The sequence below is a fragment of the Amblyomma mixtum genome, chromosome 7, assembly GCF_055824585.1.
Source record: "Amblyomma mixtum isolate Tamu chromosome 7, ASM5582458v1, whole genome shotgun sequence".
Classification (NCBI taxonomy): domain Eukaryota; kingdom Metazoa; phylum Arthropoda; class Arachnida; order Ixodida; family Ixodidae; genus Amblyomma; species Amblyomma mixtum.
Window position 1 is genome coordinate 104,912,439 of NC_143018.1, and position 72,089 is coordinate 104,984,527.

The 72,089-nt window shown below is 46.9% G+C and overlaps 2 protein-coding genes across 2 annotated transcripts; one reads left to right on the top strand and one right to left on the bottom strand.

Annotated features, from left to right (window-relative positions):
- The first annotated feature begins 746 nt into the window (after window positions 1-746).
- LOC149337087 (uncharacterized) lies at window positions 747-38,152 on the top strand. The gene is made up of 9 exons (XM_089554322.1): window positions 747-886; window positions 4,729-4,811; window positions 22,195-22,280; window positions 26,575-26,664; window positions 29,593-29,622; window positions 32,054-32,086; window positions 34,420-34,482; window positions 36,196-36,246; window positions 38,102-38,152. The coding sequence occupies exons 1-9, from the start codon at window positions 747-749 to the stop codon at window positions 38,150-38,152; spliced, it is 627 nt and encodes a 208-aa protein (XP_089410448.1).
- A 7,612-nt stretch (window positions 38,153-45,764) lies between these two features.
- Window positions 45,765-67,275, bottom strand: LOC149337088 (uncharacterized). Its single transcript, XM_089554323.1, has 9 exons — window positions 67,169-67,275; window positions 64,999-65,081; window positions 61,149-61,234; window positions 57,089-57,178; window positions 54,647-54,676; window positions 51,660-51,692; window positions 48,763-48,825; window positions 47,337-47,387; window positions 45,765-45,815 (listed from the first exon to the last, which is right to left on the bottom strand). The coding sequence occupies exons 1-9, from the start codon at window positions 67,273-67,275 to the stop codon at window positions 45,765-45,767; spliced, it is 594 nt and encodes a 197-aa protein (XP_089410449.1).
- Between the last annotated feature and the right edge of the window lie 4,814 nt (window positions 67,276-72,089).

A 72,089-nucleotide genomic window follows, 5' to 3' on the forward strand; every position in this document is an offset into this window, starting at 1 on the left:
TTTTGGGTGTCTTGCTGCTCCTGCATGGCGGATTCCTCGATTCCCCCGCCTGCCGAATTCTCGGAGTCGGAGATGTCGAGGAACGCGTCGTCCATCTCTTGTGCTTCTAGCAAATTCGGGGCTATTCTGCTCGTTGAGGGCTCAAAATTTTTTGTATTCTGCGGTGCGGGAGGCGGTTCCAGGCTGCATCGCGGTTGCTCAGCGGGCCTGGCTGCCCGCGAACGCCCGTAGTCGTGCTAAGCCTAAGTAGGCTCAGCGGCGAGCGTTTCCCGCAAAAAAGTCGCCCGAGCCACGCGGGGCTTCAAAGTCCGGTAATATTGCCAAAAATGGTCCTACCGTCTTGAAACCGGTGTCCGGGTGATCCAGCTTGTGAGTTCTTTCAGATCCAACAAATAGTTGGTGGCCCAGTGGGTCGAGATAGTCCGTGGGGATTGAAATCTGCGGAGCCCATGCGACGCACGTCCGCACTCCTCCGCTACCACAGGAAAGCCCCGGAGCGGTCGACCATCGAATGGACGTCTGCCCCAATCCAGACCTAGAGCGAATCCCGGCGTGCGGGGATACCAAATCAGGGGATGAGCACGAATGCGCAACCATCTGCTTCATCTGCGGAGAAACCCATCCCACGGGATCAGCGCAGTGCTTCGGAGAATACAGACATCGGAAGCTCGGCGCCCCTTGCGGCCACGGGGCGGCCGCCGGCGGCGGCTACAGCAGAAGGGGTAATAATTCGGGAGGATCCAGGAATGACCAATCGAAGGGTGGGCAGCAGCAACACAAGTAACAACGCGGCGGAGGAGGCGAAGGAGGCAGAAGTGCGCAGGGGGGGCTTGGCAGCGGAAATGGTAAAACGAACGCTGCTCCATCTGCCGGCGCTCATAACAAGGTCAGCAGTTCGGCAAGGTTCACTAGTTCCACCTCCCCCCCCCGCCCCCCGCCGCCCTCCTTCGCTGGCTGCAGTCGCTAAAAGCGGAGAATATTAAACATAAACAATAAATAGAGCAACTAAGGGAAGAAATTAAAGGCATAAGAACTCAGTGTAGCTTTTTGGAGTCTTCGTTACAAGAGTAAGGCGACACTAGTGGCGAAGAGCCCATGTCATCGAACGAGGCAAGTCGCAATCAATACGGAGCGCGTCAACGCCTAACGGAGCAGGATATAGGGACATAGTACGAGAACAAATGAAAGCGCTAGAAGCAACACTGCTTAGGAAAGTAGAAAATACTTTTGAGAACATAATGGAAAGTATGATAAAACCTCTGATGGAGGCGTTACAGGGCCAGCTGAGCGCCTGCGAGGTCAAAATTTACAGGAAGCTGGGGGAGCGTAGCGACAGACCTGTGCCCTATACGGCACGCCAATGGAGTACCAAGCTAGAGGAAAACTTATAGAAATGGCGTCTAAATCTCAGAGAAATAAGCACAGGCCACAAATTATACAGTTGAATTGCAGGGGTTTCAAAAAGAAAAAGGATACTCAATATCAATATCTAAAAACCTTTGAAAAGATTCCGGAAGTCATTGCGATACCAGCCGCTGGCACAGAAGTCAAAATTAGATCGTATGACACCCATAAAGTAGATCCATGCACCTGCAGCCTCGTACATAAACAATGTACGGCCAATAGTATATGTTTAGAATTAGAAAAAAGAAATCGAGCATACATTCATGCAAATCCTTTTGAAAAAGCGTCTCCAGGAAGGAGCCTTTCTGTTAAAAATGGGTACGTGCCTGCGCACTCGGGAAATCTAGGCAACGAGGTCGCCGACTCCTATCCCGAGGGTCTAGAAGCCGGCCATCGATGGACCTCGTGGGGTATTTCTCGAAGCAGCGTATGCATTCTTTTGCTGGCTCACCGCAAACTCCCACGTGAAGCGCCTCATCAGCCGGACACACCACCCATCCCTCATCACCAGAGAACAGCCAATCTGGCGTCGCCTGCAGACGCAAACTCTGCCTGCGCTAGCCCATCTCTCCAGATTTCCGCCGGTACCCTCCATATATGCACCTTGAGCTCCCACCCTAAGGCCACTATTACCCACATCCTCCTGTCATGTCCGGCGCCCCTACACCCCGCCGGGCAGTTGCCTTTCTGAACCATGGAGCATTGGGAGACCTCACCACTTTCAATGGACCTGGCAAGACAGATCATCGTGAACAGGCCAAATGCGCCAAGAACCAACATAACCTGAACTTCTTGACCGGCATTGGAGTCGAGCGGACACCCGGGAGGCCTGCTTGCCTCGAATTCTCTCGCGAAATAAATCTTTTTGTCTGTTTGCTTGTCTAGACTCCTGTTTGGCTGGGTGGATGGCTGTCTGTCTGGCTGTCTGCCGTGCTTGGAAGAAAACTGGTGTGAACTAAAAATAAAAAAAAATACAAGGAAAATTAAAGCTCAACGTGTTTCTAAGGGCAATGGAGAGGGGGAGCCAATCGTCGCCCAGCCAGGTGAGAGAGAATCCGGTACACGCGCAAGGAGGATGATGGGCGAGGAGGCGAGGAAGTCCCGTGGTGGAGCCAGAGTTCGAAGCGCTCTGTACCATGGTCTCTCGACTTTGGTTCATGCCTGTACATACAAGGACTAAGTGAAGGCATTAGCACTTTCAGTGAGAGGTCTCGCGAAGCTGCACGTACCGCTACGGCTTCCTGCCTTGTTCGTGGTGTGAAGTGTTTCATTATGGGAGCCATTATTATAAACGGCTTTCCAAACTCAACCGTTATCGATTTTCGGTAGAGCTTCCTTAGCATTTAGAAGTGTTTCGGCTCAACTTAAATTATATGAATGGGCGTGCCAGAACAATCGAGATATTGCGAGAATCTATAGCTCAACATCTGTGAATAGGAGGCGGCGCCGTCCAGCCCACATCCGGAAGACTAGATTTGCCTGGTGAACCAGGCTGGAGCGGAGCAGAAGTCAGTGGACTCCTGTGGCCACCTAGCGCGGGCCGTCTGCATCTGCATTTTTGACGGAATAAATGTTTTCCAATCCAATCCTGTGTATTAAAGGTTTTTTTTCGCTCACACGCCACTCGCTTGCACCGTCAAAATTTTGCTGCGCGATGAACAGAACCACGCATCAAAGTGGAAGAAGATGAAGTAGACGGCAGCGAGAACGCACCGGAAACCGTGAGTTCGTTGAAATTTCTCGCCCTTTTTTGCTTTTTGCTGAGCTGTAAGTGCTGACGAATTTTGTCAGCATTTCAGTGTGCCTTGGTGCGCTAAGCACCGACAAGAAACGTGCGGTGGCCAGCGTGATTGCCAGTTAAGTGAGATACTGTTCACTAGCGAATTTATGAAATGCTTGACAAGGCTTACCCGCTAGATGTGAATGGTGGCGTTGCAGCTGCCTACGCTTGAGATGGCTGGTAATACAGCGAAATAAATGTAATATCAGCAGCAATGTCTGTCAGCTCGTGTTCTCGAAAAAAAAAATTATAGTAGTGCTGGTTCACAGCGGGTTAATTTGAGAGGCATAGGAAAGGCCTTTGCCCTGCAGTGGGTGTAGTGAAGCTGGTGGCGAATATGAGAGGTGGCTGGCGACCCAGACCCCTGGTAATATTACCAGTGGATGGAACACGCAAGTACCCCTATACCTTCGGACATTTCGAGTGATTTGCAGTCATCATTGTGCCGAAATTGTTCTCCGAACACCCGCATCACAAACTTTTACTGGCCATAGTACACGGCTGTAGCTCACTAGCTCGAAACCATGTGTCCCTCTAGGCAATGAACGGCCAGTTAGCGATTATAGTGGTCTGCAGTTGTACAGAAGCAACCCAAATGCCGGCTCGGCTCACCTTACGGACATAATGCTTGTCGCTAGATTCCTCTCTTATTACGGCAGACGCCGCTGCTGCGGCAGCCTTCCCGAATTGTCTTGTTGCAGCCAGGCTGACTGGCCACCCTCCTGCCGTCATAGGGCTATAGTGTTCAGTACGAATTCTCTTACGTAAGGTTAGGTTGCATGCACCCTGCTAAGCAAAAGGCTGATAATTACTCTGCAGAATGTCAGCTTCAGCAAGCGTGTTCCTCATACAAAGCGCAAGAAGCAAACCGTCAATCCCAGATGGGACTTTATATATATACGCACGAACCGTCTTTGTGACGTCCCGATGAAGTAATTTTAACATCTTAAGTACCTTTGAGACCACGTGAGGCATGCAAAAATGTGTAATGTAATCGCTGATTCCCTCTTTTCTTAGATTAAACTGTTATGCTAGCCTGCCCCAGGGCCCGTAATGGCAGTGACTTAACAAAAGCTATAATACTGTTGTTTCTATATCCTTCACGTGACCGCGATCTCTTCACAGACACCCTTGGGCAGCTGAAACCGATACTCAGCTACTTTAGAGAGGGATTTAAATGGTCAATTACGTAGTGGACGCAAGGAAATTATTAGTAGTGGCATTGTTCAGTAATGTATTTTGCACGATTTAAAAAAAAGTTGATTTTCTACCGTCTCAGATTGCATGTTGATATGAAATCTTGACTCTTAGTACAAAAAGCCTATGGATGTGTAATACACAATATACCAGTAAAAACACATATCTTGCTCAACAACAATAGACTGATACATTGGAACAAACCTCACTAGGTGAACCGCTATGTGAGCAGTACTTGGAAAATTTTGGCTGAAGTTGGAGATGCACATAGACTGAGCGCCGCTAGGTATGCTTTTGACCGAGTTCCCCTTTTGTTTTCGGTTAACTAGCCCTACAATTACTTTCAGAGCTCTGTCCTGCCGAAAAAGACGCTGCCATGTGCATTTGCGAGACACCGTTCGAGGTCGTCTGCCTGTCTCTGTCCTGCCTGGTGAGTGCTTCTCTGTCAACTGTGACTTCTTCGCGTGGAGGCGGCAGCCCGACGTGAAAACTGGATACAAAAACAAGTGAAAGATTTTGTAGGAAGAAGCCTTATATGCACAGTCAGCATATAGGCCTGTAGCTCTACATGCAAAGTGTACAGTGATCGCAGATGGCACTCCAACTTGAACGAATGCTGGTGTGGTACTAGTACTTGAAAAGCGTGATGCTGGGTTAGAAAATATAAACCAGTTAGCTCAGTTACGAAAAATTCGCTAACGCAATTGCTGGAAGAATTAGAACACAACATCAGCTCGTCGAGAAAGCGCAGAAATACGGCGGAGTTGGGTTACACAAACGCATAGCGCATGAACTGAGAGAGAGGGCGAGGCCGCTTGCAAGCAGAGACGGAGGCGATCTGCCCGGGCTGGGCAGGGGCGTCTTCTTTTCGGCTCACCCTGTCCGCAGCAGGCTAGACTTTGTTCGACAAAAAGGCTAAATCAGGATCAGTACCTGATATCATTGTGATATGTGGCATGTCCACGCCATCTATCGGGATGTAGAGAAGTTTGAGAGATGCTCATACTGTGCGATGTTTCTCTACAGGATGGCCAAACTGAAATGCCCGAATTTTCAGTCTTAAAATTGCATTATTTTGGAGCACCACAGATTTCTCCCCTTTTGTCCTAAACTTCGGGTGTATATAATTAGGAGTTGGAATTTGGCTTAAAGCGAAAAAAAAAACGATAAATACGGCGCATGCAATTTTCCGAATCCGGTTTTAACCGGAAAGTGTCAGTATCCTTAACACGCACGCCGCAGCTATCTGACCATTGAGTATAGAGGTGCACTCAGAAAAAAATAGAATTAAGAAAGTACAGAAGCCAGGGACATGAAGAGATAGTTGTACTGTTAGTTTAGTAGCGTGGTTGTGCGTTTTGGACTGAAAAACTCCAAATTCCCCACAGTCTGCTAGTGAATCTTTGTTTTCTCACTGACATCACCTGCTTAGCGCAGTTGCATGGATAACAAGGTTTTTCCACTGCACGTAAGGACACTGACGTAAAACTATGTATGAGGGTATCAAACAATCTAGCTCACTGTCTACCGCGGCTGTTCAGCGACAGTTCCATCAGTGCCGTCGAAAACGGAGACCACGTCAGGCTCCGTCCTGTCGCTCAACCCACCTCAGCAACCCAACGCTTATATCATCAGGGTGGAAATTTGGGCAAGTCGGTATTGATCCATAAGAGTAGCGCCTGCGTTGTTGGTATGTGTTCTCTCCCCTTTTGTCCGTCGTCCTGGTTTTGCGCTACTCTTATGGCTTATATCATAGCCCAGTTGTTATAGGTAAATTTGCACTTGAGTTTTTGCGTGAGGGATCAATTACGCAACGTTTGTTGCATTCGTGCAATGCTGTCATGACTTCCATTTATAAGAACACTCATTTGTGCATTCATTATTAGTAAATTGACTTCACGTGCTGACAAAAATATCAATCACCAAAGTAATTTTTCACCACACAGAAATACAACATTTTATGGTAATTAAGAACCTCTGGTTCAGCGATATAGAATAATTCTCGACTATTAAAATAGAAAACTGGGTTGTGAGGTAAACACTGAAAAAAAAGTCCCCCGAATTTAAACAAATAAAAACCGAGATGTCCAATCCTTACGTTAATTTGGAAAGATGCGTTAGGCCTCAGCATACATACAGTTCACGAAGTTTCTGAAAAAAAAAATGCATTCGTACGGATATGCAGTTGCAAATGAATATATCCATGAAGGACTCTGCGCGCACCAGGTATCTTTCAAGACTTGTGATGGAGGTTTTGAAAGATGTCTGATGCACTCGGCGCCATTCGTGTGTAGCGTGATCTTAATAATGGTAGAGATGGGCAGTGGATCCTAATTTCGGTCTTTGCCCATCTTAAGAATAGTAGAGAGGAGCATTGAACACTAATTTCAATCTCTGCGCACTGGAGGTTTCATCACCATGCCAGTGGACATGTGTACTCTTTAGAACATTGTAGGTTCCATGTACAGGCACAGAATTCGAACCCGGTCCTTTAGTGGATGCGAGATGGCTGCTTCTACACAAAACTGCTCGGCTGTGGGCGTTTTCGTTTCGCACCTCACGGTCGGTCATATCGCTTTGTCCATGCTAAAAATCTTCTGTTTCATTTTCTGTGCAGGTAACGAACGGTATGGAATGCCTGGCTTACTTGACACACGGTGAGCATTAAGCTCTTCGTATGGCCACTGTCATGGCTGAGCTTTCAGAAACATATCTTTTTTTTCAATTGAATTCAATTCAAGTTTATTTGCATCTATACATGTACAGATGACGGGAGTGCAGACAAAAAGCCAAATGGATTTGGCTTGACGGGGTCTGTACCCCCTACAGAAATGGCACTATGCACAATAAAGAGAACGCAAAGATACAATAATGGATAAACGAAAAAAAAGCATTAGTGAACATTCTATAACAGAAATACATACGGGCAAAAAGAAAAATCAATGATAGATTGCTGAAAGGATTTAAATAGCAGAAAGCGAATAGCATAAAATTACACAAATAAATAGCTTTGAAATTCACAAGCATAAATAATAAGTTACTAACAAGCAATGAAAATTGGTAAGGCATTCATGGCGTCAGTGTATACTACAGCAAAGCAAAGAAAACAAAAAAAGGAATACACAATGAGCCCATAAAAGGAGAGATACGTTGTTATCAAGTTTCTAACGAGTTTAACAAAGATGGCAGTGTGTGGCGTAACATTTGTTGACCGTAGTTAGTGCACGCTTTAGGAACGTACCATGTTTCTCTGTGACGTGTGTTGTAAATGTTAGAACTCATTGTCAATAGAGATAAATGCTCGAAGAATTTGGTGTTCTGTTTTTTGGCAGTAGTGAAACGCTTGAGTAAAATACTACGATATATGGAGGTGACCGGCTGTAAGTTAAGGGCACTGAAAAGAGGCTGCGTATGAGCGTCATATGAGGAATTAGCGATAGCGCGCACTGCTTTCTTCTGGAAAAGATAAAGTTTTGTGATTTTAGACATCGTGGTGTTTCCCCACACTAAATGGCAGTAATTCAGATGGGACAGGAAGAGACAGTTGTAAAGCAGCTTTTTCACGCTCAAGGGAAGAAAAAATCGAAGTTTCGTTAGTATTCCCACAACACGAGCGATTTTGTTAGCAACTGAGTCTGTACAAAGATTCCAAAGTAAGTTCTCTTGAAATACGACCCCGAGGCACTTAATGGATGGCACAATGTTGATAACCGAGGAACCCATTTGCAAATGGCTGTCAATGTGGACATTTTTGTTTTTAGGCTGAAAAAGTACAGCCTTTGTCTTGCTTTTATTTATAGACAGTGAATTCAATGAACTCCATCGATTGAGTTCGCTTAAAGCAGCGTTCGCAAGAGCCAACAGGTCCCTTGCACAAGCAGATGTAAAAAACAGACTAGTGTCGTCAGCGTATCTGATGAATTGGGCAGTGGAGTCAATATTTATTATGTCGTTAATGTAAATATTAAATAACAAAGGTCCAAGAATGCTTCCTTGAGGTACACCAGAATGAATGGGTAAGTTATCTGAAAGACAGTTATTTATTGAAACCCTCTGACACCTGAACTGATCTAAAACGTGTTTTACGGGGCGTATTTGCAGGTCATCAATATCGCAGCTTTTACTGTTTCGCAGAGCGGAGAACGTGAGACAAATTTCTTCGGCGCTAGTTGGATGCAGAAAAGCACTATCGCAAGTTTTGGAATTGAGGTACTCTGCGGAGCGAGGATCGTGCAAACTATTCACTAGGGACACAAAATAATTATTAAAAGCGTTTGCTAAATGCGCGCCTGATGAAAGTTCCCCATTAACGATCAATTCTCGTACGCCCTCTGGATGCTGACGTCCAATGTTAAGCACTGCGCTAAGGTTTCTCCACGTGATGTCCGTCCGCTTTATAGCTTCAGGATTAAACAACCTATGAAGGTAATCTTTCTTAGCTTGTCTAAGGATTGCAGTTAACTTATTCCGAAATTACTTAAATCCGGATAGATGGCACGTGTCTCTTGTGTCCAAAAAACGTTTGAATAGAGCATATTTTTGCTTGATTAGTTTCAGAAGTGCATTGGTTATCCAAGGTTTTCTAGCTTTTTTAGGCTTCAGTGTTTTAGGGTGAAAAGATTCCGAGTAAGCCTTTTTGAAAAGACATAGAAATGACTCTTTCGCTTTAAAAATGTACCTGTATGCTGCCCTCGAACGCAGCACTGAAATAAATCTCTGAGATGGCGTGATGAACTCTAAAGCATGTTTTGTGGGCCTAAATTAGCCATGGCTCATTCCATCTGAAACGTCTGAGTTATGATGCTCGCAATGATGAAACCATCTTTAAAAAGCTGATGTTTCATTGGTGCATACATTACCAAAATAATTTGCCGAAAAAAATGTTCGATCGCTTTAGCAGCAAAAGCTTGCAATGGGGCAGTAAACAAGGTACCGGAAAAAATATAAAATATCGAGTGCGTAGCGTTAATCTCATATTTAATTTTTATAGCGATAGCTCTACTATATGCAAAAGTCGATCTCCGAGTCTGTGCTGTCCTTGTCCCTGGCTGACCTTCATGAGAAAGCATAGCAGCAACATCAGTTCACCAAACCGCGCATAACAGGGAGTATACGACGGCCACCACGATTCAGCATGGTGGCCATGTCCATCATGGTGCCATTGCTTTTCACCTTGACCTTGGCCCGGGTCAATTCTAAAAGCAGTGCCAGTGTGGTGTCTCAGTGGTTATGGCACTCGGCTGCTGACCCGAACGAAGCGGGTTATATCCCGGCTGCGGCGGTCGATTCTAGAGGGTCGTGCCCTGTGCGATGTCAGCGCGCGTTAAAAACCCGAGGTGGTCGACATTTCCGGAGCCCTTCGCTACGGCGTCCCTCATAGCCTAAGTCGCTTTGGGACGTTAAACCCACATACACCACAAACCATTTACACATAGTCTTTACATTTCCACACACATAGCCTTCATTGACTACGAGAAAGCATTTCACTTAGTAGTAACCTCAGCAGTCATGCAGGAATTGCGGAATCAGGGTGTAGAAGAGCCTTATGTTAAAATACCGGAAGATTGGTATATATAACGACTGCGCAGCTGCCGTACTCCTTCATGAAGTCAGCAATAAAATTCCAATGAGGAAAGGTGTCATGCAGGGAGACGGGAAGGAGGCATCAGAGGCCTGGATTGAGAACAGTTGGGGATAAGAGTTACAAAAGCGTACTTAAGTAATCTGCGATGCGCTGATAACGTTGCCTTGCTAAGTCATTCAGGAGATAAGCGCAGAACATGATCAATAAATGATTGTAGCGCTGATATTATTGCCTTAACAGAGACATGGCTGTCTGATAACGTGTCCAACAGTGAACTATTTTTTTGTGAAAAAAATTACAACATATTTCGATGTGACAGATATGAAAGGCAAGGTGGCGGTGTTTTACTTGCTGTCAACGACCGAATTGAATGCTTTCGTGTTGCCATAGTGACTAGTTTAGAAATTGTGTGGTGCTGTATAACTTTCCGTTTTAAGAAAATTGTTATTGGTGTCTGCTATCGACCACCGTCAAGCCCCATTAGTTTCTGTGAAGATCTACACGACTGCCTCAATACAATTTCTGTGCGCTTTCCGGATGTGAGCATTTTTCTTTTAGGAGATTTCAACTTCCCAGACATTGAGTGGAATCATGATAGTCCAGTTTTTTTTTCTGCGTGTTCCAATTCTAACCACTTCCTTCACATATGTTCCGATTTCGGATTACCGCAACTTATTGAGCTCCCCACACGTGTCACTGCCACTGCCTCATCCATTCTTGATCTCATCCTCACATCATCTCCAGACACCGTGTCTTCTATCATTCATTTGCCTGGGTTAAGCGATCACATGATAATCAACTTCAACCTCTCTCTACCCCTATCACGCTCACGTAAGCAGTTCAAATACATCAGAGATTACAGCAAGGCTGACTTCCAGGCTATTAATAACAATATGTCTTTATTTTTAGATGAATTTTTGAGTGTTTATCTCGACCGTAGCGTACATCGTAACTGGGTGATCTTCAAATCTAAAGTTTCTGACCTCGTAAATAAATATATACCCATCAAAAAGGTATATAGCAACAGTGCTGCACCCTGGTACAACAGGTATCTTAATAGGCTTTCCAATAAGAAAAAAAGACTTTTCAGGACAGCTCGCTTCACACACTCTGCTGTCAGGTGGACCGCGTATAAAGCCGCTGCAGTGGCTTATTCAAAGGCATTAAAATCAACCAAATTTACCTTCTTTAATCAGACTCTTCCAGCTATGCTAAGCAATGACCCGAAGCAGTTTTGGAACACAGTGAAAGGCAAACGAAATACCACCATACAACTATTTACCCTGGAAGGGGATCCAGTTCCTGACCACCTGTGCGCATCGCTTCTCAACAGCACTTTTATCAAAGCCTTCTCTAGCCCCACCGGCACTTCCGTCCTACCTTCGCTCATAGAATATCACTTTTTACCAATGGATTCCATCTTCATCTCCTCAGAAGGAATTCGTGGCATTATTAACCAACTTAAAATGTCATCCTCTTGTGGTATCGATGGCCTCAGTACTAAATTCTTGAAAAATACCGTAGAATATTCTTCCATTATACTACATTGTATTTTTTCGCAGTCTATAAACCATCACACCCTTCCTAATGACTGGCTCACCGGCAAAGTAATCCCAGTGCACAAATCAGGGGAAACGCAAGATCCACATAATTATCGTCCCATCACTTACTTCCGTTCCATGTAAAGTTCTAGAGCACATCATATTTAGTCATCTTGTTAATTTCCTAGAATCAAACAAGTTCTTTACTCCGAAACAGCATGGTTTTCGCAAATTCTTCTCGTGTGAAACGCAGTTAATGATTTTCACTAACGACTTGCATGTTTCTTTAGACTCTGGACTCATTACTGATTGCTTATTCTTAGATTTTTCAAAAGCCTTCGATAAAGTCAGTCATTCTCTTTTACTTTTAAAACTGAGCCAACTTAATATTGACCCTAATGTACTCAATTGGATTCGTGCCTTTCTTAGTAACCGTACTCAGTTCGTCTTCGCCAATAACCACGACTCATCACCAGAGCCAGTCATTCAGGTGTGCCCCAGGGGTCGGTTCTTGGCCCGTTATTATTTCTAATATACATCAGTGACTTACCTTAAAAGATTTCATCTAACATGTGCTTGTTTGCCGACGACTGCGTAATTTACAGAGTAATTAATAACACTGATGATATTATTCAGCTACAGACAGACTTAAATAAAACTTATGACTGGTGTCAATCGTGGAAAATGGAATTAAACATATCTAAATGCAAATGCATGCGCGTAACCCGTAACCAGCAAACGAGCCTAGATTATTTTATTAACGACACTCAGCTGAATCCAGTCTCGTCTTACAAGTATCCTGGCGTTAATGTTTGTTCTAACCTTTCTTGGAAAGCTCATATCAGGTTCATTACTTCAAAGGCTAACCGCATGCTAGGGTATGTCCGCAGGAATTTTTCATCCTCTCCACCTTCATTGAAAATGCTACTGTATACTACACTCATTCGTCCGCAACTAGAGTACGCATGTTCAATTTGGGATCCTGACACCATCACGTTAACAAATGAACTCGAGGCCGTGCAGAACCGAAGCGTCCGTTTCATCGTTGGAAACTACCATCGCACTGTCAGTGTAACAGAAATGAAATCTAATCTTAAACTCCCCTTAGTCTCCACTCGCCGTAAGCTTTCACGCATTTGCCTCTTCCATAAAATTTACTATCACAATCCTTGCCTGAAAGCCACCTGTGTAAAGGCACCATCTTTCATCCCGCGTCGCATTCACCACAATCAAAAAGTAGCTGTTCCACACTGCCGCACAGTGACCTGCTCTAATTCCTTCCTCCCTAAAACATGTCGTGACTGGAATAATCTTTCACCCACAGCCACCTGTGTTAGCGACACTGCGCGTTTTAAAAGCAAATTACTCGCACTGTTAGAATCAGACCAATTGTGATATGTTGTTTACTCATATATAGACTATATAAGGTTTCTTTTTTTGTAATCCTTTTATTTCTTTTTACTCCTGTACTTTTGTTCTCAATGTTTTCGTCCTCTGTCTAGGATCTTTCAATATTGTTCGTATATATAGCCCTGTTTTTGATCTATGTATTGTTTTCTTCACTGTCCCACCCCCTCTGTAATGCGAAAACCCTGAGGGTAAAATAAATTAAATGAAATGAAATTTGTTTGACAGGCAGAGCAGTGCTGTCGTTCTAGTGATAATACTCAGGAAACAAAAGTTAATGTTCAACAGTCTCGGAGGGGCACAGCATTCACATTTGGTAGCGAGATGTCGGAAGTGGTAAGGGAATACGTCTACTTAGGAAGGGTAGTGACCGCAGATCCGGATCATGAGAGGGAAATAACTAGAAGAATAAGAATGGGGTTGAGCGCCTTTGTCATTTTCTCTTATATCATGAACGGCAGCTTATCAATATCCCTCTTGAGAAAAGTATATAACAGCAGTATCTTACCGGTGCTCACCTGTGGCACAATTGTGAGACATTCCAGCGGCGAAAAAGACACGGACGAAGCTAGAGGAGACAGTACGGACGCCTGTCCTGGTCCGGCGTTCGTCCTGCCTCCTCTAGCTTCGTCCGTGTCTTTTCTCGCCGCTGGAATGTCTCACAATCGTACTAGCAACCAACTAGCTCAGTTTTCTAAGCTTAATGGCTCACCTATGGTACAGAAACGTGGCGGCTAACGAAAAGGGTTTAACTTAAGGACAGCTCAGCGAGGTGTGGAAATAATAAATTATCGCTGTGGCGTTAAGAGACAAGATGAACCAGAGTCGGTCACGGATCAAACACGGGTCAACGACATCGTAGTCGAAATCGAGAGGAAGAAGTGGGCTTGGGCAGGGCATTTAATGCAAAGGCAAGATAACTAGATGTCCTTGAGACTAACAGACTAGACTCCAAGGAAAGGAAGGCGTAGCAGGGCGGCAGAAAGTTAGATGGTAGGATGAGATTAAGAAGTTTTGCGGGGACAAGGTGGCCGCAGCTGGCTGAGGACAGGGTTAATTGGAATGATGTGGGACAGGCCTTTGTCCACCACGTTAAATGGGAGAACCACCCATTTAACGTTTACTGCCGTGTTATGGCAGCCGCACGAAACCTCCTGTCAGAAAAACTTAGCAGCGAGGTGCTAAAGACGTGACAAGACTGGATGCAGGGCTACCAAAGCTTCGTATTCAAGGGACTGGTCACTTGAACCGTGCTTGCTATGGCTGTAAAGCACTGAAGACCGACTGGCAAGTTGAGGCTAAAGCAATGTGGAGAAAGTTATGGGATGCAGTCGTGCATAGATGTGCTGGGCCCACATAACGCGGGTTCGTGCCAGCCCACAGGAGAAGGCACAACGGGCATTCACGGTACGTGCGCGCTGTCGTCCCAAAGGAAGGAACGCGCTTAGCTAAAAGCGCAGATGTCCATTAGAAAGAAAGCTTCATTATAAAATACTGCACTAATACCCATATTTGAGCACAACCCCCTGCCCGGGCAATGAAAAAAATTATGGCTGAGGCTTTGTAAATTAACGACAAAATTACTGCCTCGCCCACACCCACGGTGTGCGCACCATGGACTTATCATGGGCTTAAAGTCCATTTTAATGAATAATTTTGTAACCTGCCGCGGTGGTGGAGTGTTTAGGGCGCTTGGCTACTGAGCTGGAGTTCCCGGGATTGAACCCGACCGTGGTGGCCGCGTTTCGATGGAGGCGAAACGCAAGAGGCGCCCGCATGCTGTGCGATGTAAGTGCGCGTTAAAGATCCCCAGGTTGTTGAAATTATTCCGGAGCCCTACACTACGGCACCTCGTTCTTCCTTCTTGAACTCCCTCCTTTATCCATCTCTTACGGCGCGGTTCGGGTGTCCACCGAGATGGGAGACAGTTACTGCGCCTTTTCTTTTCTTCAAAAACCAATTTGTAATATTCGACAATTTTGTCTAAGAGCGGAAGCGATTGCATCTGCAAGCGGGCCAGTAAAGCCACGCGCGCAAGGGAACGACTCTACGCGTGTCGTCGGAGCTAAGGGCGCCGCACGACGCCTTCGTCATGTCGCAACACGGCGGAATCGACGGCTCTGTGCACGTCACCACTGGTAATGCAAAGGGCGGAATCAGGCTGATTGCGATATTTGCGTCCATGTGTATGTATTTGTACGTGCGTGGTACCGAAATAAGCTATCCTCGTCGCAGATGAAGCACGGTTGCTCCATTTGCTGGGTATTTCCCTTTTGCACCCGCAACACTTTTTGTGTCAGAGTGTCAAAGGTCACTTTCCTCCGCCCACTATTATAATGAGGAGCCGCTCTTTAATGACCTACCACAGTTAGGAGGAGTAAAGTTTCACGGGTTCCCTATCTTCCTTGCTTGCACCAGAGGTGCCCCGCCAGAGACGGTTGGTAACTCGAAGACTGAAGCGTTCCTTCGCACCAGAGGTGCCCCGTCAGAGACGGTCTTACGATGAGTTCACACGCAGGGATCAAGGGAAACTTAAAGATTTATATACAGATATTTACAGCATATACAAGTTAAGGCACTTGAGACATATTAAGCAGCAAAAGGACAAAACAACAAAAAGGCGGAACTGGCTAATACTAGGGGAGGCCCCTACTCGGCGTAGCCGAAGATGCGTAGCATCTCACCTTAGCGCAGAACCTCGCTTCCAGCTCCGGGACCCGGTTTTAAAGCCCTAAAGGCCCAGCCCACATTCGGTAACTTCCAATCATGTTGCACTATTAACATGTTTGGCTCTTCAAGGGCATGGCCAGCCCTCCGGCTTTTACAAGGTAGACGACCCTCTCTACCACAAAATAAAATAAAAAAACGAACACATATATACATTCGTGCCAGCACGTGCGCGAGTCGGTACCGCGGGGCGGGGGACACCCGTACTTCCCGGCGCGTTCGCGAGCGGCCGCGTTCCAAGAAAGGAGACGCTTCGCTTTGAGCGCCCCAAGCCGCGTTCCGATGACCCCGCGTACACTACCGATCCCTTACACGCCCTTCCCAAGATTCTACAAAGGGCTCAAATGCCACTTTTAGAATTACAAACAGAAGGGATAGGTGTCTGACACGAAACCACCCTTCAGGTGACATAACATAAACAAAACTTACACATTCAAATGCGCGTTTCACACATTTAAATCCAGCGCATTGACCGAAGTCCAAGCTGTCGCGCTGCGACCAGTTGCACCAACAAAACCAAAAGAAAAATGCACACTCCAATACACACAGTGGCATGCCTGCCGTGCGCCGTAACACGGCGTCCAAGTTGGTGGGTTGCACCCAGTTCACCACCTCCAAGTACACACCCTCGTCCTGCTCGCGAACGAGCACACACAAACACACACACACACACACACACACACACACACACACACACACACACACACACACACACACACACACACACACACACACACACACACACACACACACACACACACACACACACACACACACACACACACACACACACACACACACACACACACACACACACACACACACACACACACACACACACACACACACACACACACACACACACACACACACACACACACAGGCACTCGCAACTGGAGCGTTCAGTAGCACTCGCACGACCTCCGTAAGTGGCCACGTGAGCCTCCTTAGTCGCGCCGAGCGTCCCTGTGTGCGTTTCGAGCCAACACGTGTCTCGATCGACACGATTAACGCCTAATGTCCGCTACGCTCATTAGACTGATGCCACAGCGGGGCAAGAGCTCAAGAGCTGGTGTCCTCCAGGATCAAACACGTCCTGATCCTCTATAGGTCCAAATCTTTGGCCATGCGACGCCCCTAAGGGCACGCTCTCGTCGGCGCGCCCGTACGGACCGCGTGCTGCGTAAGGAACATATCTCTTGCCTAGTTCAACTGTAACAGTGCGGCCGGCCTTGCTGAACATAATTTGGCGTACCGCAGCACGGAACGTACTGTTCCACGCGCCGACATTCACTGTGAAGGCTATGCGCCTGTCCCCTGGTACTTTAAAGCGTTTGGAGCTATTTGCACCTTTCCTGCACGGGCAAACATTTAAATCGCCGCTCCCTGCTTGATAGACGCTGGCCGGCTTAGTGGCATCGTCTGTTGCACGAGCTGACTCGCCGTCGCTTGACCCGAGCTTGCCTTGCGGCAAGTCGCCACTCATTTCCGGGTACTCAAATGACCTGGCCGGACACACATCAGGTGCGTTCCACAACTGTGCGGCGCTCTGCCCGGTCGGCCCAGCAGGCCCACCTCCGCTCTTTGCCTCGGATGAAGGGCTCTTGCCACCAGAAACGCTACGGGGCACTTCATGCCCTATGGCGGACACAGTGTGGGTTTGCAGCAACGCCAGATTTTCATCTGTTACTAGCTCCGCGTCAGAGGTCACAATCTTAGTCATACAGCCTGCAGGAATTCCACCGCTGTCCTGTTTGTTATCGGACACCTTGGTCTCGATTGGCCCTAGATCATGAGAATTGGGCTGCTCCTGTTCTTTGCTAGCCGCCCGCGGTGGCGGAAAAGCTGTGATATTTCCGCGTCTTTCAGGAATCCTGTTTTCACTTCCTGAACCTTTTGCGGCCTTTCCTAACAAAGATGCGTTCCCGCATACCGGCTGATTGCTTTCAGCGTCCTCACTGCTGTTTCCCTGACCTGTGCATGACAAGCATAATTCTTTGTCTTCCAGCACAGGCGGCTCACCTCTCGGGACTCGGAGCAGTTCTCCCTGGCTGATTGACTGGCTCTTCTACTCTCCTTGATCTGAGAGATCTCGAGCTCTACCTGCTGGCGTCTTGCTTCTATAACCTTCAAGACATACTTAACATCCTGAGGTTCTTCCTCGCGAAGCATCGCCTTCCCGCCATTTACTTTCGCAAGCTGAGCCTGACGGTCCGCTAACCGCGCCTTCGCTAACTCAACCTGGTACCTCACATCGAGTGAGGGCCGGCATAGATAACTCTCCATACCACCCTCTGTACCCTTAAACTGTCCTACCGGCTCGAACACATGCACAGGGACGCGAACAATGCGACGAAGGAAGCTCACAGTTTCGATGCGTCGATCCGCATTGCCAGCTCCTTGGCGTCGCAGTCCGCCGCCACTTTCCCCCGGACGCTGCGATGAGCTGTCGCACGCCGCTGGTGCTGTGCCCGTTGTCGTCACTTGCTGCGACCCGCCGGTGACCGTCGAGTTCTCGACGCACTGCTTTCCTTCACCGGACGCAGTCCCGCGTCGCTGGACTACTGCCATCGTCCTTGCGTACTTGCCGCCGTCTCTCCGCAGGTCCTTTCTCGAACGCTGCTGTTGCCTGACCGTCACCTTTCTCCCTGTCTTCAGTCTTCTTCCTGCGCTTTCTTCCGATGGCCGCAGGATCCTGTCGACTGCGCCAGTAAAGTTTCACGGGTTCCCTATCTTCCTTGCTTGCACCAGAGGTGCCCCGCCAGAAACGGTTGGTAACTCGGACTGAAGCGTTCCTTCGCACCAGAGGTGCCCCGTCAGAGACGGTCTTACGATGAGTTCACACGCAGGGATCAAGGGAAACTTAAAGATTTATATACAGATATTTACAGCATATACAAGTTAAGGCACTTGAGACATATTAAGCAGCAAAAGGACAAAACAACAAAAAGGCGGAACTGGCTAATACTAGGGGAGGCCCCTACTCGGCGTAGCCGAAGATGCGTAGCATCTCACCTTAGCGCAGAACCTCGCTTCCAGCTCCGGGGCCCGGTTTTAAAGCCCTAAAGGCCCAGCCCACATTCGGTAACTTCCAATCATGTTGCACTATTAACATGTTTGGCTCTTCAAGGGCATGGCCAGCCCTCCGGCTTTTACAAGGTAGACGACCCTCTCTACCACAAAATAAAATAAAAAAACGAACACAAATATACATTCGTGCCAGCACGTGCGCGAGTCGGTACCGCGGGGCGGGGGACACCCGTACTTCCCGGCGCGTTCGCGAGCGGCCGCGTTCCAAGAAAGGAGACGCTTCGCTTTGAGCGCCCCAAGCCACGTTCCGATGACCCCGCGTACACTACCGATCCCTTACAGGAGGCATTACCACGAAATATTGCGACGGATATTCTGAACGAAGACGAGGTGAACGAAGTGTCTCGGTGGTGCGCGTGTTCTCGGCTTTGTGTGCCCTTTTTTTGCTCTCTGCGGGCTGTGGGCTCCCGCCCTGTGCGCTGTGCCCGGGTCGTTCTTGCGTCGTCCTCGCCTTGGGTCACGTAACAATAAGCTTAAATGAAAGTCTTCGAAATGATAAATTGTGTTCTAGGGTTCACAAATTGATGCCCTGTCTTCTTTATTACAGCCGCTTCTGCGCCATGCAGATATTGCGACGGCCATTTCCAGTTCACGCAAACAATTACAATCAGGCTAAATAAACAGTTAAATTGCGGTTAAGCAAATGTCGCTCCTGTTCCACTTTAAGTGGTAGCACTTTTCCTGGCCATATCGTTGCCACTGCGTTAGGCAAAGCAAATTCATGCATACCTGGTGCTTCTGGAGAGATGTCAATCTTTGAAGAGGTGCTCGAGACGCATGGAGGAAGACGAAAGAAATTATGGCTTGTTCAGCACGTGTGCCTTCCGCACACCTGGAAGCAGGTGCCTGAAAGCCTTTGCTGAATTTTCATTGCTATTCAGCTCGTAGTTGGACGATATTGCCCTGCGCTTTCCATGCTGCCGAATCTGTCTTCGCGCACTCGTGACTAAAGTTTTAGATCGTTTTTGCGCTTTCTTGGTGCATTTTATGTGACTCTCTTCCCTCTTCAATACGTGGGCCGTGAGAGTAAATAATCAGATATACCGTGTTCTGCAACTTTATCGGCATAGGTTTGAAAAATTCTCCCGCTACAACCGTTGGCTCGTTTGTGGTGAAACCGCGCACAAAGCTTCCTTATTGTTGTCCGTTTTAAGGCATAGTAAGTATAAAAGTGGTACTTACTAGGTTTGGTCACGCGAGATGCGAAACAAGAAGCACCCGTGTTGAGATCGAGCCGCCGTCATCGAATTTCTGCCGAAAGACTTGTGGCGTCATCTGGCATCGCTGAATGAAAGCGCCGCGAAAGCAGACGGCAGAAATACGACGAGACAATGGAGAACATATCTTTTATTGGTAAATCACCGTCAACTCATTTAATTTGTTTACGATAGTTTTAAAAATGCGTTGGCCGAAAAATATTTCACGCGCTTAAGCAGACGACTTGGCCCGAACGACGCATTCAAAGCAAGCCGCCGCGCTCGTTGCAGCGCTCGCCTGGGCGCTTCCGTCGCGGCGCTTTCCTTCAGCGATGCCAGATGGCGCCACAAGTATCTTTCGGCAGAAATTCGATGACGGCGGCACGATTTCAAATGGAAAGACTTAAAAGAACAGCCGCTGGCCGCGCACTACTGGTCAAGCTAGGATACCCGGCAGAAGACGAGGGCGAAGACAAGACAGACATTGACAGCCAAATTAGGAGCACTTTCTTGGTTAAACCAGTGCCCAGAAACATGGACCCCAAGAACCACGAAGGAAGACGGGCGGCGAGATCATTGGAGTTGGACAGGTTCCTAAAGAAAAAACAGATGGTTCTGTATGTTGACGCGTCCAAGTACAGAACGAAGGAAAACGCTAGGGCGGTAGCAGTAGTGAACGCCAATGGGAATATAGTTACTGGTGCATCAGTGCGCACAAGGACAACACAAGCAGCGGAAGAGATCGCCATAGCTCTAGCCCTGACTGAAGCCAATCGGCAGGGACTGAGTTACTGGATAGCGACGGATTCTCAGGCTGCAGCAAGGGCATACAGAGATGGAAGGATCGGCCGAAAAGCCGCGAGTATCCTCTTCGAACAAAAACAACACAGACATGGATCAAACAACACAAGCATTCAACACACCATCATTTGGGTCCCTGACACTGGGGTTGAGGGAAATCTCATGGCAGACACCGTTGTCCGAGGGTTCACGAACCGGAGGGCGGGTTTGCCGGTCGAACCCTTCAGCACGCCAGAATCTTACGGGGAGGCAATGAAGGCGTTGTTGGGAGCGCGCAAGAAGTACTCGGCTCCGGCGGATATCCTCGACAGAGAGCAGGCCACCACGCTCAGACGACTACAAACAGACACCTACCCAAGCAGAGCCATGTATCACAAAATGTGGCCGAACAGATACGCGAAAGAGTGCGTGTGGTGTGGGGGCTACGCCACAACGTACCACGCCACCTGGGGCTGCGAAAAAAGCCCTTTACTACCAAAGGTAAATAGCCCTAGTCTAGAGCAGTGGGAGGCCCTCCTGGCTGACTCCGACCCGAGCACACAGCTTATGCTGGTGACGAGGGCCAAGGCAGCGGCGGAGGCCAACGGGATCCTGGACTAGGGAATACCGACCACTGAAGCTCCACATCTATCTAACCCCATCCCCCTACTCCCTAACTCTTCCTTTAAAAAAAAAAAAAAAGAAAATAAATGTTTTCACTACTACTACTACTACTCAACACGGGTGCTTCTTGTTTCGCATCTCGCGTGACCAAACCTGGCAAGTACCACTTTTATACTTACTATGCCTTAAAACGGACAACACTAAGGAAGCTTTGTGCGCGGTTTCACCACAAACGAGCCAACGGTTGTGGCGGGAGAATTTTTCAAACCTGTGCCGATAAAGTTGCAGAACACGGTATGACTGGAGTCTAATACACGCAGTCAGTCAGAGCAGAATGCAGGACTTATCTCCTTCCATTCGCCGAAAACTGTACCGGCTTCCGCTTCTTGAGTATTACCATCGAAGCGACCAAACCGTACAAAGCGACTTTGACCGGGTGGATCTGGTTACTGTTGCTAGCTATCCCGATTTGGGACTCTCGCAAGCCCCAGCACTCGCTATTTTTATATTATTGTTAAATTGACTTTTTTTGAGGAAAGAAAATGGCGCATATGTCGGTGGACACCTGAACCACGCCGTAAGGGAAGGGAGGAAGGTGGGAGTGAACGAAGAGAGAGAAAGAGGTGCCGTAGTGGAGGGCTCCGGAATAATTTCGACGACCTGGGGATCTTGCACTTACATCGTGTGCTGTGCACCGTGTCCTGTGCACCGTGTGCTGTGGACTGATATCGCGCCGCATATGGGCGCCTTTTCACTCCATGTTTTCGGGGTCGGTTAAGCAGCTGGGATTACAGTGTGCATTGCAGTGCCTCTCTGGCTGCTGAAAGATCTGCAGGAGATGAGCCAAATCATTTTCTTCTTCAGAACTGAACGTCCTCACCATCCTGCTGGCAGTCTTCCATGGAACATCGGCAGTCGCTTCTCTGATTCTATTTCTGGGCGCCACTAACGTAAGGATTTCTCACCTTGTTTTTATCGGGAAGGCGGAAAAAGTGCTCGCTCATACCTTCGTGGCGTCGCAGTATGGCCAGAAAGAACGCTAGGATTCACTTAACTCTTTCGCTACCGCGGAAAAATGCACGATTTGGAGCGTACTGAAAGAAAATTTTTTTTTCTCAAGAACTAATACACCCAGCACATATTGCAATGCATGAAATTGTAGCTTATTAGTTACACTTCTGAATGAAACAAACACCAGAGTTGTGTGTGCAAAAGTAAATGAACATTTATTTGTGAAATTTGCTAAAAACACAAAAAAAGTAAATAGCAAAAACAAAAATTACCGGCTGCACTAAGCCCGAACTTGATTAGAGGAAAACTGGAATATACAAACTGTTGCACATGTTTATAGCTGTCATTATTCACAGTTTCAGCTATGAGAAAAATTTACTGCACTTTCCATGGCTTGTCAAGTCAGGGGTCATGACTGTGGTGCCACTGTGAAGAGCAATCAGAGGTGAAGATGTGAAGTAGAGGTAGACTGACAAGTGCATCACATAAGGTTTTATCTTTGTTCCTCCCTTGTTCTCTGATAGCCGAGCTTGTAGTTTCTTCTTTTTTTCATTCTTTTCGGTTGGTGTTGAATAGATTCTATGAGAGGATTGGGGGCGTGGACTTCTTTTCCCTCATCATACCCGAAGATTTCTTGAATGAGCTGCTCCCTGAAAGCCAGCTGATAAAATTTGGCATTTTAGGCAAGCTCTAAAACATCAGGATCGATGAAATAAGTTTTATCGATGTGGTTGAAAAGCCAGGACACTTTTCAAGTGTTGCCAATAGAAGCTGCCGCCACTGAATCATCCGGGTCTGTTACGCGCAAAAAAAAACAAGAACAAAAAAAGCGAAAAACCAATTTTGAGAAATGATTTTTGATGGCAGAGGGCCAGAATAGATTATTCTGGTATTTCAGTAGAGATACAGTCGTGGCAGGTCAACAATTCCAATGTATATGATGATTCCAATGAACATCAGAATCTCCAACAGATTCACGTCTTCCCATGAGCCGTCACGCCGAATTTGCTGAAAATCGTCATCCATGCATACTTATTAGTGTTTCCGCACACGATCTTCATCATTTCCGCCGTGAAGAGCATCAAAAAAAATGTCGAGAAGTCGAGCGAATCTCCGAGCGCCGATCCGCAGCGATGTGCCGATATGGACACCTAGCTGTCGTCTTGGTTGAAAAACGCGACGCGACCTTGAGCATTTGGCAAACTGTCTTCGCCATACGTTGTCAAGACCCTGAAGCACAAAAATAAACCACTGTCATCAATTACAAACCGTATGCACCGCAGAAAACACTCAGCGAACGAAAACAGAACTTACATGCAAGTACGCGCTGACGTTCCAGGCTCCCGAGGCGAAGTCTCGCTGCCGAAACCGAAATCCAACGTTTGTACATTGTTGCCCGACTAATAACCGCTGCTTTCGTCGCAAAAAACGAAACCGAAACCGGCCTACGTGCTCGGTGTCAGCTTTCGCTTCCGAGGAGCGCGCGGCGACGCGGACGCCATTTTCTCCGGCTGACGCTGCTGCGGCCGTTCAAAGTTTTATTTTTCACGGCGCCCCCTCATGTCAAAACACTGAAACCAAGACTGCAATCGAAAGAGCAGTTGTTGAGCTCGCTAACTAGATGGCGGAGCACGTCCACAACGCTCCAAAATTAGCTTTTTTGCGCGGGCGATTTGAATCGATCATATGCGAACGATCGCCTATGGCGCGGTAGCGAAAGAGTTAAGCGCTTGCATTGGGCTCCTTGGTTAGGCCTATCTGTTAAATTCTCCCTGCTATCCTTCCAAGTCTTTTTAAAAGCACTCTGCAGTTATACACCGTATTTGTGGCCCACAACCGACCAACCGACTGCTTCGAACTACGACTAATAATCAACTGAACGGCCGAAATCGCTAATCTCTGTCATGCAGGGAAGAGCCACTAAGGATAACGGAGTGGTTCCAAGAGAATGCAAACGTAGAAGGGGCCGGCAATTAATTAGGTGGGCGGAGGAGATTAAAAAGTTTGCGAGGACAACGTGGCCGCGGCTGTCACAGGACATAGTTAATTGAAGAGATACGGGAGAGGTATTTGTCCTGAAAATTCCCTAGTCGGGGTGATGATGATGATGACTGAAGTGTAAGTACTGAAGCGTTCTTCCTTATGCGACAGATTAAGTGGGGCCATCCCTGAAGCCTTGACCTTGACCTTGATATTACCTCACTTGGATTCGAACCCGTGCCGGCCCAAACAGATCAGCTTCTCTGGCCACTGCACGAGAACACTATGCTATCGGCACCTCGTAATAAACGGCAACACACTTTCACGTTGTGCATCGCACGTCACTCTCTTCATCAACTTCCATCTGCTGTGCGAACAGATCAGACCACCTTAATCTCGATCAGAGCTTAGCCTGAGAGTAATATCGGCGCCAGACGCGGTGACGACTTAGCAAAGCAACACCATGAACCAGCTAGGCTAAAAACGTGCTTTCGCAAGTCCACTCGGCTTAACTACGTTAAAACCCTGCAATTTTAAGCATGAAATGCTCTTAGCTCCCGTTGTCGGCAGTTTGGTGACGTCACGCCGAGACCGAGAGCCAACATCCGGGCACTGAATTCCACACATCCGGGGGCTGAAACGAAAGCATCCGGGCACCGTACGAGATTTAACGAGACTCTCTAAGAGAGAGGGCTGCTTAGAGCAAGAGGGGAGCTCCAGGGCGAGAAGGGCTTTGGGCGGAAAAAGTGCTTCCACGCCGTCCCCAAGGATGGCGCCGCGGTCCCACACTCGCGTATGTAAAAGACCGGCTGCTGCAGTTTCAGCTCATGACGTTTCCCCCTTTCGCAGGCAGGTGTATACACGCTCGCGGAGTATTCGAACGCGCTACATATACATTCTTGTCAGGCCTGCGTCTCGTCGTGTCCGCGTACGCTTCTGCATCGTCCTGCATTGCAATGCCGCCACCGTCACAACTGCTTAAGCCGAGCAATGGAGCCTGACGAGGCAGGGGGGAAGAGATTCCCCAGGCACCCACAGGAAGCGACTGCGTCCACATGGACCAGTGCACAGTATGTATGGTGTGGCGTGTTGAACACTAGACCCATTTCAAGATTTTGACCAGTACCATCTGCAACCAATGTGTTATGCCCGTAAACATTTCATGCTTACTCCACTCTCGGTTACGGGAGAGACAGAGATTTTTTTTAACCAAACCTCGCAAACACTACGCTATCCTTCCGTCGTTGAACGTACCTAGCAAGGCTCATGCCCTATATGTACGGGCTGTTGTGTGAGAGTTACTTTTGTAGATTTCTTTCTGAACGTCTACACAAAATCTCCCATGATAGCACGTACAGTGAAACGCCTGTTCTCTTAACGTTTTCTTTTGGATGTGAGAACAAAGTCTGCCTACATGTAATTTTACGGCTTGTGTCACGGAACTGTGAACGGCTAAAAGCACCGACTAGAACTTATACGTAATCATCTGCTCTAAATCATTGATTCTGCAGTATCAGCGCTGTCTTGATTTTAGATCAGAACGAAGTCGTTAACGCCTACCGGAATTGTCGTCCGGAGCCTATGGATTAGTCTGCGTCCCTCTCCTGTACAGGAATAAATAAAGCCTGTCAGGTGACTGAAATTATTAACAATTTTCTAAACAAGACAATTCCATGCTGCCTCTTAAATGAAGGAAAAGTGCTGCCTTTGTTTATTAAATAATTCGACAGCCATTAACCTGCGCATGATGTGATTTCGCATTCTACTTGAGCCACAAAATTGTGACTAATAAGAGTTGAGAACGTTTGATTGCAGCACTGTTAACTTCAGTACACTGATCTCTCTTAGTCACTGCCGCGCGCACACATATTGAAATAATGCATGCCTATAAGGAGTGATAAAGCTCATTATAGGACACCTGTGTTTTATTGCCTCACTTTACCGAGGCACTGATTTCAGGAATACGTATTCAGTTCAATGGACCGAAATTACCCTTTGTTGTGAGGACTACAGCTAGTATAAACTTCTGTGACGCAATGTGCTGATCAAACCACGCGTTGCCCCTATGGTAACAGAAAGCTCTCTTTTTCATGGAAGAACAAGAAAGCTGGAACCTTGTACTTTAACTTTATTTTTTTTTCTCCGCAATCTTCCTGTATATGCGAACATTCGGATCTGGAATTTTTAAACTGCACAGTACATGGAGTACACACATTCTCGTAATTTGTAAATCCCTTGCCACTTTCTTTACAGGGGAACAGGGGCCAAGTGGAAACGTTTATACTCTTCGCTAAAGTGCGAGTTCTGCTGCTCGCACTTGAAATCGGACTTATGGTTTTTCTAGTGAGTACAGACCATTGCAGTGTCATCTTCTTCTACTGGGTCTTATAGACCTACTTGTTGTTTCTTTTTTTTTGCTCGAGTAGACAGCGAGAAGTCAGGGATGGCCACTGGCGCCGTCACTGTCAGAATCGCTGTCAGAATCGCCAGCGCTGAAACCAGCTGTCGGCATTTCTAATGAGTAAAGAAAAATTCTTCGATGAAGACTTCGTAGCACTTGGTATAATTGCTTTACACACCCTCAACACCAGCCCTCGTTGATGCAGATTGCCGTGTCTTGCATGCGAACAACTTCACAATTGCTTAGCCGTGCGTTGTTTTCTCGGCCGTCGACCAGGGGAATCACACCGTGCCCGGCGTACGGGCCCATCAATTCGGCTTTCAATTCGGTCTTCACTGTCAACTGCTGAACGAAACTGGATATGACCTGCAGCCTGTTTTATGTCTGCTTAACGCCCTACCAGGACCGGATCACACGTCCGTTATAACTGCCTGAAATAATTAGTTTCGAATTCTTTCGATCGTGTTTTGTAATTACCTGTCCACGTTGTCAATTAAGCCGCAAAGGGTAATGTCAGATGCTGACGCCGAATTCAGTGTATTCAGCATTCGTTGTACTGAGCCTCTTGCGCATACGTAGCCCATATCGCCCGCTGACCGTCGTGATGCTTTCAAACAGTCCAGCTAATTAGACTGCAAGGAGGAGACGCGTAATTTTTGTCCCCGATTCCTTGGTCCTGCTGCAGTGGTAGTTGCTCTACCGGCGCTGATTACCTAACCCCGTAACATTACAGACCTGATGCTCCGCCGCGCAAGTCGGCGTCCCCCTTCCTTTGCTATCCACTTAGTCAACCAAACAGACCACTGCATCTGTGTGTCAAAAACAACCTTATAATCATGTTATATGAACTGAAATAACAGATCCCGGCACTGAATGAATGCTGCTATCTATCTCAGCGCTGCAGCTATCGGATTTCACTTCACTTCTCGTTGTGCTCTCCTCGGTGTAGCCAGCGACGATGTTTGGCTCGTTCAATGCTTTTCAGCTCATCTTGTTTACACTGCGACGTTATTGTGGTTTGGTTTGGTTTACCAGGTTTAACGTCCCAAAGCGACTAAGGCTATGAGGGACGCCGTAGTGGAGGTCTCTGGATAATTTCGTCCACCTGTTAACTTCCACTGTCATCGCACAGTACATGGGCCTCTAGCATTTCGCCTCCATAGAAATGTGACCGCCGCTGAAGTAATCGTCCCCACGTCCTTACGGTCAGCAACCGATCATCACAAGAGCGATGTGGCGGGTTAGTTGCTAATGCATATCTGTAAGAACAGTGTAGGTAACAGGACAGAACGAAGAAGCTGGTTGGTTTATGGGGTTTAACGTCCCAAAGCGACTGAGGCTATGAGAGACGCCGTAGTGGAGGGCTCCGGAAATTTCGACCACCTGGGGTTCTTTAACGTGCACTGACATCGCACAGTACACGGGCCTCGACTTTCTCCTCCAAAGAAATTCGACCGCCGCGGCCGGGATCGAACCCGCGTCTTTCGGGCCAGCAGCCGAGCACCATAACCACTGAGCCACCGCGGCGGCAGAACGAAGAAGCAGCAGCGCCCGTGTGTGTGTCCTTCTTCGTTCTGTTCTGTTACCTGCGCTGTTCCTACAGACAAGCGGAGCATCGCAACCATTAAGCCACCTTAGCGGCTGCGGCTGTAGTGTTTGTTTGTTTGTTTGTTTTATTGGGGTTCAACGTCCCAAAGCAACTTAGGCTATGAGGGACGCCGCAGGCAAGGCCTCCGGAAATTTCGACCACCTGGGGTTCTTCAACGTGCACTGACATCGCACAGTACACGGGCCTCTAGAATTTCGCCTCCATCGAAATTCGGGCGCCGCGGCCAGGATCGAACCCACGTCTTTTGGGTCAGCAACCGAGAGCCGTAACCACTTAGCCACCGCGGCAGGGGGCTGTATTCTGATTATACGATTCCGGCAAAGGGTGTCATGCACAAACCTGTTACCCTAAGGTCGTGAGTTGCGGTGCAGCGCAGACGTAGCGAAGAACTTTAAGGCGAAAGCGTGTCACACGTCTTTAACTCGGGAACTAAAAAAGATAGAAAAAAAGCAATGGTTGCTTGAGATAGAGGAGGAAAAATGAACCAAGAAGCCGGGTTTGATGACTGTAGATTAATTAGTTAATTATAGGCAGAAACGTCGAAATTGGCCGTAATTGCGCGGACGTCGACAGCCACGGGTCGGTGTGACGTCACATCCACCGGAAGTCGTCACGGAATAGTGAAAATTGTCACAGAATGGTAGAAAAAACCTCGGATTTATGTCAAATTAGATCGAGAAATGTGTAGCTACGCGTAATTAACACTTAAGATCCCCGAAAGATGTACAATTTGGGTTAGATATAGCCACAGGAATGGTGTGACGTCACATCCACCGGAAGTCGTCACTGCGTAGTGTCCTCGGCTTGCGCCTCTCAATACTTTAGTAGCCGAAGTGTCCTCGCAATTGTTTCCTTAGTTTTTGGGAGCTGCAGGCGTTAAGTAGTTTGAGGTTTGCTGTACAGCCACACTACAGAAGAGTTAAGCAATTTTTTTAGTGCGCTTTTCAGGTAACTTCAGCAGCGGCTACACTGAGATTGAGGCGAAATGCGAAAACCCTCTCTCTCGTGTGTTGACCTTCCTGTGCAGGTTAATGAACCCTACTTGGCAGAAATTAACAGGACAATCTTAAATGGAGGGCTGGTGCAAGCATTGCACCAGCCCTCTTTGCTGTTTCAAAAAAAAAAAGAAAAGAAATGACTATATATTATTAGATCACGGAAAACGGCGAGTATTCACCGGTTTATGTTGCGGCTGTTAATGTTTTCCACCCTTTACGCAGTGATTAGGTAAATAAGTAAAATGCTTTTTTTTATTTTTCAGTTAAGCTCCTCGACTACAAAAATCGATCGTGTAAGTGCCTTTCTGCAGCCTAAAAAATATGGTCCAGAGTTAAGTAGGGATCTCCGATGCATTTTTATGCAATTTGTAAAAAGTTGGCTTGTTTATTGAATCACTTCTTCGTTTTTTTTCCACAGCAATGATGCTTCCTAAATGAGCTTCTTTCTTTGAGCGAGAACGCAAAATGCTGATTATACTCATAATCGCAAAGCTGTTGGCAATGATTAGGAGAAAAAGCGTTGTTTAGCTCCTTGAAAGCATGGGAGATATGATGTTGGCAGCATCTTGTGAATATAATTTATGTATTCCTTCATATGTGCAGAACAGAAGAGACAGTCTCAAGCTTTCGCTGAACCACTCGATGCTGCCTCGTGCAATAAAAAGCATCGATCGTAAAACTGCGTCTGCGCATAAACGTTTGGCTATTCGTTTTTCAGCCATGAAGCTAGGTACTGCAGTACTGTCGGCCTAATCAGTTCACTCAAAACAGAGCTGTAAATTTAAATGATGCCGTAATGGTGTTAAAATGCGTTTCCAGGCCTCCAAAAAACCAAACCATACCGACCTCATAATACGTATATAACGTCTTAGTTTTCGCACCTTTTGACGTTTAGATCGCTTTTCGGCTTAATGGCCTAGATCATTCACTGACATAACCATCAACAGATGAAAGTAGGGGTTGCGGCTTATCACATTCACTGTAGTGTATTCGCGATCTATGCACATCCTTTGATAAACGTTTGTAGCCTACGGGGCTACGAACTGCTGAGCGACACCATGCGGCTAGTAATGCATCCCCAGCGTTCTGAATCGCCTGAAGGAAAGCAGGTGTCCGGTTGACCACCTGCAACATGTACGACTTGCATCAGTAAGGCATGTTGACGGGCTAGTTGGTTTTGCATCTTGAAACTTGGAATAAACCACCTAGGCGGAAATAATTTCACAAGGACACAAAAAGAGACGAGGAGACAACGGAAAGGCGCCAACTTCCAACTGATTATTGCTCGAAAAAACATACATTTATAGCCTCAGGCAATGCCTATATTTACACACCACGTGCCTTATCGTAGCCGTTTTTTCTAAGCGATAAGTCACGGCTGCGATAAGGCACGTGGTGTGTAAATGTGGGCGTTGCCTCAGGCTATAAATGTGTGTGTTTTTTCGAGCAATAAACAGTTGGAAGTTGGTGCCTGTCCGTTGTATCCTCGTCTCTTTTTGTGTCCTTGTGAAATTATCTCCGCCTACGTGGTTTATTCCAAGTTTCAAGATACGAACTGCACGAATACTGCAGAAGCTCCACTAAACGGCTTAGAAGCAAACCTCCCGGGCTACAAACTTAAGACAAAAGTGACGTGTAACTTCTGACGCATGGCTCTAGCTTCCTCATCAGGCACAATCACAATGCCGCCAGTGGTTAGTTGCGGCTGAGGACGGTCAAGATAATTACTGGCGCGCAGCAAAAGTGGAAGCCATCCGTGTCTCTTCCTTCACCTGTTGGCTGTAGTGTACTAGTATCCACGGCTCAGCTCGTATACCTTGCCGGTATATTTGGCACAGCGCTTGCTGCTCGCTGTGAAGTGACGATGCGTGGCCACTATGGTCATGTATTTTCTCCAGAAGAGGTGGATGCCGTGCGTCACGCGGGCATACCGAGACGAAGATGTAGGAATTCTCACCAACGTCAGTTTTAGCCGTATTAACTAAGGTCACACTCGGCCATACCGAGAGCGATGACGGGTGCGCTTTCGTGCTACACCCAGGCGGAAGTGGATCAAGCTGCGCAGTGTGTGTCAGCGTCTTCTAGAGGAAAAACAGTGCCATAGGGTAGAAACTAATTTAGCATTACCTATCGATAAAAAAATGTGTTTTCCATTTAAGCACTAGTTTCACCAATCCGATGCGCAGAGTCATCAGCAATGAGATTCTCATTATAGATGCTAATTTGCGCCCAAGCTCTACTCCACTTGCTAGGTACGCGAGGAATTTTGAAAGTGCAGCCGAGGCTCTCAAACCACCGAGGCGGATTCAACCCATGCCTTCGTCTAGGGAAAGTGAAGGTCTAATGCTGTCTATTTCTTTATTTTTATGTAGGCTTGGAAAGAGCGAATATTTAAGAGATTTCTAACCGACTACTCACAACATAAGCCACCCGAATTCAAACTTTATGGCGGAAATTTTGTCCGTGGTCTCAGCATCATGATATAATTTACATGTTCAATGTTCTTGAAAAATTAAAGGGGAGCAGTTTTATCCTCTTAACCTTGATGTGGCCAAGCCATCTCAGTTCGCATTTCCTAGGGCCTAAAACGGGCCCACAACTGCTTGTAATGTGGCTATAGCGCACCTGCGGCAGACACGGCATTCTGTCAGTACACAGCTATCATAAACCGTGGGTTCGTAGCCGTGGGTCTCATTGCGTTGTCATTCTTTATATTATTTTTAGGGCCCCAAGTTCATAGAAGCCTCCTTTTTACGGGTAAGTGAGCTTCCCCGGCTATATTACCGGAAAAAAAGCACGATCTGCGACTAAACTCAGCTGTCTATGTACTATATACCTTACGGAGTTGTCCAAATTAGCGGCGCATCTATGGCAATATGAATAGAGCTTAACTGTGGACATTTAATGATGGCTATCTTAGAGGAGGGCTTCCTTGCAGAGTATGATCAGAAAGCACTTAATATAACGTTTCATTGACGATATTTTCTTAATTTGGATACGTGGTGAAGCAGCAGTTTTAAATTTGATTACAGAGTTGAACAGTGCTGACCCGTTCACCAAATTTTAGCACCACTAGTTTCACCACAGTTTCTCAAAATCGGTTCGTTGCCAGGCTCTACCGGAAACCTACGGATTCTCGGCAGTATTTGCATTTTGAGAGCAGCCAAATAGGGCACTGCAGAAAGGCCATCTCTTACAGCCAACCACATCGCTTTAGGCGCATCTGCTCAAGAAAAGACGACTTCAGCTCTAATCGTGCAAAACTAAAATGGCACTGCTGCGACAAAAATACCCTGAAAAAATAATTGATGACGCCATAGACAGAACGGGCAGACTGAACCGCGAAGAGATTGTCGGGAGTTCCATGGCTACCGAGAAATCTAGCCGCATGAATCTAGTTCTAACTCTGACTCTGTTCCAAATGAGTTCAATCAATCAATCAATCAATCAATCAATCAATCAATCAATCAATCAATCAATCAATCAATCAATCAATCAATCAATCAATCAATCAATCAATCAATCAATCAATCAATCAATCAATCAATCAATCAATCAATCAATCAATCAATCAATCAATCAATCAATCAATCAATCAATCAATCAATCAATCAATCAATCAATCAATCAATCAATCAATCAATCAATCAATCAATCAATCAATCAATCAATCAATCAATCAATCAATCAATCAATCAATCAATCAATCAATCAATCAATCAATCAATCAATCAGTCAGTTTATTCTGCACTGCAAAGACATTTTACAGATTCAGGCCTGCCGAAGCCTCATTGGGCTTGGCAGCGCCTGGCAGGTAGCGGCAAGTCGCGTGCGGCGCTTTACAAACTAAGATTAGCAGAAAGCAACAGAAAAATAGGAACAGCAAAACAAAACAACGTTGAAACACATCACACTTCACAGTTCACTGGAAAAAACGCTGAATCCACTAAACTACACGAACAACAAATGTATATCAGGCAATGTAGGCGACGAAAGTCCAGGGATATGACCATGAAAGGAACGACGAGACAAAACAGGCCATAAATAATACCAAAAAACGAAGTTAAAGGTCATATGAAAACAGATGCAATAGTTTTTTTAGTTTATAATTTGTACTCACAGAAAATGCGCTTGACGGCAACACATTTAGTGACGAAGGAACATAGAATGCACGAGTTCTTTTACCATTATAAGAAGTTGCACATTATAAGAAGACACTATAACATGCTGACTCTAAGTTAAAGCTGCAAATATACTTTTATAGAGCCTCCGCGGGTCATGTACCCACGAAACAGAAACATTCGTGACTTTTTAGCGTCGTCGAAAATTTTCATTCGTTTAAGCGCGGTCTGCGCACCCTGCAACAAACGTCGTTGTCAGGTCTGCGTCCAGAGGATTGCATCAACCACCGCTTTCATCACAGCCTCCTACTTTTATCATCAAAATAAAAGCAAACTTTAGTTGTGACAGCTCGAACGTCGTATACTTTATTGAGTGTTCGATGTTTGAGCTTCTTGACATTGGTGGTCACGAATTCAGTAACCTGAAAACAACCATCCTTGAATCAAACTTCCGCACGCATCATGAAAGTGAAGTGCGAGAATCGCATCTTATCTACAAATCGAAAACAGCCCCCTCAGGCCTTGAGAGCCCTCGGAAACTGAGCTGTCTACTGAAGAATCAAATTCATAATTAAATTCATAAATTAGTATGGAAAAGACGCTTTTCACTCTTCTCACCAACCTTGCGCGGCGCAGCACTCGACATTTATTTCTATTTCAGTATCATGTACTTGTACACAGTATATATTGCAGCCCTACCCCCTAACCTTTCTTCTAACGTTCCCCTCTTTCTTGCCTTCTCTATGTCCTCTCCCTGTCCTTTTATTGCCGCTAGCCGCAGTTCACGTGCGTCAGGTTTTGATAGCAGATGCCGCGACTAGCAACATCTGTTTCTTCCATTTTTATTTTTATTTTTCGTTGCCAATAAACAGCCACTAAAAACAATAACCTCTTCTTAGGCTTTCCCTCTTCGAAGCGTTGGATCTTTTACTACAAACTCAGCACCTGTCATGCCGCTTATTCTCTCAGTTTTTCAGAGCAATGGTCCGAGGACAAAAAGCGGGAAAAAATTCCCCAGATACCGGCGAAAAAGTAAGTGTTTCATTTTTTTTTTCATTGATGGCTGGCAACGCTACCAGCATTCTAGCGTGCTTACTAAGCATCTCAGGCTTTACATGTATGGCTGCGTGCATCTTATATGTACATCCGAATTTTTATTGAATGAACTGCGCATGAACTTAGTAGCAAAGAATCAGAAGGCAATTGAGGAAATAATGCCAGGGCTTGCACACTAGACTTTTTTCCCTTTTTGCCTGTGCACTTGACGGCAACGCTTTTGCGTCCGAACTAACAGAGTTGCCGGAGACGACCTAGGACGAGGTTGATTTGCAAGATTTGGGAGAGGCTTGTGACATGCTGTGGACACGATTAAGCGGATGATGATGACTACTGTATAAATTCTCACGTATAGCGCGCATGTAAGCTTATGTAAGAAGTTGTTCTATGCATATTACACAGGCGAGCGTGGAATAGCAGGAATGTGACAAAGGCGAAGTAGTAGCAGACGAAGAACTCAGTCTGGATAGAATACAGCGGCCTCTATGGTCAACCCGCTGGAATGCTTTGCTCCAGTATTCGCATGCAGTGCTTGTTTCATGTGTGTTCCTGCTAATTCTGATTCCGCTTAGGAGCCCTGAGATCAAGGAGCCTCAAGCTTATTCTTTGCATGGTAGGCTCTAGGCTCCAGAACAACAGAACACTGGCAACAACAAGCAATGAGACCTGGGGCAGGATGACATACCTATCGATGTGCACACAAGCTAAACAAGGAATGGCGCCCAACAAATGCTTTCGAGATCCGCCTCACAAGAAGGGGTTTTGCATTTATGCAACGTGATCTTGCGTCCTCTTTACTCCTATAATAAGGGAGTAATTACTCATTGGCATCCACCCAAGCGCAGCCATACGGCTACAAAGGAAAGCTATACAGCTTTCTCAGAAACTTCGTAGTTAAAGAAAAATTCGTCTTGGTCCGGGGTTTGAACCCGGGACCACCGCTTCACCGGAGCAGTCGCTCTACCAACTGAGCTAACCGGGACGGCAAGCTTATGGTAGGGTGAGAGCGAATTGATCAATAACTCGAAGTGGGAACAGTGTTGGTCAAATGTTTAGGGGAATCCCCCAAGGTGCAGTAAATTTGTAATAAGGGAGTAATTACTCATTGGCGTCCTCCCAAGCGCAGCGCATACTCCTATGTATGCGTGTCCGCCATGTTGTAATACATGTAAAGCGTATTTGCTCCACCTAAATGCAAACGGCTGCCTCCAATCGGCTTTGCTAGAATCCGTAACTAAGACCAGACTATGAAACGTAAGAAACTAAGCCACCTGAAGTTATGGTTTTTGCTTGTTGATCTTGTTGCTTGGCTAGAGAGAGCAGCGCGAAAACAGTGTGGGCTTCTGTGTTTGTTCTCGTCTTTTCGCTCTGCTACCCCTAGCCATTCAGCATAATGACTCGAAGAAGACTGATGTTTGAAGAGAGCATAATGTTACGTGTCCTACATTCGTCAACATGAACAGAACCGAAGAATAGACATGACTCTTCTGAAACACACTGACAGTGTCCACTTGACCTTTGGCCTTAAAATTAGAGTGACACCAATTCCATGCCGCAAATTAAGCTCCTCCAAGTTTATGCTATTTCACGAAATATGTAAATTAATCAAATTTTTCAAATTCTCAAGGTGCATAAATGCCTGGAGCTGCACAAAATTGCCATGTTTTCTTTTCTTTTTCTTCGATGCAGGAAGTCTTCGTCGCAATCCCGATAGCGCACTTAGTGCTCCTGTTCGTAGACGTAAGTGCGCGCACAACTATTTTCGCTAAGTGCGAATTCCGTACCTCTCGGTCATACTGAGGAGCTTGGAGCTGCGCATTTTTCTGTAGCATGCAAAGGTATAAACAGTTACCGAATTCACAATGACAGAAATGATTTTGCTTAGTGGTCTTATGTAGCACTAATGTGAGATGTTAAACATATGACGCCAATCACGCCGATAAAACGGGCAACCTTCAAAGAGCGTGTCGGAGGCAGTATTTTTTAATTGACTCCTTGATGGAAAGTTCGGAATTTCTTGGTCTTGCGTTAGACTAGCAACTACACAAGAAAACTACCAGCTATATCCAGGTCTTAGCACCATATTTTGCGAAACTAAGTCACTCAAATATTCATGCTTTTCCGTACCATATATGACTGGAGTTTACAGCCTGCAGCGATTACAATGTGATATAATCTTGAAAAGTCTCTAAGCAATGTGGCATAAAAAAGCCGCAATGCATTTTTAGTCACTTTTTGTTTCGTCTTTATCCCAGTTTGGTACCTTAAATTCTTTTGGTACCTCCCATTCCGAATGTTGGAAACGTATTTGCAAAAGCCATTCCTACATAGGGCCTGAGTGAAACCATCCTTCTGCAGTATGGGGCCTATTGCCTGTGCTGCTTGGGACTAATATTGGCTTTTTGTGTTCCTCAATGCCTATTCATTGCTTATAGAGCCTTTATAGGTAAATTCCACTTTCTTTGCGTTTCCGTATGTGATTACTCGCCCAGTCCGGCAACGGCCGCGTACAGGCGCGGCCATAAGTAAGCGGAGCACGCTATTGCGTTCGAAGTGCAATCACGCTTTCTCCATCGGCAATGAAGAAGCGTTGTCTGTCTTCAAGAAAGCCCACCAACCTCCGCTACCAGTATGCGCGCACCACTGCTGGAAATTTCAATTAGGTGACGCGTGAAAAATATTGGAAGACAGTTGCGCGCTCCGTTTACTTTTGTCCGCGCCTGTACATGAGACTAGCAGTATGTAATAAGTAAATTAAATAAAATAAGCTCTTCGCAGTTGGTAACTTGTTAGTGCGCTTGGCTGATAAGCCCACGTACTGTGCGATGACAGTGCAGGTTAAAGATCCCCAGGTTACCTAATTATCTTGGAGCCCTCCACCACAGCGCCTCTCATAGCACATGTCGGTTTGGGACATTAAACCCGATATACCGTACCTTTCCAATAACGGTTCCCTGGTCGTCGCCATGTTGCTCACTGGGATGTTGTGCGCCTTTCGTGCTGACGCAACGGAAGCGGCAGCAGAATCGGTTTGCAGCAGTCCAGATAAAGAGACTTTTCGACATCTCCCTCTCCCGTTGGAAAGGCCAAATAAGAACGGACCAGGTGGCGCCGGTATCCTCCCTGCCTGCGCACACCAGATGCATGCTTTGCAGCGTCTTAGTGGGTCCTTTTTTCGGAACAGTCGACGAAGGAAACTACGGCGTTTCTTCATGCGACTTCATCGTAAAATCTTGGAACAATCGCAAAAATTTTTTCAAGTATTTGCTTATTAATTTATAACATGGACTGTTTCATATGTCTAGCGAATCAAATTGGATTCCGTGATAGAATATCCGCACACCCTTTAATAGTGATAGCCCTTATTCAAACCGCTTACACTTAACGTAAAAAACGAGACAATGCAGCTGGTTACATAACCAGGTGAATAATTTGGGATGTCTGGTTCGCGTTGTCTTTGCTTCAACTATAGGTTACAACAACTGTAACACATAAATTCTAGAAACATGCACTTAACCCCGTCTGTGGCGCATGATAGCCTCAGTTGCTTATGCGCCATAAAACCCAACAGAACCAACCAATTACTTTTTTGCAGTGTTTCGTCATCTGGAGGATACAAGTATTCGCCGACAAGATGGAAAGATAGATACGAAGAAAGAAAACTTATTGAGATCGGTGGTTCACGTAGCGGCAATAAAATCTTTGATGTCTGGACCGAATTTGAAGTGTTTTACAAGTATTTCTCTTCGATCCTCCTGCCAGAGGAACGAAACTTCGTCGTACATTATAGGTAAATTTCGGAACGTCAGGATTTTGACAAATAAAATGTTCATATGCTCAGTGACTGCTTTAGGCACAGCGGTCACCTTCTCATGCTATAAATAAACAGAATGAACAATAAAGTATGGGTGAACTTCTCAATGCCCATGAAGGTCCAAAATAAATAGCCTGGCACGTGGTGTTAAAGAAATGGCTTCGTTATTGTACATCCCATGGAGTGGAAAACTTAGGCTGTTCCGGTTAGGCCTACAAGGCCGGTTATGCACTAAACTCCTACATCTCACATTTTTCCCCCGGAGTTTGTTAATGGTTTCGAGAAATACATTTTCCACTCAATGACTTATTTCGTCAGTAGCAAAGCTAAAGTTATTCTTATTATGTCATCAATTGTGGGATATGAACGATAAACGCATCAACTGTGGCTCCATTTCGGTGCCTTTTCGTGTTTTAGCGGAAGCCACGTTCAACACAGGCTGATTCTTTTCCGCGAACACTCTGCACTGCTTTTGCACAGCACCCTGCTTCGAAGCCCTCCAATGATTTGACTTCTCGTCCTCTGCTCACTCGCAGAAAGCTCTTTGGAAAGTCTATAGACAATCGATGGGCTGTTATTTTTTTAATGTATACTGCAGTCCCAAAGAGGAGGGCATTTTTTAAGAACAGGCAATTTCCGTGACCTAACACGGAATGCGTGCTGCTCTTGCACTAGACATGTTCGACAAAAAAGCGAAAGGAGGAAACAGAAACCAATAAATTGTCAATGGAATACTGAAAATGGCCTTAACATAATAAGCGGACCATCAATGCACCTATGTAGCCAAGTTCACGAAGTAAAGGATGCCAGCAGATGCCTATAAAAGAACAACATATGAGTTTTATACGAACAACATATAAGCCGGAATCAGGTGTGGGGTGCCACCAACGCGCACCACATCGGCAAAATTTATTTTAGCAGCGAACAAGAATGCGTGTGTATCGTCGTCGTGCGTTTTAGAGCGCAGCTCATCGGCGCCCGTACCCCGGTTTGAGAGGCGTGTCTCTGCGTAACCAAGCGCGAAGCGGAGCGGAGGATGAAAGACGGCGATAGTTTGAGATTATCTAGTTGGTTGGTAGTGCTGGAGGTTAAGGGTATGAGGATATGGGGGATTACACAGCCCTGTAACTGTCTCCTTTAGTAATAGGCACCACCGCAACGCGGCTGCACATAGGGGAAGGAAAAAAGAGAGTGCTAGAGGAGGCGGATCGGGAGTGGGAGGGGATGTCGTAGAAAGGCCTCAGACGCACCCGCTTTACATGCGGGGGGAGGGGGGGGGGGGGTGGAGGTTAGGCGATGATAGAAAGTCTAGCAGGAGTTTATGGGCACTGACTTGTAGTCCAGACACACTTGGGAAACAGCACATCACTCAGGGGTGACGATGGAAGCACAAGCTTGCGATAACCATCCCTCATTGTGGCACAGGGTTGGACACTTGCACAGCAAGTGTTGAAGGGTTTCGCTCGGAGCACAAAACTGCAGATGCAGAGCACTGGGGAGCGTGACGGAGACGACGCTCGCGTTACACTGCCCGCACAGTCAACACGGATGCGGAGCAAGCAGACGAAGCCTCGGCGCGTGAAGGCGCGTGCGTTGTGAGGTGGGACGCTCTGCGAGGAGGCGACACGCGCGCCCTGTTGGTGACAATTATGGTGCTGAACTATGAGTCGGGATGATTCATAAAGTGTTTGGAGAGTATTATCGGTGTAGCGAATGCGAGGAGGACGAGAAGAGACACGGACACAACACTGATACAACTGACACACACAACAGATACGCAGACACAACACAGCGTTGTATCTGTGTCTCTTCTAGTCCTCGTCGTATGCGCCTTATCGATAATGTCCAACCAGTATGCCGAAACTTCTGCCGTTTGGAGAGAGAGAGGCGCATAAGGCTGGTGCGCCTGCCGGGCTAGCTGATCGGCAGCTTCATTTCCCTCGGCGCCCACATGGAAGTGGACCCAGTGGAAACAAACAGATGACAGGTAAGTATAGCTCGTCGAGCCTAGCAATTAATGGTAGAACAATGTTGTGTCCTGTTCCGGGATGTAGGAGGGCCTGGAGTGTCGATATAGATCAGTCGTAATGGACGCAGGACAGGGACGAGTCAATCCGAGGATATAACCAAGAGCCAGGGCCAACCCATTCAGTTGAGCAGTTGAGGAGGACGATGGCGCGGCAGTCTGCATTGCATATGGGCGCCACGTGCAAGGATAGGGCAGACGGCCGCCGCTGAACCATCGCCGTCAAGGAAGGAACCACCGGTATAGATAATGGTCGTCTATTGCGCTTATCATAGAGTACTGATGCGACCTCATAGCGAATAGCAGAGTGCGCTGTGCGCTTCTTAGAGGTGATGCCGAGAATATTCATAGTGACTTCCATATTCATAGTGAATATTCATAGTGAACCGAGTCTAACGTCGAAAACCGATTTTCACCGAGTTGGCTTTCCCGCATTCTGTATCATAAAATGGCCCATCACGCACTTCTTATGGGTGAAATACCGAACCAGATGGTGTATTTGATGTTATAGAAAATACCTTGATTTAGACGTCGATATCACGCACAGCGACGCCATTTGTGGTTAGGTAATGCGGGAGAGCCAACTCAATGAGCTTTCAAATGCGTATTTGTGACGGTGGATATTTCGAACTACACTGGCGATTAAGAAAATTTAAAAACGGGGATCACCTTTGATGATGGCGGCTATCACTCTCAAAATGTGATATTGACGCCGAATATCTGCCACGAAATGGATTATTAGCAAATTTAAGTTAACCGCGTAAATATTTATCCATATAATCCACATGAATGCCGGCTTGCTGTACAATCCAGATCAACACATTGCCTCGGCGTATACCTCAATTTTTAATGCGGTATCATTACTGGCCGCGGTGAGTGATTTCAGCGATGTGTTTGTGCTCCACACACACAGATTGTTTTCGTGGGAGGCGAGTACAGAACCTTATAGCTGTAACGAGCACCGTGCATAACAACACAAGCGCTTGTCCGTTGTCCTTGTCAGTTGTCCTGAGTACGCTCTACTTTTTCCATGACACTATACCATCTAGCTGAAATGTCGATTCTACTTCAATACCTAATTCTGCCGCGGATTTTTGTAATGTTTGTTCGTTCGTTCACGCTCAAAGCCGCCGGCGGGTGGCTTTATAATTTTGTTTGTGACGCCAGATGCGACCATATTTACATGCGCAATTGCTTCCACACTTTTCCAGATTATTGTAGTTTCTTTTGTTTCCTTATCTGGAAGGTTCCTTGCCAGCTTTAAATTGAGCGCGGCCAAGATATGCAGACAGTCTGTTCGACGACCGCCGAGCACGCTTGTTGCTACGCCGCTGCCGAGTCATTCAGTTTTTTGTGGGCGCAGGTCTTCGCATTAACCAGGTTATTTTAGAAGCCATTCTCGCTGTCTTTCTGACTGTACGTGACGATATTTAAACAAAGTTTATTCCTCACTCACTTTAGAAAAGAGGATATGAACAAAGCCCGACCTTTCGCCCAGTATTTTTGTCTGGCTGATTGGCGCTCAATGGCAAGCGGTGGCGTATGCCTCACGTGAATCACTGCTGAAATTTACGCACATGGCAACCTCGACCATAACACTACACTCAAGCGATCGGATATTACTCGTCCTTTTCCGCCGATTCGCGGAAGCGGTCATAAAACAAAATCAACGCTGAATTCGTTCTGTACACACTGGTTTTCCCCAGGAAAAAAAATGGGCCCGCCGAGTATTTTGTATGTGCCGAGTATATGAGGTTGTTATGTGCGGGGCCGAGAATGTGCGGCGCGTTAAAATCCTCATTAGACATTGAAATTACACCAATCATAAACGCGCTCAAGACTCCAGATGATTGTTCAAAACTATTTAAATTTTTCATATATTTTATGTTGGAACATTTTAGTTCGAATAAACGTCGGTACGCGTTTTTGCGAAAAATGTTCCTCCGATATGATTACCCATCCGACAACTGCAACGCTGCGCAAACTGATGCGGGCCACCCAGCTTATACTCTAGGTCTTGTCCATCCTAGTAAAAGAGAAGAACCATAAAGGTTTTAAAAAATTAACCACGATTGTGCTTCTCGGTAGCGCGATTTGTGAGCGCAGCTGCTGTGGCACTCGAGGCTCAGGCAACCGCATACGCAACATGCAGTGCCGAATGGAGGCGGCTTTGGGTTTCGACTTCGGCAGCGCGTACTGCGTTCTTTTTGCGCTGTTCTCTGTCTAAGACGCATTTATGAAGTCATGGCCACCTCAGTAGTTCTTTCTGCCATGCCTCTCGTATCCCTTGCATCCCCCAGTGGCGCACGTTAGAGGCGAAAGATCATCGGGCAGAGGCACGACTCTTTCAGGGCCTTCCCCGTTATTCTCCAAAGGCGGCTACATAAACCGAAACTCATTCCTGGCCCGTGGCGCTGAGGGCTCTAGAAAGCATCCTCAACCACTTTGAACGCATGAGTCGCGCATTAGAGTCCACTCCTCTCCTGAGTACCTTCGCAACAACAGCTTCACACGAGCAGACCGAGCGGCCAGCCTGCTGGCTGAGCTACTTGGTGCAGCGCCCACTTTCTCCAACCTCCTAAGGCCGCCCACACATTAAGGCCCATGGAAGTCACTATGAATATTCTCGGCATCACCTCTAAGAAGCGCACAGCGCACTCTGCTATTCGCTATGAGGTCGCATCAGTATTCTATGATAAGCGCAATAGACGACCATTATCTATACCGGTGGTTCCTTCCTTGACGGCGATGGTTCAGCGGCGGCCGTCTGCCCTATCCTTGCACGTGGCGCCCATATGCAATGCAGACTGCCCGCGCCATCGTCCTCCTCAACTGCTGAACTGAATGGGTTGGCCCTGGCTCTTGGTTATATCCTCGGATTGACTCGTCCCTGTCCTGCGTCCATTACGACTGATCTATATCGACACTCCAGGCCCTCATACATCCCGGAACAGGACACAACATTGTTCTACCATTAATTGCTAGGCTCGACGAGCTATACTTACCTGTCATCTGTTTGTTTCCACTGGGTCCACTTCCATGTGGGCGCCGAGGGAAATGAAGCTGCCGATCAGCTAGCCCGGCAGGCGCACCAGCCTTATGCGCCTCTCTCTCTCTCCAAACGGCAGACGTTTCGGCATACTGGTTGGACATTATCGATAAGGCGCATACGACGAGGACTAGAAGAGACACAGATACAACGCTGTGTTGTGTCTGCGTATCTGTTGTGTGTGTCAATTGTATCAGTGTTGTGTCCGTGTCTCTTCTCGTCCTCCTCGCATGCGCTACACCGATAATACTCTCCAAACACTTTATGAATCATCCCGACTCATAGTTCAGCACCATAATTGTCACCAACAGGGTGCGCGTGTCGCCTCCTCGCAGAGCGTCCCACCTTACAACGCACGCGCCTTCACGCGCCGAGGCTTCGTCTGCTTGCTCCGCATCCGTGTTGACTGTGCGGGCAGTGTAACGCGAGCGTCGTCTCCGTCACGCTCCCAGTGCTCTGTATCTGCAGTTTTGTGCTCCGAGCGAAACCCTTCAACACTTGCTGTGCAAGTGTCCAACCCTGTGCCACAATGAGGGATGGTTATCGCAAGCTTGTGCTTCCATCGTCACCCCTGAGTGATGTGCTGTTTCCCAAGTGTGTCTGGACTACAAGTCAGTGCCCATAAACTCCTGCTAGACTTTATAGCATCGCCTAACCTCCACCCCCCCCCCCCCCTCCCCCCGCATGTAAAGCGGGTGCGTCTGAGGCCTTTCTACGTCATCCCCTCCCACTCCCGATCCGCCTCCTCTAGCACTCTCTTTTTTCCGTCCCCTATGTGCAGCCGCGTTGCGGTGGTGCCTATTACTAAAGGAGACAGTTACAGGGCTGTGTAATCCCCCATATCCTCATACCCGTAACCTCCAGCACTACCAACCAACTAGATAATCTCAAACTTTCGCCGTCTTTCATCCTCCGCTCCGCTTCGCGCTTGGTTACGCAGAGACACGCCTCTCAAACCGGGGTACGGGCGCCGATGAGCTGCGCTCTAAAACGCACGAGCCGCCGCGGTGGCTCAGCGGCTATGGTGCTCGGCTGCTGACCCGAAAGACGCGGGTTCGATCCCGGCCGCGGCGGCTGGAATTTCTTTGGAGGAGAAATTCTAGAGGCCCGTGTACTGTGCGATGTCAGTGCACGTTAAAGAACCCCAGGTGTTCGATATTTCCGGAGCCCTCCACTACGGCGTCTCTCATAGCCTTAGTCGCTTTGGGACGTTAAACCCCATAAACCAAACCAAACCTAAAACGCACGACGACGATACACACGCATTCTTGTTCGCTGCTAAAATAAATTTTGCCGATGTGGTGCGCGTTGGTGGCACCCCACACCTGATTCCGGCTTATATGTTGTTCGTATAAAACTCATATGTTGTTCTTTTATAGGTATCTGCTGGCATCCTTTACTTCGTGAACTTGGCTACGGAGGTGCATTTATGGTCGGCTTATTATGTTAAGGTCATTTTCAGTATTCCATTGACAATTTATTGGTTTCTTTTTCGTTCTTTCGCTTTTTTGTCGAACATGTCTAGTGCAAGAGCAGTACGCATTCCGTGTTAGGTCACGGAAATTGCCTGTTCTTAAAAAATGCCCTCCTCTTTGGGACTGCAGTATACATTAAAAAAATAACAGGCCATCGAATGTCTATAGACTCTCCAAAGAGCTTTCTGCGAGTGAGCAGAGGACGAGAAGTCAAATCATTGGAAGGCTTCGAAGCAGGGTGCTGCGCAAAAGCAGTGCAGAGTGTTCGCGGAAAAGAATCAGCCTGTGTTGAACATGGCTTCCGCTAAAACACGAAAAGGCACCGTAATGAAGCCACAGTTGATGCGTTTATCGTTCATATCCCACGATTGTGGACCTAATAAGAATGACTTTAGCTTTGCTACTGACGAAATAAGTGATTGAGTGGAAAATGTATTTCTCGAAAGCATTAACAAACTCTGGGGGAGAAATGTGAGAAGATGTAGGAGTTTAGTGCATAACCGGCCTTGTAGGCCTAACCGGAACAGCCTAAGTGTTCCACTCCATGGGATGTACAATAACGAAGTCATTTCTTTAACACCACGTGCCAGACTATTTAATTTTGGACCTTCATGGGCATTGAGAAGTTCACCCATACTTTATTGTTCATTCTGTTTATTTATAGCATGAGAAGGTGACCGCTGTGCCTAAAGCAGTCATTGAGCATATGAAAATTTTATTCGTCAAAATCCTGATGTTCCGAAATTTACCTATAACGTACGACGAATTTTCGTTCCTGTGGCAGGAGCATCGAAGAGAAATACTTGTAAAACACTTCAAACTCGGTCCAAGACATCAAAGATTTTATTGCCGCTACGTGAATCACCGATCTCAATACGTTTTTTTTCTTCGTGTCTATCTTTCCATCTTGTCGGCGAATACTTGTATCCTCCAGATGACGAAACACTGGAAAAAAGAAATTGAGGCTAAAACAATTCGTACCAGATATCCGAAATTAATCACCTGGTTATGTAACCAGTACATTGTCTCGTTTTTTACGTTCAGTGTAAGCAGTTTGAATAAAGACTATCAGTATTAAAGGGTGTGCGGATATTCCATCAGCTAATCGAATTTCATCCTATTTGATTCGCTAAACTTATGATATAGTCCATGTTATAAATTATTTAGCAAATAGTTAAAAAAAATGTTCTACATTGTTCCAAGAGTTTTCGATGAAGTCGCATGAATAAACGCCGTTGTTTCCTTCGTCGACTGTTCCGAACACAGAGCCCACTGAGGCGCTGCAAAGCATGCTACTGCATCTGGTGTACGCGGGCAGGGAGGATACCGGCGCTACCTGGTCCGTTCTTATTGGCCTCTCCAACGGGAGAGGGAGACGTCGAAACGTTTCTTCTCTGGACTGCTGCCAACCGGTTCCGCTGCCTCAGCACGAAAGGCGGACAGCAGCCCATTGAGCAACATGGCGACGACCAGGGAGCCGTTATTGGAAAGGTATGGTATATCGGGTTTAATGCCCCAAACCGGCATGTGCTATGAGAGACGCTGCGGTGGAGGGTTCTAAGATAATTAGATCACCTAGAGATCTGGCATCGCACAGTACGCGGGATTGTCAGCCAAGCACCTTAACAAGTGAGCAACTGCGACGAGCTTATTTTATTTCATTTACTTATTACATACTGCTAGCCTCGTGTACGAGGATGTTGCAGGACTCGTCGAGTAAATCACATACAGAAACACAAATAAGAAAGTGGAATATACATATAAAGTCTCTATAAGCACTGAATAGGCATTGAGGAACACAAAAAGCCAATATTAGTCACAAGCAGCACAGGCAATAGGCCCAATACAACAGAATGATGGTTTCACTCAGGTCCTATGTAGGAATGGCTTTTGCAAATACTTTTCCAATATTCGGATTGGGAGGTACCAAAAGAATGTAAGGTACCAAACTGGGATAAAGACGAAACAAAAAGTAACTAAAATGCATTGTAGCTTTTTTATGCCACATTGCTTAGACGCTTTTCAAGATTATATCACATTATAATAGCTGCAGGCTATAAACTGCAGTGATATATGGTACGGGAAAGCATGAATATTTGAGTAACTTAGTTTCGCAAAATATGGTGTTAAGGCCTGGATATCTGTGGTGGGTTTCTTGTGTAGTTTCTAGTCTAACGCAAGATCAAGAAATTCCGAACTTTCCATGTAGGAGTCAATTAAAAAATACTGCATCCGACACCCTCTTTGAAGGCTGCCCGTTTTATTGGCGTGATTGGCAAGTGTCGTCTGTTTAACATCTCAAATTAGTGCTACATAAGACCACTAAGCAAAATCATTTCTGTCATTGTGACTTCGGTAACTGTTTATACCTTTGCATGCTACAGAAAAATGCGCAGCTCCAAGCTCCTCGGTATGACCGGAGGTACGGAATTCGCACTTAGTGAAAATAGTTGTGCGCGCACTTACGTCTACGAACAAGAGCACGATGTGCGCTATCGGGATTGCTACGAAGACTTCCTGCATCGAAGAAGAAGAAAAGAAAACATGGGAATTTTGTGCAGCTCCAGGCATTTATGCACCTTGAGAATTTGAAAATTTTGATGAATTTACATATTTCGTGAAATCCCATAAACTTGGAAGAGTTTAATTTGCGGCATGGAACTAGTGTCACTTTAATTTTAAGGCCAAAGGTCAGGTGGACACTGTCAGTGTGTTTCAGAAGAGTCATGTCTGTTCTTCGGTTCTGTTCATGTTGACGAATGTAGGGCACGTAACATTATGCTCTCTTCAAACATCAGTCTTCTTCGAGTCATTATGCTGAATGGCTAGAGGTAGCAGAGCGAAAAGACGAGAACACAGAAGCCCACACTGTTTTCGCGCTGCTCTCTCTAGCCAAACAACAAGACCAACAAGCAAAAACCATAACTTCAGTAGACTTTGTTTCTTACGTTTCATAGTCTGGTCTTAGTTACGGATTCTAGCAAAGCCGATTGAAGGCAGCCGTTTGAATTTAGGTGGAGCAAATACGCTGTACATGTAGTACAACATGGCGGACACGCATACATAGGAGTGGAGAGGACGCAAGAACACGTTGCATAAATGCAAAACTCCTGCTTGTGAGGCGGATCTCGAAAGCATTTGTTGGGCGCCATTCTTGTGTGTTTTCCTTGTGTGGACATCGACAGGTATGTCATCCTGCCCCTGGTCTCATTGCTTGTTGTTGCCAGTGTTCTGTTGTTCTGGAGCTAGAGCCTACCATGCAAAGAATAAGCTTGGGGCTTCATGATCTCAGGGCTCCTAAGCGGAATCAGAATTAGCGGGAACACACACGAAACAAGCACTGCATGGGAATACTGGAGGAAAGCATTCCAGCGGGTTGACCATAGAGGCCGCTGTATTCTATCCAGACCTAGTTCTTCGTCTGCTACTACTTCGCCTATGTCACATTCCTGCTATTCCACGCTCACCTGTGTAATATGCATAGAACAACTTCTTACATAAGCTGACATGCACGCTATACGTGAGAATTCATACAGTAGTCGTCATCATCTGCTTAATCGTGTCCACAGCATGTCACAAGCCTCTGCCAAATCTTTCCAATCAACCGTGTCTTTGGTCGTCTCCGGCAACTCTATTAGTTCGGACGCAAAAGCGTTGCCGTCAAGTGCACAGGCAAAAAGGGAAAAAAGTCTTGTGTGCAAGACCTGGCATTATTTCCTCAAATGCCTTCTGATTCCTTGCTACTAAGTTCATGCGCAGTTCATTCAATAAAAATTCGGATGTAAATATAAGATGCATGCAGCCATACATGTAAAGTCTGAGATGCTTAGTAAGCACGCTAGAATGCTTGTAGCGTTGCCAGCCATCAATGAAAAAAAAATGAAACACTTACTTTTCCGCCGGTATCTGGGGAATTTTTTCCCCCTTTTTGTCCTCGGACCATTGCTCTGAAAATCTGAGAGAGAATAAGCGGCATTACAGGTGCTGAGTTTGTAGAAAAAGATCCAACGCTTCGAAGAGGGAAAGCCTAAGAAGAGGTTGTTGCTTTTAGTGGCTATTTTTTGGCAACAAAAAAATAAAAATAAAAATGGAAGGAACAGATGTTGCTAGTCGCGGCATCTGCTATCAGAACCTTACGCACGTGAACTGCGGCTAGCGGCAATAAAAGGACAGGGAGAGGACATGGAGAAGGCAAGAAAGAGGGGAGCGATAGAAGAAAGGTTAGGGGGTAGGGCTGCAATATATGCTATGTACAAGTACACGATACTGAAATAGAAATAAATGTTGGGTGCTGCGCCGCGCAAGGTTGGTGAGAAGAGTGAAAAGCGTCTTTTCCATTTTCTATTTTGGAAAGCTGAGCATTGAGAAAGACCGGTATCTGCTTCAACCTCATTTTTTTTCTAGACGAGTTGATCATCTGTGGAAGACCCGAGAGATTAAGTGTCGCACAGATGTTTACAAAACCTCGTTCTTTCCACGGACGATCAATGAGTGGAACAGGCTACCAGCCGGCGTCACTGAGTGCTGCACGGAAGGTCAATTCCGCGCATTTTTATCTGATGTGTGACGTGGCGCGCAGTTGTCTTGCGCGTGTCTTTTTCATTTCATTAGTGTTATTTTATTTGTGGAGCGTGGTTGTCTTCCTTCAGTGCATGTTTTTCCTCATCTATTAGTTGTGTGATTGTATTTCTGTTATTATGTGCACTTTCGGCCAAATGAGCAGAAGTTATTGTTCCCCCCCCCCCCTGCAATAATGCCCTTGAGCGCTGCAGGTATCTGTAATAAGTAATAAATAAATAAATAAACTATGAATTTAATTACGAATTTGATTCTTCAGTAGACAGCTCAGTTTCCGAGGGCTCTCATAAGTCCTGAGGGGCTGTTTTCGATTTATAGATGAGATACGATTCTCGCACTTCTCTTCATGGTGCGTGCGGAAGTTAGATTCAAGGATGGTTGTTTTCAGGTTACTGAATTCGTGACCAGCAATGTTAAGAAGCTCAAACATCGAACACTCAAGAAAGTATACGACGTTCGAGCTGCCACATCTAAAGTTTGCTTTTATTTTGATGATAAAGGTAGGAGGCTGTGATGAAAGCGGCGGTTGATGCAATCCTCTGGACGCAGACCTGACAAAGACGTTTGTTGCAGGGTGCGCAGACCGCGCTTAAACGAATGAAAATTTTGGACGACGTTAAAAGGTCACGAATGTCTCTGTTTCGTAGGTACACGACCCGCGGAGGCTTCGTAAAAGTAGATTTGAAGCTTTAACTTAGAGTCAGCATGTTAATGTGTCTTCTTATAATGTGCGAGTCATTTGGAACAGAGTCAGAGTTAGAACTAGATTCGCGCGGCTAGATTTCTCGGTAGCCATGGAACTCCTGACAATCTCTTTGCGGTTCAGTCTGCCCGTTCTGTCTATGGCGTCATCAATTATTTTTGCGGGATATTTTTGGCGCAGCAGTGCCCCTTTTAGTTTTGCACGATTAGAGCTGAAGTCGTCTTTTCCTGAGCAGTGTCGCCTAAAGCGACTGTCTATGGCGTTGGCTGTAAGAGATGGCCTTTTTGCAGTGCCCTGTTTGGCCGCTCTCAAAATGCAAATACTGCCGAGAATCCATAGGTTTCCTGTAGACCTTGGTAACGAACCGATTTTGAGAAACTGTGGTGCGACTATTGGTTGTAAAATTTGCTGAACGGGTCAGCCCTGTTAAACTCTGTAATCAAATTTAAAACTGCTGCTTCACCACGTATACAAATTAAGAAAATATCGTCAATGAAACGTTATATTACCGTATTTTCCGGTGTATAAGACGCGCCTTTTTTTCAAAAATCTTGCTGGTGCGTCCTATACAAGGGTGCGTCTTATATGTGAATTTTTCGTTTTTTTTGCGAGTTCAGAAATTACTCAGGCTCATGTTCAAGCTTTTTTCGCCGAAAAAATATCGCTACCAATAACGCGGTTGTAACATGGTTAATGCTTGAATACCGCTACCGCCATGCGCAACATTTTTAGGTGAACTTTATCATGAAACGGCTGGGATGACTTCCGGGATCACGAACGCATGGCCGTTTTGGAGGTCCCAAGCAAAAGTAATGTGAAATGCCAAAAGATGGCGACAATCGCGCTTCTCGCCATTTTCAAGACAAGCCGGCATTCTTTTTTAGTCACCCTTCGCAGCTATGTTTGCTCCGTGTACGTAGTGCGAAGAGAATGTTTCAGCAGCTTTGCCTCCCGAAATGGGTGAACTTTCTGATAGCGCATCCGAAGATGAAGACTTCAAAGGTTTTAAGCAAAAAAAAAAATGTTGTTATGTACATAAGGAGAGTTCTTTCGTTTTTCTTTCTTTTTTGCTAAAACGTGGGCGGGTATGGCGCGAGTGTTGCCTTTTTCGATCACTCTCACAGGTGCGGTGCATTTCGCGATGGTCGCACAAGCGTGTTTAATTAAGCCTCACTAGCCTAACTGAGTAAACTGGGGTGCGTCTTATACACTGGTGCGTCTTATATACCAGCTTTTTCAGCGACACCCTGCATATATGGGGGTGCGTCCTATACAAGGGTGCGTGTTATACACCGGAAAATACGGTAAGTGCTTTGTGATCATACTCTGCAAGGAAGCTCTCCTCTAAGATAGCCATAATTATATTTCCACAGTTAAGCCCTATTCATATTGCCATAGATGCGCCGCTAATTTGGACAACTCCGTAAGGTATATAGTACATAGACGGCTGAGTTTAGTCGCAGGTCGTGCTTTTTTTTCAGGTAATGTAGCCGGGGAAGCTCACTTACCCGTAAAAAGGAGGCTTCTATGAACTTGGGGCCCTAAAAATATTATAAAGAATGGCAACGCAATGAGACCCACGGCTACGAACCCACCGTTTATAATAGATGTGTACTGCCAGAGTGCCGTGTGTGCCGCAGGTGCGCTATAGCAACATTACAAGCAGTTGTGGGCCCGTTTTAGGCCCTCGGAAATGCGAACTGAGATGGCTTAGCCACATCAAGGTTAAGAGGATAAAACTGCTCTCCTTTAATTTTTCAAGAACATTGCACATGTAAATTATATCATGATGCTGAGACCACGGACAAAATTTCCGCCATAAAGTTCGCATACGGGTGGCTTATGTTGTTAGTAGTCGGTTAGAAATCTCTTAAAATATTCGCTCTTTCCAAGCCTACATAAAAATAAAGAAATAGACAGCATTAGACCTTCACTTTCCCTAGACGAAGGCATCGGTTGAATCCGCCTCGGCGGTTTGAGAGCCTCGGCTGCACTTTCAAAATTCCTCGCGTACCTTGCAAGTGGAGTAGAGCTTGGGCGCAAATTAGCATCTATAATGAGAAACTCATTGCTGATGACTCTGTGGATCGGATTAGTGAAACTAGTGCTTAAATGGAAAGCACATTTTTTATCGATAGGTAATGCGCAAGTAGCTTCTACGCAGACACACACTTCGCAGCTTCGTCCAGTTCCGCCTGGGCGTAGCACGAAAGCGCACCAGTTATTGCTCTCGGTATGGCAGAGTGTGGTCTTTTTTAATATGGCTAAAGCTGACGTTTGTGATAATTCCTACATCTTTGTCTCCGTATGCCCGCGTGACGCACGGCATCCACCTCTTCTGGACAAAAGACATGACCATAGTGGCCACGCATCATCACTACACAGCGAGCAGCAAGCGCTGTGCCAAATATACCAGCAAGGTATACGAGCTGAGCCGTGGATACTAGTACACTACAGCTAACTGGTAAAGGAAGAGACACGCATGGCCTCCACGTTTGCTGCGCGCCAGTAATTATGTAAAGCATTGCGGTTTATACACAACAAATATAAGCGTACTGATTCACCAACTAACCTCGCGGCTATTTCGGGTTTAGCGACGCTGCCATCAAGAGCCCAACAAGCACGACTGAAATTTTTATTTCACCTGATCCACAACTACTACAAGATAGGCGTATCAAAATACATATCTTTCTCACAATCACGTCCGTCCAGGCATAAACACGCACGCGCGGTACAGAATACTCATGCCATAACGACACGTTCATGTATTCCTACTTTCCCCTCGTGATCAGAGAATGGAATCGCCTTTATCCCTCAGTCATAACTGCAGCCACATTATCTCAGTTCACGTTACGGATAGAATCCTTATCAATTAATCAATAATGCAGTTTCACTGACATACTCAACCGCCTCTCAACGCTTCATTAGATTGTTCAGTAATCGTGAAGAAAGTCTCTTTGTTTCTTTTTTTCGCTCCTGTGTTCCTATGTGCTCTAATTGAATTCCTTATGGAAATGCTCCACCTGACTCCTAGACATGTATTCTTCTTTTTGCTTGCTAATGTTTACCTTTCTTTTTATTTCGCTTGTTCCTTTCTGTTCACCTGTGTTTGATTTGTATTCATTTTTTTTTATGAATTCCAGAGTGTACTGCTCGAATTTTTAGCATGTTTGTTCGCCCCCCTGCTATGGTCCCTGATGGGACTGGCAGTATTGTAAATAAATAGATCTTGACCGTCCGCAGCCGCAGCTAACCACTGGCGGCATTGTGACTGTGCCTGATGAGGAAGCTGAAGCCATGCGTTAGAAGTTACACGTGACTTTTGTCTGGAGTTTCAGCCCGGGAGGCTTCCTTCTAAGCCGTCTAGTGAGACTTCTCAGTATTCGCGCAAGTCGCACATGTCGCAGGTGGTCAACCAGACACCTTCTTTCCTTCAGGCGATTCAGAACGCTGGGAATGCATTACTAGCCGCACGTTGTCTCTCAGAAGTTCGTAGCCCCGCAGGCTACGAACTTTTGGCAAAGGAGGTGCACAGATCGCGAATACACTGCAGTGAATGTGATAAGCCGCAAGCGCTACTTTCATCTGCTGATGGTTATGTGAAGGTTTGGTTTTGGTTTTGTGGGGTTTAACGTCCCAAAGCGACTAATGCTATGAGAGACGCCGCAGTGGAGGGCTCCGGAAATATCGACCACCTGGGGTTCTTTAACGTGCACTGACATATCACAGCACACGGGCCTCTAGAATTTCTCCTCCAAAGAAATTCAGCCGCCGCGGCCGGGATCGAACCCGCGTCTTTTGGGCCAGCAGCCGAGCACCATAGCCACTGAGCCACCGCGGCGGCTGTTATGTGAAGGAGTGATATGGGGCAGTAAAGCCCCAAAGGAGCCTAAAAGTCAAAAGGTGGAAAAACTGAGACGTTATATACGTATTATGCGGTCGGTATGGTTTAGTTCTTTTGGAGGCTTGGAAATGCATTTTCACACCATTAAGGGATCACTTTAATTTGCAGCTCTGTTTTCAGTAAACTGATTAGGCCGACAGTACTGCAGTACCTAGCTTCATGGCTGAAAAATGAATAGCCAAACTTTTATGCGGAGACGCAGTTTTACGACCGATGCTTTTTATTGCACGAGGCAGCTTTGAGTGGCTCAGCGAAACTTGAGACTGTCTCTTCTGTCCTGCACCTCTGAAGGAACACATAAATTATGTTCACAAGAAGCTGCCGACATCATGTTTCCCATGCTTTCAAGGAGCTAAACAACGCTTTTTCTCCTAATCATTGCCATCAGCTTTGCGATTATGAGTATATCAGCATTTTGCGTTGTCACTCAAAGAAACAGGCTCGTTTAGGAAGCATCATTGCTGTGGGGGAAAAAAAAAACGATGAAGCGACTCAATAAATAACCCGACTTTTTAAAAATTGCATAAAAATGACTCGGCGATCCGTACATAACTCTGGACCATACTTTTTACGTTGCAGAAAGTCACTTACACGATCGATTCTCGTAGTCGATGAGCTGAACTGAAAAAGAACAAAAAGAAGCATTTTACTTATTTACCCAATCACTGCGTAAAAAGTGGAAAATATTAACAGCCACAACCTAAACCGGGGAATACTCGTGGTTTTCCGTGATCTAATAATATATAGTTTTTTTTTTCGAACAGCAAAGAGGGCAGGCACAATGCTTGCACCAGCCCTCCTGTTAAGGACGTGTTGTGAATTACTGCCAAGTAGGGTTCATTAACCAGCACAGGAAAGTCAGCACACGATGGAGAGGGTTTTCGCATTTCGCCTCAATCTCAATGTAGGCGCTGCTGAAGTGACCCGAACAGCGCACTAAAAAAAGTGCTTAACTCTGTTGTACTGTGGCTGTACAGCAAACCTCAAGCTACTTAACGCCTGCAGCTCCCAAAAACTAAGGAAACAATTGCGAGGACACTTCGGCTACTAAAATGTTGATAGGCAAAAGCCGAGGACACTACGCAGTGACGACTTCCGGTGGATGTGACGTCACACCGTTCCCGTGGCTCTATCGATATCCAAATTGTACATCTTTCGGGGATTTTAAGTGTTATAATTACGCTCAATTACACATTTCTTCATCTAGTTTGATACAAATGCGACATTTTTCCGACTATTCTGTGACAATTTTCACTATACCGTGACGACTCCCGGTGGATGTGACGTCACACCGTTCCCGTGACTATATCGACTTCCGCGCTATTTCGACGCAATTTCGACATTTCTGCCTATAATTAATTAACTAATTAATAATAAGTAATAAAACTCTGCTTTTTGGTTGATTTTGTCCTCCTCTATGTGATGAAAGCATTGCCTTTCTTCCATCTTTTTTAGTTCCCGAGTTAAACGCGTGTGACCCGCTTTGTTGACGGACCACAGTGAGAGCAATTAAAGGCTTTCGCCTGAAAAAAGTTCTTCGCGACGTCTGCGCTGCTCCACAACTCACGGCCCTTGGTAGCGGCTTTGCGCATGACACCCTTTGCCGGAATCGGATATCAGAATACAGCCGCAGCCACTGATGTGGCTCAGTGGTTGCGATGCTTATCTTATCTGTATCAGCGCAGGTAACAGGGCAGAACGAAGAAAGACACACACACACGGGCGCTGCTTCTTCTTCGTTTTGCCCTGTTACCGCGTCTTTCCGGTTGCTGACCGGAAAGACGCGGGGACGATTCCGGCAGCGGCGGTCACATTTCGAGTGAGGTGATATACTAAATGCCCGTGTACTGTGCGATGAGAGTGAAAGTTACAAAACCACATGTGGTCGAAATTATCCAGAGTCCTCCACTAAAGCGCCCCTCATAGACTTAGTCGTTTTGGGACGTTAAACCCCATAAACCAAACCAAACTGCAATAACGTCGTAGTCTAAATCGGAGGAGCTGAAAAGCATTGAACGAGCCAAACACCGTCGCTGGCTACACCGAGGAGAGCACAACGAGAAGTGGAGTGAAATCTGATAGCTGCAGCGCTGAGGTAGATAGCAAAATTCATTAAATGCCGGGATATGATATTTAACTTCATACAATATGATTAGAAGGTTGTTTTAGACGCACACATGTAGTGGTCTCTTTGGATGACTGAGGGGATAGCAAAGGAAGGGGGACGGCAACCTGCACAGCGAAGCATCAGGTCTGTAGTGTCGCGGGGTCAGGTAATCAGCGTCGGTAGCGTAGCCACGACTGCCGCAGGACGAAAGATTCAGGGAGAAAAATGGCGCGTCTCCTCCTTGCAGTCTAATTATCTGGACTGTTTGAAAGCATCACGGTGGTCAGCGGATGATACGGGCTATGTATGCGCAAGGGGCGCAGTGCACTGATTGCTGAATACACTGAATCCTGCGTCAACATCTGACATTATCTCTTGCGGCTTAGTGAACAAAGTGGGCAGGTAATTAGAAAACACGATCTAAAGAATGCTAAACTAATTATTTCAGGCAGTAATAACAAACGTGTGAGGCGGTCCTGGTAGGGCATTAAGCAGAAATAAAACAGGCTGCAGGTCATATTCAGTTGCGTTCCGCAGTTGTCAGTGAAGACAGAATTGAAAGCCGAATTGATGGGCCCGTACGCCGGGCACGGTGGGATTCCCCTAGTCAACGGCCGAGAAAGCAAAGCGCACCTAAGCAATGGGGAAGTTGTTCCTATGCAAGAGAGAGCAATCTGCATCAATGAGGGCTGCTGCTGAGGCTGTGCAAAGCAATTCTTCGAATTGTTATGAATTCTTCATCGAAGCATTTTTCTTTAGGCATTAGAAATGCCGACAGCTGGCTGCAGCGCTGGCGATTCCAGAGCTCTCCCAGTGGCGTCACCAGTGGCCATCCCTGACTCCTCGCCGTCTTCTCAAGCAAAAAAACACAAGTAGGTCTATAAGACCAGTAGGAAGAAGATGACGCCGCAATGGTCTGTACTCACCAGAAAAACGATAAGTCCGATTTCGAGCGCGAGCAGCAGAACTCGCACTTTAGCGAAGAGTATAAACGTTTCCACTTGGCCCCTGTTCCCCTGCAAAGAAAGTGGGAGAGGATTTACAAATTAAGAGAATGTATGTACCCTAAGCACTGTGCAGTTTACAAATTCCAGATTCGAATGTTCCCATATACAGGAAGATTGCGGAGAAAAAAAAATAAACATAAAGTACAAGGTTCCATCTTGATTGTTTTTCAGTGAAAAAGAGAGCTTTCTGTTTCTATCGGGGCAACACGTGGTGTGATCAGCACATTGCCGCACAAAAATTTATAGTAGCTGTAGTCCCCCCAGCAAAAGATAATTTCGTTCCATTGAACTCAATACATCTTCCTGAAATCAGTGCTTCAGTAGAGTGAGACAATGAAACACAGGTGTCCTATAATGATGTTTATCACTCCTTATAGGCATGCATTATTTCCATATGTGTGCGCGCGGCAGTGACTAAGAGACCAGTGCACAGAAGTTAACAAAGCTGCAGTCAAACGTTCTGAACTCTTAAACTCACGCAGGATGCGAAATCACATAATGTGAAGGTTAATGCTGTCGAATTAATAAGCAAAGTGATTACTTTTGCTTCATATAAGAGGCAGCGTGGAATTGCCTAGTTTAGAAAATTGTCAATAATTTCAATCATCTGACTTTGTCTATTCCTGTACAGGAGGGGGACATATACTAATCTGTAGGCTCAGGACGGCAATTCTGGTAGGCGTTAACGACTTCGTTGTGGTCTAAATCAAGACAGCGCTGACACTGCAGAAATCAATGAGTTAAAAATTACATATAAGTTCAAGTCGGCGCTATTAGCCGTTCACAGTGCCATTACACAAGCCGTAAAATTACATGTAGGCAGACTTTGTTATAACATCCAAAATAAAACGTTAAGGGAACTGGCGTTTCACTGTACGTGCTATCATGGGAGATTTTCTGTAGACGTTCATAAAGAAATCTATAAATGTAACTCTCGCACAACAGCACCTGCATAATAAGGGAAGAATTACTCAGACATCCACTTACTCGCAGCCATATGGCTACGATTGGGCGAGCCGTCCCGGTTAGCTCAATTGGTAGAGCGACTGCTCCGGTGAGGCGGTGGTCCCGGGTTCGAACCCCGGACCAGGACGAATTTTTTTTAACTGCGAAGTTTCTTAGAAAGCTGCATAGCTTTCCTTTGTAGTCATATGGCTGCGATGGGGTGGATGTCAATGAGTAATTACTCCCTTATTAGAAATCAACTCCACCTTGGGGGATTCCCCTAAACATGTGACCAACACTGTTCCTACTTCGAGTTATTGGTGAATTCGCTCTCGCCCTACCATAAGCTTGCCGTCCCGGTTAGCTCAATTGTTAGAGCGAATGCTCCGGTGAAGCGGTGGTCCCGGGTTCGAACCCCAGACCAGGAGGAATTTTTATTTAGCTGCGAAGTTTCTGAGAAAGCTATATAGCTTTCCTTTGTAGCTATATGGCTGCGATTGGGTGGATGTCAATGAGTAATTACTCCCTTATTACAAATCAACTCCACCTTGGGGGATTCCCCTAAATATTTCACCAACAGCACCCTAATGTAGGGCGTGTGCCTCACTAGGTACGTTCAACGAGGGAAGGATAGCCTAGTGCTTGCGAGGTTTGGTTAACAAAAAGTAGCAGGGTTTTAGCGTAGCTAAACCGATTGAACTTGCGAAAGCACGTGTTTAAAGGGCAACTCCGGCGATTTTTCAGCCATTTTAAGTTAATGGCTGTTCTGTGTTCCTAAGAACCTCCTGTAATGTGTACTATAGAAGGTTTTCAAAAGCAACCGTAAAATAATTTTTAAACAGCAAAAAACGCAAAACTCGAAACCGAAACCGCAAAACCGAAACCGGGGAGGTGCCTCCGTGCGGTGTTGACTGTGACGTCACGAGCGGGTTCGCCGCGCTGTGAAGTCCCCGAAGATATCACAACTACCCTGAGCCGCGCTGTCGACATGACTGAAAGCGCGGAGGACAGCTTTTCCGAGACCAGCGAGTCTTTAGAAGACGACTCATTCGACGATTTTGGACTGGACGAGTCGCTTTTCAGGTATGATCCACCGCCGCCCGAGCCAGCCGAGTCACACCACAGGCCGCGTAACCTGCAGCACGGAGGCCGTCTGAACTCGGAGAAGTGATTACTTGAGTCATTTCTCGTGCATGCATTTGTGACAGAGTCGTCAGAACAAAAGTTAATGAGATGCTCCCGCCGACAGCTGTTCGTGTGGCCAGCGCCGGCCGACCCAGCCTGATGAAAGAATCTGCTGCCGGAACTTTGCCGCGGTGCACAACGTCCTTACAGGGGCATGCATCACCAACAGTCCTCTCTTTGCGAAGCTTTGTCTCGACGGCGAGCTATTGGAAGTGAGTTCACGCCAACTACAGTTCTAAAATCCAACATACCGCTTCTTCTTGACGGCCGCGCTTCGTACAGCTGGCCGCTGCTATAGACGGTTGTGCTAGAATAACGTTGGCACAGAATATGCCTTCAAGCGCCAGTTGAACGAAGCCTTAGCGAGTCCAAAACTCTCTTTGAAGTACACGCTGTCTTCATAGCAATCTGGCGCGAAATCTTCTGAGCACAAGCGGGAATGCTTCCTCGGAGACCAGTTTACACGGCGGACAGCTCTCACCAACTTGTCGCGAAGGTTTTTATCGCTAGGAAACCTATGGTAGATCACGCCCGTTGTCACAGATCAAGAATTTGTGCACCCCACAGCACAACAGAAGTTGCCGTGACCCATCACTCTGGCGTACACATCACATCAGGCACGTTGAGATGGCGCGAAATTGAACAGGTGGTCGAAATAATTCCGGAGAGCTCCGCTACGGACCTCTTTTTTCCTTTCTTCTTTCACTCCTCCCTTACGTCGCGGTTCGGGTGTCCATTACTGCGTCATTTACTTTCCTCAAAACTAATTTTCAGTTTTCCCCTGCACTGCCAGCGCCAGCGCGCGCCCGACCAGCTTGACACGCCGCCCCGCCAGTGACGTCACAGAACAGGGTGGCCTGTAGAAGTTGCTCGATCAGTGGGTGCCGCTCGCGTCGAGGAGCGCTTGCTTTGAAAATTCGCTTGCGGAAAAACTACGCCGGTTTCAGATGCGAAATTTTACATGAGGCATCAGACTATCATAAAGAATACAGACTTAAAATTTCATTTCAATCGATGCTCATCGAAAAATCGCCGGAGTTGCCCTTTAATGCTTTGCTGGGTCGTCACCGCGTCTGGCGACGATATTAGACTCAGGCTAAGCTCTGATCGAGGTTATGTTGATCTGATCTGCTCGCGCAACAGATGGAAGTTGATGAAGAGAGTGACGTGCGATGCACAACGTGAGTGTGCGTTGCCGTTTAACACGAGGTGCCGATAGCATAGCGTTCTAGTGCAGTGACCAGAGAAGCAGCAGGTTCGAATCCAGTGCCGCAATATCAAGGTCAAGGTCATGGCTTCAGCGATGGCCCGACTTAATCTTTCACATAAAGGAAGAACGCTTCAGCACTCACGCTTGTCATCATCATCACCCCGACTAAGGCAATTTCAGGACAAATACCTCTCCCGTATCTCTTCAATTAACTATGTCCTGTGCCAGCCTAGGCCACGTTGTCCTCTCAAACTTTTTAATGTCATCCGCTCACCTAACTTATTAGCCGCCCCCTTCTACGCTTGCATGCTCTTGCAACCACTCCGCTACCCTTAGCGGCCATCGGTTATCTTAACTGCATGACAGATATTAGCAACTTCGGCCGTTCAATTGATTATTAGTCGTAGTTTGAAGCAGTCGGTTGGTCTGTTGTGTGCCACAAATACGGTGTATAGCTGCAGAGTGCTTTTAAAAAGACTCGGAAGGATAGCAGGAAGAATTTAACACATAGGCTTAACCAGGGAGCACAATTCGTTCGTATAAGTGGGTCCCAGCTTTCTGGCCATACTGCAACGCCACAAAGGCATCAGCTAACACTTTTCCCGGCTTCCCTTCAAAAACGAAGTCAGAAATCCTTACGTTCGTGGCTCCCAGAAATAGAATCAGAGAAGCGACTGCCGATGCTCCATGGAAGACTGCCAGTAGGATGGTGACGACGTTCAGATCTGAAGTAGAAAAACATTTGGCTCATCTCCTGCAGATTTGTTAGCAGCCAGAGAGGCATTGTAACGCACACTGTAATTTCTGCTGCTTAACCAACCCCGAAAACATGCAGTGAAAAGGCGCTCGTGTGCTGTGCGATGTCAGTGTACTTAACGATCCCCAGGTGGTCGAAATTATTCCGGAGCCCTGCACTACGGCCCCTCTCTCGCTTTTTTTTTTCACTCCCACCTTCCTCCCTTGACTTACGGCGTGGTTGAGGAGTCCACCGATATATGCGAGACAGATACTGCGCCATTTTGTTTCCTGAAAAAAACAATTTAACCATAATATATAAAGACTGAGTGCTGGTGCTTGTGACAGTCCCAACTCGAGATAGTCAGCCACAGTAACAAGATCCACCCGGTCAAAGTCGCTTAGTACGGTTTTCTTCATTCAAAGGCAATACTCGAGAAGCGGAAGCCGGGAGATAAGTCCTGCATAAGTCCTCCAGACCGACAGCACTGCTCTGCCTGTCTAACAATTTGATCATGTTCTGCGCTCATCTCTTGAATGACTCAGCAAGGCTACGTCATTAGCGAATCACAGATTACTTAGGTATTCTCTATTAACTCTTATATCCAACTCTCCCCAATCCGGGCCTCCGATGCCTCCTCCCTGTCTCCCTGCATGACACCCTTCCTTATTGGAATTTCATTGCTGACTTCATGAGAGAGTATGGTAGCTGTGCAATCGTTATAAATATCTTCCAATATTTTCACATAACACTTTTCTACACCCTGATTCCGCAATTCGTGCATGACTTCTGAGGTTTCCACTGACTCAAATGCTTTCTCGTAATCAGTGAAGGCTATGTATGTGTGGAAATGTGGAGGCTATGTGGAAGTGGTTTATGGTTTATGTGGGTTTAACGTCCCAAATCGACTCAGGCTATGAGCGACGCCGTAGTGAAGGGCTCCGGAAATTTCGGCCACATGGGGTTTTTTAAGTGCAGTGACATCGCACAGGGCACGAGCATCTAGAATCGACCGCCGCAGCCGGGATCTAACCCGCTTCGTTCCGGTCAGCAACCGAGTGCCATAACCACCGAGACCACACGGCGGCACTGCTTTTGGAACTGACCCGGGCCAAGGTCAAGGTGAACGGCAATGGCACCATGATGGACATGGTGCCAATGACACCATGATGGACCATAGTGAATCGTGGTGGTCGTGATATACTTCCTGTTATGCGCAGTTTGACGAAGCGATGCAGTTGCTATGCTGGCTCATCAAGGTCAGCCAGGGACAAGGACAGCACCGACACGGAGATCGACTTTTGCACATAGTAGAGCTATCGCTATAAAAATTAAATAGATTAACGCCACGCACTCACTATTTTGTATTTTTTCCTGCACCTTGTTAACCCCCCCCCCTCCCGTCCCGTCCCCTTGCAAGCTTTTGCTGCTAAATCGATCAAACATTTTTTGGGGCAAATTATTTTTGTAATGTATGCACCAATGAAACATCAGCTTTTTAAAGATGATTTCATCATCGCGAGCATCATAACTCAGACTTTTCGGATGGAATCAGCCATGGCTAATTTAGGCCCACAAAACACGCTTCCGAGTTCATCACGCCATCTCACACGAGGAGATTTATTTCAGTGCTGAGTTCCAGTACTGCATACACCTACATTACTCAAACGAAAGAAGATATGTTTCTGAAAGCTCAGCCATGACAGTGGCTATACGAAGAGCTTAATGCTCACCGTGGGTCAAGTAAGCCAGGCACTGCAGACCGTTTGTTCCCTGCGGAGAAGGTGAAAGAGCAGATTTTAAGCATAGGCAACGCGGTATGACCGTGAAGGGCGAAACAAAAACGCACACAGCCGCACAATTTTGTGTAGAAGCAGCCATCTCGCATCCACTAAAAGACCGGGTTCCAATTCTTCGCCTGTACAAGGAGCCTACAACCTTGTAAAGAGTAGACATGTCCACTGGCGTGGTGCTGAAACCTCTAGTGGACAGAGTCTGAAATTAAGGCACAATGCCCATCTCTCCCATTATAAAGATCATGCTACACACGAATGGCGCAGAGTGCGTCAGATATACTTCAAGACCCCAATCACAAGTCTTGAAAGATATCTGGTGCGCGTAGCGCCCTTCTTAATATATTCATTTGCAACTGCACATACCTGCAAATGCATTTTTTTTTTCAGAAACTTCATGAACTGTATATATGCTGAAGCCTAACACATCTTGTCAAATTATTCAAATTCGGTGGACTTTTTTAAGTGTTTACCTCAGAACCCAGTTTTCTATTTTTTTTTCGTCGAGAATTATTTTATATCGCTGAATCAGAGGTTCTTAATGGCCATATGATGGTGTATTTCAGTGCGGACAAAAACCACTTCAGTGTGCCTTGGAATTTTTGTCACCACAAGCAGTCAATTTCCTAGTAATGAATGCACAAATAAGTGTGCTTAGAAATGGAACTCATGACAGCATTGTACGAATGCAACAAACGTTGCATAATGGATCACTCACGCAAACACGCAAGTGCAAATTTACCTATAAAAACTGGGTTGTCATACAAGCGTTGGGTTGCTCAGCTGGGTTGAGTGACAGCACGGAGCCTGATGTGGTCTGCATTTTCGACAGCACTGATGGAACTGTCGCTGAACAGCCCTGGTAGCCAAACAACTAGCTTGTTTGATACCCTTATACATAGTTTCACGTCAGTGTCCTTACAAGCAGTGGAGGAACATTGTTATCCATGTAACTGCGCTGAGCAGGTGTTGTCAGTGAGAAAACAAAGATTCACTAGCAGACTGGGTGGAGTTGACGTCTTCCCGTCCAAAATGCACAACCACGCTACTAAACTCTCGGCACAAGTATCTCTTCACGCCCCTGGTTTCTGTACTTTCTTAACTTTATTTTTTTTCTGAGTGTACCTCTGTACTCAATGGCCAGATAGCTGTGGCGTGCATGTTAAGGATACTGACGCTTTCCAGTTAAAATCTCATTCGGAAAATTGCAGTCGCCGTATTTATCGTTTCTTTTCGTTTAAATCAAAATCCAACCGCTAGTTATATACACTTGAAGTTTAGGACAAAAGGGTGGAAATCTGTGGTGCTTCGAAATAATCCAAGTGCAAGACTTGAAATTCGGGCATTTCAGTTTAGCCATCCTGTAGGAAACATCGCACAGTCTGCGCATCTCTCACACTTCTCTACATCCCGATAGATGGCGTGGACATGCCACATATCACAATGATATCAGGTACTAATCCTGATTTAGCCTTTTTGTCGGACAAAGACTAGCCTCCATGCTGCGGCCAGGCCGAGCCGAAAAGAAGACGCCTCTGTCCAGCACGTGCAGATCGCCTCCGTCTCTGCTCGCAAGCGGCATCGACCTCTCTCGCAGTTCATGCGCTATGCGTTTGCGGAACCCAACTCCGTACTCTTTCTGCGCTTTCTCGACAAGCTGATGTTGTGTTGTAATTCTTCCTGCAATCGCGTTAGCGAATATCTTGTAACTGAGCTAACTGGTTTATATTTACTAACCCAGCATCACGCTTTTCATGAACTGGTACCACACCAGCATTCGTTCAAGTTTATATGGAATCTACGATCAGTGTACACTTTGCATGTAGGGCTACAGGCGAATATACTGACTATGCATATAGGGCTTTTTCCTACAAAATCTTTCACTTTTTCGTGTATCCAGTTTTTATGTGGGCCTGCCGCCTCCACGCGAAAAAGTCCCAGTTTAGAGAGAACGACTCACCAAGCAAGACAGAGAGAGGCACACGACCTCGAACGGTGTCTCGCAAATGCACATGGCAGCGTCTTTGTCGGCAGAACAGAGCTCTGAAAGTAAGTGTAGGGCTAATTAAGCGAAAACGAAAGTGGAACCCGGTGAAAAGCTTAATCTAGCGGCGCCCAGACTATGTGCATCTCCAACTTTAGCGAATATTTTCCAACTACTGCTCCCATAGCGGTTCAGGAGTGAGGTTCGTTCCAATTTACTCGTATGTCTATTGTTGTTGAGCAGGATGTGTATTTTTACTGGTAAATTGTATATTATACATCCATAGGATTTTTGTACTCAGGGTCAAGATTTGATAACTATCTACAATACGCAATCTGAGAGGGTAGGAAAGAAAATTCTTTTTACATCGTGAAAAAGACATTACCAAACATATACCACCACTAATAGTTTCCTTGCGTTCACTACGTAATTTACCATTTAACACCTTCTCTAAAGTAGCTTGGGTATCGGTTTCAGCTGCCCAAGGGTGTCTATGACAAGTAAGACCGCGGTAACGTGAAGGATATAGAAACTGCAGTATTATAGCTGATTGTTAACTCAGTCCAATTACGGGCCCCGGGGCAGGCTAGCATAACAATCTAATCGAAGAAAACAGGGAATCAGCGATTATATTGTTACATTAGGCGGTGCATGCATAAGGAAGGAAGAAGAAGCAGCCCTTGAGTTTTTGTGAAGAAGACGACGGTCGAGCAGTGTCGGCTGGTGCCTGCAGTAAACGCCTGTGGTTTTAAAGCCCTGTTTTCCGTGTCCGCTCTCTGCAATCCCAAGCGGAACTACCCCGTAACATCTTGGTGGAGGTGCTTTCGATCCCCCTGGCCACAGCTCCTCGTATTTATGCGCCAGAAACCTGGATTTGCGCAGTGGACGCCATCTCCCCGAACTCACACCACCGACTGCCACAGTAAGCATGGCTTCCCAGGACACACCTCCCGCTCCGGACACTCCAGCTGCCCACATGGTCTTAACCAAAATCCGCCATCCGCCTATTTTTAACGGCGAAGACAAGACGGATGTTGAAGATTGGCTCGACGAATATGAAAGGTGCGGCAAGAATAACCGTTGGGATGCTAGCATAATGCTCGCAAACATCATCTTTTATCTCGCGGGAACTGCGAAGACATGGTTTACCAACCACGAACAGGAGATGCCTACTTGGGACATCTGCAAGCAAAAACTTAAGGACTTGTTCGGCAAGCCAATTGGGCGAGCTCTCGCAGCCAAAAACGACCTGGCTACTCGCGCTCAATCGTCAACCGAATCTTACCTTGCCTACATACAGGACGTCCTCGCCCTCTGTCGAAAGGTAAACACCTCCATGACCGAATCTGACAAAGTAGGCCATATACTTAAGGGTATCGCCGATGACGCATTCAATATACTTATCTGCAAAGACTGCTCTACGGTGGACTCAGTCCTGCAAGTGTGTCGCCGTTTCGAACAGGCGAAGCAGCGCCGCATCGTCCATCGGTTTGCGCGCCTTCCCAACACGGCGACTACATCCTCATGCGACGATCTGCCCACTTTGCAGCAGCCTTCAAGTCAGAATAACCTCACTACCATCGTCCGCAGGGAAATCGAGGCCTTGACTCCTGTTCCACTTACAACACCTCCTGCAGAGGCAACAATAGCTATGATACAGGCTATTGTCCGCCAAGAATTCGCGAATGTGGGCCTCGTTTGCAATCCTACCACGCCACCCCCTGCACCACAGCCAATACCAGTGGTTGCTGCTGCTACGACAACCCCTCCCTACACAACGCCCTACACACCGCGCTACACCACCCGCAATCCTGCGGAGTGGCGCACGTCTGACAACAGGCCTATTTGCTTCGTCTGTTGTCGGGCTGGCCATACGTCCCGCTATTGTCGCAGCCGCCCGGCTCCCCCCTCTCACCCCTACTACAGCCCTGTCCGCCATGACTATTATGCACCGCGACGCGTTTCTGTCACCCCAGCACAGCATCGTGCCGAAAACATTGAGCAAGTCCGTCGTCCTAGCCGTTCGCCATCGCCACAGGCCCACCGTTCCCGATCACCTACTCCTCGCCGCAGCTTGTCCCCAACGTACCAAGACCCCTACTCGGGAAACTAGGCGACGCAGCGCCCGGACGTGACGCTGCGTTACCGACCCGGACAGCCAACTGTGTCTCGACCATTGCAGCACGCCGCAACCTGATCAATGTCCTCGTAGATAGAGTCCCTGTGCCCGCTCTCATTGACACTGGAGCCCATATTTCAGTCCTTAGTTCGTCGTTCCGCCAGCGCCTCAAAAAAGTTCTTACGCCCGCTAACACCTCTACAGTTCGAGTTGCTGACGGAAACACTGCTGCCATCATCGGAATGTGCACTGCGCGCGTTAGCATCGCCGGCCACCACGTACCTGTGCTATTCGCCGTCCTTACTACTTGTCCTCAAGACGTCATTTTAGGCCTAGACTTTTTAACAGCCCATTCCGCTCTCATCGACTGTTCCTCCGGACTTCTGCGCCTAGCCCTGCCCCATTGTGTTCACGACCCTAGTGCTGACCATTCCCAGCCTCGCCTCCGCTCCAGTACATTTACTCGCCTACCGCCCGAGGCGGCAGTATACGTGCCCATGTCACCTTTCCCCTCCCTTCCTGACGGCGACTACGTTGTCAACCCCATCACCGCCGTCACTCTACAACACAACATCACCCTACCTCATAACATTGTGCACGTCGAGAACAACCTCACCTACATTCCCGTACTCAACTTCAGCATGTCCTCGCAAGTTCTCCCGGAGGGCATTTACCTTGCCGAGCTGTCACCTTTGTCCACATTTACTATTTCTGCTGTGCTGTCCGACCGTCGCGCCGAGGTACCTGCACAGCCTGCCTCGTCACATAGTCCGGAGGACCGCATCTCAGCCATGGTTGCCTCTGACCTGCGTCCCGAATATGCCAGTGCCCTTGCCAGCCTTTTGCGGTCGTACAGCGACATTTTTGATTTCGGTCACGGATCCCTGGGCCAAACGTCCGTCGTCACACATCGCATAGATACTGGAGATGCCCGCCCTGTTCACCGACGGCCTTACAGAGTTGCTCTTTCAGAACGCCATATCATTCAGGAAGAAGTGGACAAAATGTTGGCCAGCAACATTATTGAGCCGTCGAGCAGCCCCTGGGCGTCTCCGGTAGTACTTGTCAAAAAGAAAGACAACAGCTGGAGGTTTTGCGTAGATTATCGACACCTCAACAAGATAACAAAGAAAGACGTGTACCCTCTTCCTAGGATCGATGACGCCCTCGACTGCCTGCATGGTGCCAACTACTTCTCCTCCATCGATCTCCGTTCTGGATATTGGCAGATCTCTGTTGACGAACGAGATCGTGAGAAGACGGCTTTTGTCACCCCGGATGGACTCTACCAATTCAAGGTGATGCCTTTCGGCTTATGTAATGCCCCTGCGACCTTCGAGCGCATGATGGACTCCTTACTACGCGGGTTCAAATGGACCACATGTCTGTGCTACCTCGATGACGTCATCGTATTTTCATCAACCTTTGAGGGCCACCTCCATCGTCTTTCGGCTATTCTTGGCGTCTTCCGACGAGCTGGCCTTCAGTTGAACTCCAAGAAGTGTAGCTTTGGTCGCCGGGAACTCAAGATCCTCGGACATTTGGTCAACACCCATGGCATACAGCCGGACCCCGACAAAATTCGCGCTGTAAGTGGTTTTCCTATACCGAAATCTAGCAGCGACGTACGTAGCTTCCTTGGACTTTGCTCATACTTCCGGCGATTTGTACCAAACTTCGCGGAAATCGCCCGTCCACTCACGCAGCTTCTGAAAAAAGAGGTCTCCTTTTCCTGGGGCCACGAACACTCGGCCGCCTTCGCCGCTCTTATTGCCCACCTCACCCGTCCGCCTGTGTTGGCTCACTTCAATCCCTCAGCACGCACAGAAGTACGCACCGACGCAAGTGGTCATGGCATTGGTGCCGTACTCGCACAACGTCAGCTCGGCTCCCCTCGAGTCATCGCCTATGCCAGCCGACTCCTCTCTAAGGCCGAACAGAATTATTCCATCACTGAACGTGAGTGCTTAGCCCTAGTCTGGGCCATTACGAAGTTCCGCCCTTACTTGTATGGGCGGCCATTCACAGTAGTCACTGACCACCACGCCTTGTGTTGGCTTTCTACACTCAAAGACCCTACTGGCCGCCTTGGACGTTGGGCCTTGCGCCTTCAGGAGTACAATTTTTCAGTAGTTTATAAGTCTGGCCAGTTGCATCGAGACGCCGATTGCCTGTCCCGCCATCCAGTCGACCCTCCAAGCCAACCTGAATGTGACAATGACGATTTCGTGATCTCTATTTCTGACTTTTCCAACATTTACCGTGAGCAACGCCAGGACCCACAGCTTCGCTAAATTATCAGTCGCCTCTGCGCCGATCGCCATGACCCTGCCCTTCGTTTGTTTGTGCTCCGCGACGGCACATTATACCGGCACAATATGCGACCTGATGGCCCTGACCTTCTACTAGTCGTCCCTCAGCACCTACGCAAAGCCGTCCTTGAACAGCTTCACGACGTTCCCACAGCGGGTCATCTAGGCGTCTCTCGCACATATGACAGTGTGCGCCGTCGGTTTTTTTTGGCCAGGCCTCTACCGCACAGTCCGCCGATACGTGGCTGCTTGTGACCGCTGTCAACGCCGGAAAAAGCCACTAGTTTTACCAGCTGGACTTCTGCAGCCGATCGACATCCCCGTAGACCCATTTTCTCGCGTGGGTCTGGACCTTCTAGGGCCTTTTCCGCTCTCCGCATCGGGGAACAAATGGATTGCGGTGGCCACTGATTACACCACACGCTACGCGGTCACACGAGCAATACCAACCAGTTGTGCAACCGATGTCGCTGCTTTCCTCCTCAACGACGTTATACTTGTCCATGGAGCTCCCCGCCAACTGCTCACCGACCGTGGCCGTTGCTTTCTTGCGCGTATAGTCGACGAGATCCTACGGTTGTGCAACGTTCGTCATTCTTTCACGACTGCCTACCATCCACAGACGAACGGGCTTACCGAACGCCTTAACCGGACATTGACTGATATGCTGTCTATGTACGTGTCTGATGACCACCGCGACTGGGACATCACGCTGCCATTTGTGACATTTGCATACAATTCGTCGCGTCACAACACTTCCGGCTACTCCCCCTTCTATCTTCTATACGGCCGTGACCCTCTGCTTCCATTCGACAGCCTGCTCCCTCCAGTCGCCACTGCCAGCTCATATGCCCGTGACGCCATAGCCCGAGCTGACGTTGCCCGCGTTGTTGCTCGCAACCGACTCACAGCCTCCCAGCACTCCCAGAAACGTCGCTATGATTCCTGTCATCGCAACACCGAGTATTCTTGCGGCTCTCTCGTGCTGCTTTGGACCCCAGCTCGCCGCGTTGGCCTCTCGGAAAAACTTTTGCCACGTTATACAGGCCCCTACCGTATTTTACGACAAGTGACTCCAGTGACATACGAAATTGTGCCCTTGCATCTCGCACGCCATACCTCCACACCTCGCACTGAGACGGTCCATGTTGCACGCCTCAAGCCGTACTACACGGACCCTGGTTTGGACGCTAGTACGCACCGGGACGGTGCTTTTCAGCCGGCGGGGTAGTGTTACATTAGGCGGTGCATGCATAAGGAAGGAAGAAGAAGCAGCTCTTGAGTTTTTGTGAAGAAGACGACGGTCGAGCAGTGTCGGCTGGTGCCTGCAGTAAACGCCTGTGGTTTTAAAGCCCTGTTTTCCGTGTCCGCTCTCTGCAATCCCAAGCGGAACTACCCCGTAACAATATTACACATTTTTGCATGTCTCACGTGGTCTCAACACGACTTGAGACGTCAAAATTACCGTTCACCGTGACGTCAAAAAGACGGTTCGTGCGTAGACCTATAAAGTCACATCTCCCATCGAAGGTTTTCTTCTTCCGCTTTGTATGAGGGGAACGCTTGCTAAAGCTGACGTTCTCTAGAGAAATTATCAGCCTATCGCTTAGCAGGGCGCATGCAACCTAACCCTGCGTGACAATTCGTACTAAGCACTGTAGCCCTCTCTTATAAAAATGTGATTTTAACTTTTGTTGACGCAATATTGAGCAAGCAAGTGTTGAGCCAACAGAAATTCAATGGAAATTCAACTTGCGTTGAGTTTACACAACACTCACTCAACAGCATTTTTGTGGCCAAATTTGCCGTTGTGTTGAGCTTTAAAACAACACAAATATGGTGCATGGTTTCCGTTGAGCAACCATCAGAAAAAATGTCCAACAGTAAGTGCTTTGCAACCATCCGTGGCACTGTGTGCGACTGTGTGCTGTTCTGACAGTGTATAATGAGCTCTGACAGAAATCAGCTCTCACTCTTGATTCATGCACAAAGAAAACGGCGTGAAATACGGGGACAAAATAAAAACATACACGACAGTACCAACGCCACACGTGGCGCTGGTGCTGTATCACATTATAGATATTAAGAACGCATGCAGCACTTGCTAAAATTCTCGTAAACCGCTTAAAGTCATGCTCTATCAGGCATACCTACTTCGGAGGATTCGTATGTGCGCTGACAAAAAGCCGCTTAATTAGTGCTTTATTTCTGTTGCTTATGAATGAATCAAGGTCTTCAACTAACAGAACGTTGCATGCGAACACTATTACTTCTACTACACTTAAAATAAATAAATATTAATAGTAATAACTGACAACTTTGCTGATCGGCAGGCAAATACTGCGCAGATCCGGAAACCCCTGGGTAGGAATATACAAGGGTGAAGCTGAGATTTCGCTTAAGAAGGCAAAGTCATGAAGTCTTAGTGAGGTCATGCTGTAGCCTCGTGTGCAATACCGTTCCATGTTCTTTATCTGATGATTGTATAGGCGAAAGTGTATGTATTTATGCATGTAGGAAGTACAAAACGCGCTTGATAGATTGTCAACGTGCACAACTGAAAGTAAATACATGAACCACATGTTTCCTTTAAGTTTGTATTCAGTCTATAATCAACAGAAAATCAACACAAAAAT

Coding starts and splice junctions, on each gene's coding strand:
- LOC149337087 (XM_089554322.1), top strand. CDS start 747: ATGACCAATCGAAGGGTGGGCAGCAGCAACACAAGTAACAACGCGGCG. Junction 26,665..29,592: donor TCGGACTTATGGTTTTTCTA/GTGAGTACAGAC, acceptor TTTATTTTTCAG/TTAAGCTCCTCGACTACAAA. Junction 32,087..34,419: donor TAGAAGCCTCCTTTTTACGG/GTAAGTGAGCTT, acceptor TTATTCTCTCAG/TTTTTCAGAGCAATGGTCCG.
- LOC149337088 (XM_089554323.1), bottom strand. CDS start 67,275: ATGGGCTCCAGTGTCAATGAGAGCGGGCACAGGGACTCTATCTACGAG. Junction 47,388..48,762: donor CCCCAGATACCGGCGGAAAA/GTAAGTGTTTCA, acceptor TCTTCGATGCAG/GAAGTCTTCGTAGCAATCCC. Junction 45,816..47,336: donor TCGTGCTCTTGTTCGTAGAC/GTAAGTGCGCGC, acceptor TCTTTTTTCCAG/TGTTTCGTCATCTGGAGGAT.